This window comes from Ranitomeya imitator, chromosome 6 (assembly GCF_032444005.1).
Source record: "Ranitomeya imitator isolate aRanImi1 chromosome 6, aRanImi1.pri, whole genome shotgun sequence".
NCBI classification, from domain to species: domain Eukaryota; kingdom Metazoa; phylum Chordata; class Amphibia; order Anura; family Dendrobatidae; genus Ranitomeya; species Ranitomeya imitator.
The window spans coordinates 222,514,965-222,587,053 of NC_091287.1; positions in this window are offsets into that span (position 1 = coordinate 222,514,965).

Genomic DNA, 72,089 nt, shown 5'->3' on the forward strand with positions numbered 1-72,089 from the left:
TAAGCTAGAAGCTTGGGCTGATAAATGGCAAATGAGCTTTAATGGGGATAAATGTAAGGTCATGCACTTGGGTAGAAGTAATAAGATGTATAATTATGTGCTTAATTCTAAAAGTCTGGGCAAAACCGTCAATGAAAAAGACCTGGGTGTGTGGGTGGATGACAAACTCATATTTAGTGGCCAGTGTCAGGCAGCTGCTACAAAGGCAAATAAAATAATGGGATGCATTAAAAGAGGCATAGATGCTCATGAGGAGAACATAATTTTACCTCTATACAAGTCACTAGTTCGACCACACTTAGAATACTGTGCACAGTTCTGGTCTCCGGTGTTTAAGAAAGACATAGCTGAACTGGAGCGGGTGCAGAGAAGAGTGACCAAGGTTATTAAAGGACTGGGGGATCTGCAATACCAAGATAGGTTATTACACTTGGGGCTATTTAGTTTGGAAAAACGAAGACTAAGGGGTGATCTTATGTTAATGTATAAATATATGAGGGGACAGTACAAAGACCTTTCTGATGATCTTTTTAATCATAGACCTGAAACAGGGATAAGGGGGCATCCTCTATGTTTGGAGGAAAAAAGGTTTAAGCATAATAACAGACGCGGATTCTTTACTGTAAGAGCAGTGAGACTATGGAACTCTCTGCCGTATGATGTTGTAATGAGTGATTCATTGCTTAAATTTAAGAGGGGACTGGATACATTTCTGGAAAAGTATAATGTTACAGGGTATATACACTAGATTCCTTGATAGGGCGTTGATCCAGGGAACTAGTCTGATTGCCGTATGTGTAGTCAGGAAGGAATTTTTTTCCCCAAGGTGGAGCTACTCTTTGCCACATGTTTTTTTTTTGCCTTCCTCTGGATCAACATGTTAGGGCAAGTTAGGTTAGGCTATGGGTTGAACTAGATGGACTTAGTCTTCCTTCAACCTTAATAACTATGTAACTATGTAACTTACGGTAATTTAAATGTAGTGTTTTTGTGGGACTACTTTTCAGGAATCTGTTGCATGTTTATTATATTGGAGATATGTTTTGTATGTTGCCATGTCTCTAAATATTGCATATATCTAATTTATTGACTTCACGGGTGAGGCGGGAGTGTTTCTTTTAGTTCCATTTGCTAAACATACATTACTTAGATATTATTTAAAATTATGGGTTCGGTCAAACGCTTCAGCTAAGATATGAAAACATGCGTTTTTTTACTGAAGATGCAACAAATAACTGCTCTTGTTGGAAGAAGTTTAGTAGATCAACATTCTTTCTTATTAAATCTGCATACCAGCAAACATTGCTGAAAACTTCACATTGTAACTTGATCACATTGGTCGTAAGATTCTAAAAACTTCAATAAAACTGTTGAAAAAAAAGAAATAGAAAGAATAGTGAGCTTGTTTACCTATACATATCTGGATTAAACACACGGAGTTCTTTTGTTTTTTCCTGTATAGACAAAACACAAATGGTGTTTGTTTTGTAGCAGTTGAAATGAATGGGTGTCAAATGACAGAAACATTTAATAGATTTTACAGTCTCCAGTAAAGAGATAAAGTACAGCCACCTGTCCTATAGACCATAGTAGTTGCACACAGAATCTTATCTGTGTATAAAGTTTATAGTTTTACCACCCTGTACTATCTAGGCTGCCAGCAGTAGAGCTGAGCTGTCATTACTCTTCTGCCCTCTAATGATAATGCCTCTCCTCATCCTTTATCTGTTTGTACAGCAAAACTGACAAGTCAAGTATAAAAAACAGGAATGATAGACTTAGGCTGGGTTCACATTGCGCTAGGTGTGTCCGTCTAACGGACTGCTTTTTAAGTAGTAAAAACGCAATGTAACGCACATACTAACGCGCCCATAGACTTGCATTGTCTGACGCATCGTGACGCATCCCTAATTTGGTATGCGTTTGTCACATAACGTTTTTTTTCTGACGGACCTTCAACCCGGCTTGCAGCGTTCTTGGGTCCGGCCAAGCTAACGCACTACTAACGGAAGCGTTCATTCTGCCATAGAAGGCTATGGCAAACGCAGTCAGACGCAAATCATGAAAAATTTCCAAATAGGACCACACGTTTTAATAGCGTTTGAGGGTGGTCACATGTGGTCATGTGACAGGAAATGTGATTTCGGCCATTAAAGGAGGAATATCCCACCCACACATTTAGGTCTACTGCACGTGACAGAGTGTTGCAATAGCTCTCCTGAAATGTAAGTACATTTCTATATATATATCTCTGTATACATCATGGGAGTCTGTAATGTCCGTCGGATGTGTGTGTACTAAACATGTATTGCTTTGTTGCACACAGATGTCGGATACAGATGTCAGCAGCAGCAGCAGCAGCAGCGTGTCTGCGATTTTTTCGTCTCAGTCGGTAGGCTTGCACTTTAAAAAACCACAATAATGTTGTGTGAAACTCCATTGTATTGAGCTAGGCACGTAATAACAATCCTGTTTATTGTTTTATTGTGAATAGGAGTCTTCTGAGCCCGAGGCTGCTAGACCTCCCCCCAAAAAACATGCTAAAACCACAAAGGTACATAGCACACATGTTGAATTTTTCAGGCATAAATTTATTGATCCAATGAATGTTAACATTATTTAATGTTAAAATAATTTTTTTTACATTTTACATACACAATAGGTTGTGGCACACGGAGGACACAAAAGAAAGAAGGTCCCTAGCCGTCTGTCGTCGCCACAACTGCCAGTGGTAAATATAAAACTAGAAATATTCTATCCAATATTTACCAACAATCTATCTATTCACTTTCTATCTACTATACCTATAAACTATCTATCAACTATCTATCGCTCCATCTATTTGTCTATCTATATCTATGTATCTATCTATCTATCTATCTATATCTATGTATCTATGTATCTATCTATCTATCTATATCTATCTATCTATATCAATGTATCTATCTATCTATATCTTTCTATCTATATCTATGTATCTATCTATCTATATCTATCTATCAATATCTATGTATCTATCTATCTATATCTATGTATCTATCTATATCTATGTATCTATCTATTGTTATATCTATGTATCTATCTATCTCTGTATATATGAATATGGCCATCCAGTGAAATTGACACTATCAACATAACGTTTTGTGTTTACATAGTCCAAGTCAGCGACCAAAAAAAAAAGGATTGTCGTTGATGAAGAGCCATTGACTATTCACAACGAGACACTGATCAACCTTGTGGAAGCCAACCCCTCCATATGGGACCAGAGCGACAGCTCCCACCATGACATCGTGAAGAACCGCAAATTGTGGGATCAAATAATCTGTCACTTTGATCCCCGATACATGGAGAAGTCGACAACCTCAAAGAAAAAAATTGGTAAATATTGGTGACGTAACATCGGAAAATGTTAAAAAAAAATAAAAAAAAAAATTCTATCCTATCAACCTATCCACTTGTTGTCTATCTCTCAATTATCAACTATCTGTACACTGTATATCTATCTATCTATACACTATTTCTAAACTATTTCTTATCTAACAACTATCTATCTACTATTTATATATCAACTATCATAGCAAACTATGAACAATTTTTCCTATATCTTAAAACTATCTATCTACTATTTTTATATATATATATATATTTTTTAAATTTAAAGCCGATGCTGTCCATACCCGTTGGAGGTCCATCCGCGATCGCTTTGTCCGTGACTACCGGAACAGTCAGAATGCACCAAGCGGATCAAGTGGCAAACGGGTGACCCCGTATGTGCATTACGACCAACTGCTTTTTCTTCAAAAAACAGTATCTCAGCGCTCGTAAGTACAAATAGGTCTGTGTGCGAGACAAAATTGTTTAAAGGAAAATAATTAATTTTTTTTTTTTTTTGGGTTACAGCACAATATGCAGTACCGCTGCTCCTAGACCGACCGAGGAACTGGAGCCTTCTCCAGTGGAACCAACGCAACCTGAAGATGTGTCTGGCATCAGCGAGCCACGATCTGCGGATAGAAGCACTGTTGCTGCAGGTGTGAGTGCCCGGTTGCAATCACAGCGTGGACGCAAGCGAGCATCACAAAAAGATGAAGCTGATGCAATTATCGTGGATGGACTCCAACGGGTAGAGGACATGTGTCGCAGTGAGCTCAAAGATCTGAGGCGAGAAATTACCGAGCTGCATGCACGCGAGTCTGTATACTCTGCTAATGAGTGGAAGCTACTTTTCTTATCCTATGTGCCTGTAGCACAAAATATCCTGGCACATAGAAACCTTATGTTTAGACAAAGACTGAACGAGCTTCTAGAGGAATTTGTGGGCCCCCAGGAACCCGCTCCATCGGGAACAAGAAGAATGGACATGCCGGCCTACAACCCTCAATATAGAGGCCGGGGTGAAACGAGCGTGGAACCTCATAGACAATGTAGCAGTCCATCATATAGTTGGGCAGACAATACTCCCGTGCAGTACCAAAGTCTTTAGTACCGTTCACTGTCCCCAGCCAGGTGCAATTACCGCGTTGCAAGTTTTTTTTTTTTTTTATGTTTTTGTTGTAAATTTCTAGTTTCCTTTTTTTCATCCCTATGGGATATCATATGTTAAACCTGTGTACCAACAGTTTGTTGGAAAAATCCATAAACATTTAGTAAACTGTTTCAAATTTAAGATTTTTGTATGACTTTAACTTTTAACACAACATAACTTTTTACACGACATAAGGTAACTTTTTACACGACATCAGGTTAAACAACATAACTTTTTACACGACATCAGGAAGACTTTAAAATATTTTCACACGTATCTGTCTTGCCATGGAACCTGGCCTTCATGTGTGAAGTAATGTGCAAATTGATCACGAATCCTCATTATTTGTGCTGTAGACCGAACTGCATTCGATTCAATGCTACTGAGGTTCGACTCACAATCATCGGGGTCTACCACCTGGGGTTCATGTCTCGCCACAAAATTATGCAGACAGATGCATGCCTTCACAACACTGTCCACATTTTCTGGTTGCAGTTGCATGCAGGTTAGTAAAATCCGCCATTTCAATGTCAAAATCCCAAAGGCACACTCCACATAACGTCTAGCCCGGCTCAAGTGATAATTAAAAATGCGCCTGCTGGAGTGCGCTCAAGCTGGACTACGGCTTGAGTACGGCTTGAGGAGATTTTGTCCTAGTTGGAAGGCCTCATCACCAACTAAAACATAGGGCAAACTTGGGCCTTCGGTCCCCGGAAGAGGTCGTGACGAGGGTATGTTTAAACTTTGGCTGTACAAACATCGGCCCATGTTGGAGTCTCTGAATACTCTGGAATCGTTAGTCCGGCCATAAGCACCAATATCCACAGCAACAAAACGGTACCTGGCATCCGCAATTGCCATCAATACTATAGAAAAGTATTTCTTATAGTTATAGTAGAGGGAACCACTATGCGCAGGTTTCTGAATCCAAATGTGCTTTCCGTCCACGGCACCAATACAATTGGGGAAATTAGCCACATCCTCGAACTGTTGGGAAATCGCTAGCCACATTTCTGATGTTGGTGTTGGTAGCACAAGTGGTTGCAAGTTGTTCCAAATGGCATCACAAGTTTCCCGAACCAGTTGACAAATTGTTGACTTCCCAAGTCTAAACTGATAATGCAGTGACGCAAAAGTTTCTCCGGTAGACAGATATCTGTCGACATTCAAAAACAAAAACAAAAAAAATTAGGATTTTAATGATCATCTAAAGGCTAGTTACAATAGAATATACAATTGCTAAATGAACACTAGGCCACACGATACCGAGATCTAGTCTTTGTCAATAGAATGATAAAAAAAATGTATAATTACCACACAGTCACTACTAAACGTTGCTCCGCACTGATGCTTTCACGAAAAGTGCTGCGATGATGATGTATCTCATCCTTCACATGTGAGAGCAGAACATCAAAGGTCTCAATGGACATCCGTAGATAGCATTGGAATTTGAAGGGATGATCCCGAAGCTGCACATACAGGGTGTGAAAGGCACCATATGTACTCCGCAAGAAATTCACTTCGTGGATCCAATATCTCCTTTGCGAACTACGCTTTCTCTGCCGAAGTCGCAACCGCATCAAGCGAAATCTGACGAGCTCAGACACAAACATCTTGCTAGCAGAAGTTCACTCAAGGCTTTCAAAATGGAGAATGAGTCTGTGCCCACACCCGACAATGACAAAAGGAAAAAAAAAAAGCAACTTTATTGACAGTGACAAACGCAGACAAACGGATACTTCGTAAACGGACATCAAAATGAAAAAACGCGATCACATGCGTTAACGCTAGCGTTACCGTGACGACGAATTTCACATATTTTTGCTCCTTTTCTGTACATGTGTTTAACGAATCCGTTTAACGCCATGTACTTGACGCAATGTGAACCTAGCCTTAGGCTACTTTCACACATCTGTCCCACGCCATCAGGCATAATCCGCAGGTGGGACAGATTGCTGGATCCGGCGCAATTAGTGTAAAAACTGATGCGCCAGATCAGCTTTTCTTCCAGATCCAGGATAAAGATATAATGTAAAAAATAATAATAATAAAAAAAATTGTGATATTCTCACCTTCCGGTGGCCCCGGCAGTCTTCCCGCTCCTCGCAATGCTCCCGTTCCCTGTAATGCCTTGCGGCAATGACCTGTGACGTAATGGTCTCGCGAGTTAATTAGATTAATTATACGCAGAATCCTCATAAAATGTGAATGTGCTCAACAGGCTCTGACGGTCTAGCGACGCGGTCCGATCCTGGAATGGATCTCTGTCACAGCTAACCTTCGACTCACAGCATAGACACTTTATATATTGTGCAGGCCAATCATGTGAAAATCCCACATCATGTGATAGAACTTGTCAAGGTCCGGACAGATTAAGTAATGCACGATATACTGTGTACATAACAAAATATAGAAATCAATGAAATACACAAAAATTGTTTAAAATAAAATCATCAATAATGAAACATGATTTCATTTCTTTTGTTGAGACCTGGAGGGTGTCTCTTTTCCAAATTATAAATCCAGAATGCCTCTCGTTTTAATAAGCGTCTCTTTATATCTCCACCCTGCTTGGAATTTGTCAAGTGCTCTATCCCTGATACTATTAGAGATGTGGTGTTGCTGTTATGATGCGAGATGAAATGTTTAGAGGCCATAGATATATTATGAATGGCACTACTATTATTATTTATATCTCTATGATGTTCTGCAATGCGAGTTTTAAGTTTTCTCGTAGTACAACCTATGCAAATTAAATGGCAAATCATACTTCAGCAATTCAGAAGCATTCTATATTTTGTTATGTACACAGTATATCGTGCATTATTTTATCTGTCAGGACCTTGACAAGTTCTATCACATGACGTGGGATTTTCACATGATTGGCCTGCACAATATATAAAGTGTCTATGCTGTGAGTCGAAGGTTAGCTGTGACAGAGATCCATTCCAGGATCGGATTGGCCTGCACAATATATAAAACGTCTATGCTGGGAGTCGAAGATTAGCTGTGACAAAGATCAATTCCAGGATCGAAACACGTCGCTAGAGGGTCAGTGTCTGTTGTGCACATTCACATTTTATGAGGATTCTGCTGTACATAATGCTTTAAGTCTACTGTTCTGTTCAGTCAAAAATTACTGTTTTTGAACTTTGATTTAAAAAAAAAATTCATTATGCGGTTCTGAAACTTGTGGTTACTTCTATTTTCCTAATTTGAGGGGTTCTTTCTAAGGGTCTTTTTTTTGGGGTTTAGTTTTTGCGCCACAATTTTTTTACACTTGTACTATTCCTGGTCAAAAATTACCGAATAGCATTTTAGCTAATTTCAGCCATTTTTTGAGTAAAACAAATGAGTTATAATTTCTTTTGAGACTACTTATTGCATCTACTATTGTTTATGAAGTAAACAGTTGCTTTAGGTGCAGATTTACACATGCAAACCATAAAATTATCTAAAATGGTCATTTTTGACCGGGAACAGTACAAGTGTAAAAAAAAAACCAACCATATTGGCTTTCAGTACAGTTCTGTGCAAACAAGCCTGAGATTCCACAAGGTATTCTCAGCAAAAGAAGTTTACATAGTTCCATGTTTTATTTCACTCAAGACACAACAGTGGTTTCTTATGTTCCAAAAAAAATAAACAAGCGATACTTATGAGCACAATGATGATGCAAAAAGCAATCGAGAAGATAGAAAGCCAGACATGATAATGGACTAGGCAGACATGTGTATTATTGTTGTCCTGAATGTAAACAATAGAATTATGTGAAGATTTTCTGAAAAAAAACTGATTTTTTAATTTCTTTTATTATTTTTACTATTTTTTTCCAAAATGTTTGCACGCAGTTAAATTTTATACTATAGTTAATTTTAGTTATAGTCATAGTTAGTTATAGTTGTTATAGTAGTAGTTGTTTTAGTTAGTTAGTTAAGCTCAAATTTGTAATTTATGTGCAGAATTCAATAAGCCCTTGTTACCTTTATAAACACAAAATAAATAAAATTGAGTTTTTTATGTATTTTTTTTATAATGACCAACCATGCTCACATACAGCATAATAATGCAACAGGTATTCAAATTTTTTTTTAAAGTAGCTAAAACAGCATTTTATTAGGTCCGGTCAAAAATGACCGGAGCAGTACAAGTGTATAGTGGAAGCGAACAGAACAGCAGGGTTAATCTTTGAAGAATAAAGAAATTATTTAAGGGTATTTGTACATGTGGCAGATTTGCCTGCAGAATTTTCTGCATAGAATCTGCACCTCTTGGCAGAAAACGAAGGTAAAAATCCATGCATTTATGATGCGTGTTTTATGTGGATTTGAAGCGTTTTTTCATGTGGATTTGTATGTGTTTTTGTAACCTAATTGAAGATCTATTATTTAAAAAAGAAGAATTGTGCTGTCATTTCTTTGTCCAACCTCTTATTTTACATACTCCAAGGAAGAATAGTGCTTACAACACATAGATAGATAGATAGATAGATAGATAGATAGATAGATAGATAGATAGATAGATAAGACTGGTAAACGCAATTTTTCTGGCAAAAGGTTTTAAAACATTTCAAGTCAATTTTGGCTGCTGATTACCAATATGAACTCCGTTTTTGGCTATCACATCAGGATTTCGAGATATTTTCAATTTTTGATGAAAATTACTCCTAATGTTTTATAATAAAAACACATGATTTTCAGTACTACATTTTGTATATTTTTAATCAAGGAATAACAAAGATTACAAAGTCTATGTACAGCAAATCAAATATACTTACAGAATTAAACTACAAAATATAAGAACACATATACAGTATATGACACACAGATGAATGACAAATGGCAGTTATTTGAACTTTCTTTTCTTGGCTGATCTGTGATGTACAGCTTCTGGGTTGTCTCTCATCAAGCTCCAGCACTAGTTAGCCATCATATGTGAGTCTCACCGGCCTTGATACCGTTCTTCCATTGTTTTAATGTCCTGATGAAAACGCTCCCCTTGTTCCTCGCTCACATCCCCAAGGTTCTCTGAAAAAAAGTCCAAATGGCTGTGTAAATAGTGAATCTTCATACTCATTCTACATCCAAGATTTCGCAGACTCATTAGTAGCTCTTCCACAATCTCTTCATAGTTGTCTGCTTTCTTATTCCCTAGAAAATTCTGCACCACGTTACAAAATGCATTCCTAGCTCTTTCTTCTGTCTCATTCATTGATGTGATAAAATTTGGGTCTCTCATAAGTGTTCTTATTTGAGGTCCATCAAATATTCCAGCCTTTTTCTTCTCTTAACTAAGACCAGGAAAAGTTTTATGTGTAAGGGAGGAAAGACAATATTCTTCCTATCCACTAGAGGATCATGGATGACATTCTTATCACCAGATGCCAAACTCTGTCACTGAGGCCATTCAGTTTTCACCCAATGCTCTGCTGTAGCTCTACTGTCCCAGTAGCACAGAAAACAAGGGTGTTTTGTGTACCCTCCTTGCAGACCCAAAAGAAAGTTAACCATTTTCAAATCAACACAAATTAACCACCCAAATTAAAATAAATTTACCTTAGTGAATGGTATAAACCGGCACTTTTCATACACTACTTATATTTATCATGGAATTCATGAATAGGGGCTATATACCTATAGCGCAAAAGCGTGATGTGATAGAGAAATTATAAGATCAGATTTGAATTCAGCATCCTCAAATTAGTCTAAAACTGTTCTTAAAGTCCATGCCAGAATTTTTTTTCTGTAGCCCAGTGTAATAGATAGATATAGATAGATAGATAGATAGATAGATAGATAGATAGATAGATAGATGGAATGGTACATAAATAGTTAAAGACATACACACACACAAAAGCTGCACTCAATATCTTTAATTTAAAAAAAAAATTTCTTGGGCTCCCACTCAATTTTCTGTGCCAGAGAGGGAAAGCCGATGGCCAATATTTCTAGCCTGGGAAGAAGAAGAAGTTAATAGCCATGGAGCTTCCCAGGCAATGAATATCAGCCTGCAGCTGTATATTTAGCCTTTAGTGGCTATTAAAATAGGGGGACCCCCCCAAAAAATGATGTGGAGTCCCCCAATAATTAATAGCCAGAAAGGCTATGCAGACAGCTGCGGGCTGATTTTCCTAGCCTAGAAAGGGGCCATGGATATTGGCCCCCCTGGTTAAAAATATTAGCACCCAGCTGCCCCAGAAATGGCACATCTGTACACTGCACAAATTCTGGCACTTAGCCCCTCTCTTCCCACTGCCCTGTAGCTGTGGCATATGGGGTAATAAAGGGTTAATGTCACCTTTGATTGTAAGGTGACATTAAGCCTGGTTAATAATGGAGAGGTGTAAATAAGACACCTATCTATTATTAATCCTATAGTTATTAATGGATTAAAAAAAAGACACAGCCATAAAAAAGTACTTTAATGAAATAAAACAATACACATTTTTTCATAATTTTTATTCCACACCTAATCCAATCGAAGCCATCGATCACCTGCAAAAATATTTAGAAAAGCAACCAAACACAAATACGATGTAGTCCCTCTTTAATAACGAGTGTCTCACGATGATCTCCCCTATAGAGTGGTCACATCAGCAGATGTGATCGCTCTATAGGGCCTCTGATGACACACTGACCGGAGATAACCCTCCTGCAGTGTATCATCGGAGTTCACTTTACGGCACTACAGCCATGAGAAAATTCACATGCTGTAGTGCTGCAAGTGACAGGTGAACCCAGGTGACCTGTCGGCAGTGGAGTGATACAGTGCTGAGGATTATCTCCGTCATTGTATTTCTGGAGCCCCTGGAGAGCGGTCACATCGGCTGATGTGACAGCTCTCCACGGGATATCGTCATGGGACAATCGTTATTAATTGGATTACGTCAGATGGCTTTGGAAATTAGGTGTATATGGTAAGTATGTACTATATGTGTACTGTATGTGGTTTGTTTGTTTTTTTACATTCAACACATTAGCTGGATGATGGGACTACTAGTAATCCCATTGAACGATGCCTGCCTACACACAGACACACACACACACACACAGCCCCGCACACACCCGCACACAGATTCACGCAGACCCCTGCACACACATACACAAACATAGCTCCATCCACATTCCGCCCACACACTTCACTCCTCCTGATCTGCAGCGTTTCTAGCACCCACATCCACAGCAAATATCTGCAGATCTTTTTTACATCTGTGGTTTTGCTGCGGATGTGCCTGACTCAATGGAAGTCTATGTTTGCAGAAACGCTGCAGATCAGCAAAAAGAATTGACATGCTGCGGAAAAAAACCGCTGCATTTCTGCGCGGATTTTTCCGCAGCATGTGCACAACAAATTTCCATTTCCCATAGATTAACATTGGCAGTGCACTACACCGTGGATTTGATGCAAATCCGTGCAGCCAAAAACGCTGCGGATCCGCATCTAAATCTGCAAAGTGTGCACATAACCTTAAGGAGCTGGAATGCCTACTTTTGTATTTTAAATAAAAACATTCTTGTTATAGTTGAAAATGTTGTCAGGTGAAAAAATGTAGAAAAAGTAATAACTTATACATAGGGTCAGGCGGTCGTATTTTCTCTCATCCACGAGAATTGGGACGATTATGCTAATGACACTCTGATCAAACTCTGATCAGTTTTGTCTGAGTATCAGCATTGTGTGATTCGATTCTTTCAAATGAGGAAAACATGGAAAGTAAAAAAATCTCCATATTCTCTATTTTGTGAGGCTGCAGAAATTGTACGACAGTCAGATTTCCACACACCCATAGACTTGTATTGCACAATGCGGTCTGAATAATGGATCAGACTCTGACCTGTTGCTTTTTTTTTCCTTGGACCAGTTTGGTCCAAGGAAACAATTCACACTTCTGCACAGCCCCATAGAATAATATTGTTCCAAGTGAAACTGCACTCTGATGGAAATTTAGGTTGTGTGAGCAAGCCCTTAGAATAGGAAGCACATGCTTGACTGGAACTCTGTTCAATCTCTATGGGGCTGTCAAAAAACACAAGTACATTGTTCGACAGCCCCATAGTGAATCAATGGAGAGGATGGCCAAGCATGTGCACTTCTACGTCATTCTAAGGCCTTCTTAAAAAGGCCTTTTTTAAGTTGGTATGCGGTTGGTTTTTTAAGGATGCGCCCTTTCTGGGGCAGTTGAGGACTGATGTTTTTAGTCTGGGAGGGGTCCAATATCCATGGCCCCGACCCAGCCTATTACTATCATGCCGCAGCTATCTGTTTAGCCTTTGCTGGTTAGTAATTACTGGGGAACCATAAGTCGTTTTTGGTGGAGTCCCCCTTATAATAAGCAGGCTACCAAACAGCTATTTATTCCAAAGCAAATACAAGTACAATAAAATAAGCACGCAAAGAATTGGTCATAAATCACACTGACAAGTTTCTATCATCGCTGTCTATCTCTACCTTTAAACTTCTTTAATACATAAAACTCTCCAATTTCTATGTTGCATTTCTTTCCATACATGTCACATTGACAGTACACTGACAGCATACGGACACACAGACATAGACAGCACACAGACACATGGATGTCACACAGTTGGCGCATACGTACACACAGATGGCAAAAGGACATAGGACATGAATCACGGATCTCACTAGTACTGTTTTTCCAGTAAGGGCTCCTTTTCACTTGTGAAATACGTGCGAGTCTTGCATGTTAAAACCAAGCTCTGGCGCCGGCACTCCAGAGCGGAGCGTGCAGCTTCATGTATTGCTATGCAGCCGCACGCTCCGCTCTAGAGTGCCGGCGCCAGAGCTTGGTTTTAACATGCGAGACTCGCACGTATTTCGCAAGTGAAAAGGAGCCCTAACAGAATCACTAGGACATGAAGGGAGCCTAACAGAGATTAGCACTGTAGCCTTGTAGCACTGAAGTTCTAACTTGAAATCTCATCAAGGACAACATCTGTAAGGAGTTTATATGATCTGATAGTGCTTGCATGGGTTCCTGAGGATGGTTTGATCCCACACTCCTAAGAGATACTGATGGGTAATTTAGATTATGAGCACAAATGGGGACAATGATGCTGTTCTCCAAAATGTGCTGTAGCATTAATGGCGCTATATACAGTGGGTACGGAAACTTTTCAGACCCCTTTAAATTTATCACTGTTTGTTTCATTGCAGCCATTTGGTAAATTCAAAAACGTTTATTTTTTTCTCATTAATGTACACTCTGCACCTCATCTTGACTGAAAAAATAGAAATGTAGACATTTTTGCAAATTTAATAAAAAAGAAAAACTGAAATATCACATGGTCATAAGTAGTGTTGAGCGATACCTTCCGATATCCAGAAGTATCGGTATCGGATTGGATCGGCCGATATCCAAAAAATATGAGATATCGTCGATACCGATACCCGATACCAATACAAGTCAATGGGACACAAATATCGGAAAGTAAATAAGCCCTTTCTGTCCTTCTACATCCTGTTCCAGAGGGGGGAAGAGTGTGGGCGGTGTGTGGGCAGACACTGTGCGTGTCTATGTGTGCGGGTGGGGTCTGTGCGGACCTGCCTGGCATCTGTACGAGCCCCTCGGTGGTCTGTGCGGGCTGCCGGGGGTCTGTGTGTGCCTGTCGGGAGACTGTGCAGGCTGCCAGGGGTCTGTACAGGCCTGCCGGGGGTCTGTGTGGGCTGCCGGGGGTCTGTGCGGGCCTGCCAGGGGTCTGTGTGGGTCTGCCGGAGGTCTGTACGGGCCTGCCGGGGGGTCTTTACGGGCCTGCCGGGGGGTCTGTGTGGGCTGCCGGGGGTCTGTACAGGCCTGCCTGGGATCTGTACAGGCCTCTCGGTGGTCTGTGCGGGCTGCTGGGGGTCTGTGTGTGCCTGTCGGGAGTCTGTGCGGGCTGCCAGGGGTCTGTACAGGCCTGCCAGGGGTCTGTGTGGGCTGCCAGGGGTCTGTGTGGGCCTGCCGGAGGTCTGTACGGGCCTGCCGAGGGGTCTGTGCGGGCCTGCCGGGTGGTCTGTGTGGGCTGCCCGGGGTCTGTGCGGGCCTGTCGGGCCTGAGTTTTACCTGCAGATTTATGGCGGAATTGCCGCGATTTTTTTTCGGTTTTCAACAGCGTTTTTACACCTGCAGATTCCTATTATGGAGCAGGTGTAAAACGCTGCAGAATCCGCACAAAGAATTGACATGCTGCAGAAAATACAGCGCAGCGTTTCTGAGCGGTATTTTTCGCAGCATGTGTATGGTGGATTTTGTTTTCCATACGTTTACATGGTGCTGTACAATGCATGGAAAACTGCTGCAGATCCACAGCAGAATCCGCAGCGTGTGCACATACCCTGAGCAACACGTCACCACTTTTGTATTTCTCACCCTCTTGGTTTTGGCTTACACATACTGATGTGAAATACTGATCGTATGAATGTGGTCTTAAACATACTGTAGACAAAGCAAACATCCTCACTCCAAAAAAAGCTGAAGAAGGTGTGAAGAACACCACAGAACAAGCTGAAAACAGGTGTTTTTAACGCAACATTTTTACTGCTAATAGAAAAGGTTTTGGCTAGTGATAAAAATGCTGCATGTGAACATAGTCTTACTCTGAAACGCTATGTCTATCTGTGGTGTTACATAGGACTGCATGTGATATATACTAAATTATCTGTACTCGGGGAATTATCACTGCTATCTCTGGTGTTACATAGGACTGCAGGTGACATCTACTACATTATCTGTTCTCAGAGAGTTAGCACTGTTTTATCTGAAAAAATTAAGAGGGGGTTGGGGGAAAATCTTTGTCTTGGGGCTTGGGCCCCCAATCTTTTCTGACCCTAGCAACACCTCTGCATACAGCTAATAGTGGCAGACCTGTTGGCTGATATAAGGCCCCTAAACATGGGGGCCACAGTGTGAGCACTGGCTCCAGGCCCCTCCACCAACTGTATCCGCATCCTGCTCATGTACTGTAATCTAAATGTTTGTGTGATTTTACAATGTTAGCATTTGGGGCCCCACTTTAAATTTTTGCCTAGGGCCCCACTTTGTCTAAAACCGGCCCTGGCCACACGTCACGTCTATCGTGCACTGGATCCGTTGTGTTTTGGCGGATCGTCATCACAAAAGAACGTTCAATGTAACATTTTTTTTGTATGTCGCGTCCGCCATTTCCGACCGTGAATGCGTAGCCTTAAATCCGCCCCCTCCTCCCGAGGACATAGACTGGGCAGCGAATGCGTTGAAAAACTGCATCCGCTGCCCACGTTGTGCACAATTTTCACAACGTGCGTCAGTACATCGGGCTGACACATTGCGACGGCCCCATACGACGCAAGTGTGAAAGAAGCCTATCCCTAGCCCTAACCCTAAATTTAGCCCCAACTCTAACCCTAACCCTAAATTTAGCCCCAACCCTAACCCTAAATTTATCCCCAACCCTAACCCTAATTTTAGCCCCAACTCCTTTAGCTGCCGGCCGGCAGATCATGGCGGGTGCACTGCGCATGCACCCACCATTTTCTTACTGGATGAAGAAGCCGGCGGGCAGGAGGGGACGCAGGAGGACCCAGGGACACCGGTAAGTATAGCAGGGTCCCCGAATTCCCTATTTCTCTGTGCGATCACATCAGAGGACAGAGAATGACAGATCGCTTTTTTTTTTGCGGCCGCCGGTAATTAACTGTTTCCCCACTTGGCCACCAACGCTGGAGTCTAGGACCTAGGATTGCGGCCCCCGCTGCGCTACCAATGGAAGTGAGCTAATTTACCACTACAGATAAGTCCTTCTCATCCCTATATCCAGCTATTCTTAGCAATTTATTTACACTTTTTCAGACCTAAATAACCTAATATATTCCAGGCGGGTGTGCACATACAGCTCCAGCACTACTGTATACTTGGTATTATACTTCAGGCCTGCTGGCTCAACACCACACGGGCAAGTATTGTGTATTCTGTATTCTGTGGGATTGATGATACCCATAGTCTCCAATGGGAACTGTTCTAGCATTTGTTCTTATATATATATCTGTATTGCAGTAACCCCTCTTTTTGGGTGGATGATACATATTCACCATCTGGGATATCCTCTATTCGGATTACTGGCCATATAGTCCTGCATAGGTTAAATACCTATCTATATGTCTTTATCCCCTTACGCCATGGTTTAACCCCTTTACCCCCAAGAGTGGTTTGCACGTTAATGACCGGGCCAATTTTTACAATTCTGACCACTGTCCCTTTATGAGGTTATAACTCTGGAACACTTCAACGGATCCCGGAGATTCTGACATTGTTTTCTCGTGACATATTGTACTTCATGACAGTGGTAACATGTCTTTGATATTACCTGCGTTTATTTGTGAAAAACTAAAAATTTGGTGAAAATTTTGCAATTTTCCAACTTTGAATTTTTATGCAAATAAATCACAGAGATATGTCACACAAAATACTTAATAAGTAACATTTTCCAAATGTCTACTTTACATCAGCACAATTTTGGAACCAAAATTTTTTTTGTTAGGGAGTTATAAGGGTTAAAAGTGTGACACCATTCTAAAAACTGTACCCCTCAAGGTGCTCAAAACCACATTCAAGAAGTTTATTAACCCTTCAGGTGTTTCACAGGAATTTTTGGAATGTTTAAATAAAAATGAACATTTAACTTTTTTTCACAAAAAATTTACTTCAGCTCCAATTTGTTTTATTTTACCAAGGGTAACAGGAGAAAATAGACTCCAAAAGTTGTTGTACAATTTGTCCTGAGTATGCTGATACCCCATATGTGGGGGTAAACCACTGTTTGGGCACAACGGAGAGCTCGGAAGGGAAGGAGCGCCGTTTGACTTTTCAACGAAAAATTGACAGGAATTGAGATGGGACGCCATGTTGCGTTTGGAGAGCCACTGATGTGCCTAAACAATTGAAACCCCGACAAGTGACACCATTTTGGAAAGTAGACCCCCTAAGGAACTCATCTAGATGTGTTGTGGGAGCTTTGAACCCCCAAGTATTTCACTACAGTTTATAACGCAGAGTCGTGAAAATAGAAAAAAAAATGTTCCCACAAAAATTATTTTTCAGCCCCCAATTTTGTATTTTACCAAGGGTAACAGGAGAAATTGGACCCCAAAAGTTGTTGTCCAATTTGTCCTGAGTACGCTGATACCCCATATGTGGGGGGAACCACCGTTTGGGCGCATGGGAGAGCTTGGAAGGGAAGGAGCGCCATTTGGAATGCAGACTTAGATGGAATGGTCTGCAGGCGTCACATTGCTATTCCCATAGTCCTAATTTAGAGAAGGCTATAGTCACTTCAAGAAATCCAACAATTACATATTCAACTATGGAATACTACAAAAGAAGGAAGTGAAGAAGAGATGATATTATAAGATAATATATTTATTAGTAAATATTTTAAAATAAGAATAAATACAAAGAGACACCAAAAAACGGAGGGGGTGGGGTGGGGGGTTAAACCACCAGACTATATGAGGGTGGAGACAGTACTGCACAAATCCACCCAGTTAATAAGGTGAAAATTAACCAGATTATATCATAAGAAGATGGAAATTATGATGATATAATTAGAAAAAAGCAGCAGTCAAAGGCACACAGCACTCGTGTATATATATATATATATATATATATATATATATATACTAGCTATTGAACCCGTTCTACGCCCGGGTGGCGAGCATTTATATTGGTATATGGTCTCCATCATGTGCTGCTGCCAATCCTGCACCCGTTCTGTCATGTGCTGCTGCCATCCTGCGCCCGTTCTGTCATGTGCTGCTGCCATCCTGCGCTCGTTCTGTCATGCGCTGCTGCCATCCTGCGCCCGTTCTGTCATGTGCTGCTGCCATCCTGCGCCCGTTCTGTCATGTGCTGCTCCCATCCTGCGCCCGTTCTGTCATGTGCTGCTCCCATCCTGCGCCCGTTCTGTCATGTGCTGCTCCCATCCTGCTGCCATCCTGCGCCCGTTATGTCATGCGCTGCTGCCATCCTACGCCCGTTCTGTCATGCGCTGCTGCCATCCTGCGCCCGTTCTGTCATGTGCTGCTCCCATCCTGCGCCACTATTGTATTATATGCCCCCCATAAGACGCTCCAGTGTGTATGCCCCCGTATGCTGCTGCCATATAAAAAAAAAAATACCATACTCACCTATCATCCGGCTGCACTGCAGGTGTGTCTTCAAGAAAATGGCGCTGGAAAGCGCGGACTGCGCATGCGCCGATTCATATACACGTATAGAGTGTCTTTAAGCTAGTTCTCATCTTTTTCTATTACCTTAAACAGGCTATGCTTTGCCTATGTTTGGGGGCTATACATATTCATATACACGTATAAAGTGTCTTTAAGCTAGTTATCATCTTTTTCTATTACCTTAAACAGGCTATGCTTTGGGCCCGCCTCCCCCTTGATTACCCTCGAGCGACATAACAAACTTATACGAACCACTACACAGGGTATGTGCACTTGTCTTCTTGTTTTATTGTCCTGAATATGTTCCATTGTTCTTAATATGTGACAATTGATTTCTCGGATAGTCCGACCCAATCCTTTTTGAACCAGTCTCATGCTTAAGGTCCATAATGAACATAGGTTTCAATTCTATGGGTCCACATCTTTTAGGTCATCTGAGAACCCTGACATGTATTTCCAAGAGTGTATACAAAGGTTCCTTTTGGTATTGTAAATAGTCTACCGAATGTGTATTTGTTTCGCTTATTTTTTGTATATATTTTTTTATATATTTTGTTTTGCATATATTGTACATATTACTATGGGTTTTTGTTCATTAGATGTATATATCTCTTCTGTTACAGCTCTTTTTGTGATCAAGGCCACTGTGTGGCCGAAACGTTAAGTCTGCCTAATTGGAATACCTCACTGAGATTGTCGCTTCTTTTTCACTACAATTTTTTTCAATAAAAGTTTCATCTAAGCAGCTCCTTTTGAATTGGATGAGTGCAGTGATCTTCCTACTTCATATAGTACTTTACAGACACCACACTGGTCCCACAGCACCATCTTCTACCCGTAGCTTCCAACATAATAACATACTATTGTATACAATAACACTACATATAATAGTATGATGTTTATGTTACTAAATATTTTACCACTTTTTTTTTTGCTTCTGTCGGGATCACACTCAGTCGGAGCAGCCTTTGGAAGTGTGGAATCACCAGAAATAATACACAAGACACGTCTTGTATAGTGTATCACTGGGAAGTCTCTGAAGCACGCCTGCCTTCAAGGTGCTATCCCTTCTTTATATAGTTGTTTCAGTAGGTTTAGTGGTTATACAAGTTTTGCATGTTTAAACAAAGAGACAAAACAGGAAAGAAAGAAAAGAAAACAGTTTCGTGGGCGGCAGTTTCACAACAAACAGTACAAAGGCAATTCCACAGACAAGAAAAACAGGATTTCATACTATAGCTAAAATGTCCTTGAATGGACAGGTCAATATTTATCACAAATTCTTTTTTTTTATTTTTGTTCATTGAGGTAATCATTTTTGTTCTGCTCTTCACAATCCCCCCTTTGACATATTCCATTCAAAACCTTGTCGATCATTTTAGTCATTCTTTTTGTGATATTACAAAAAAAAACTTTATATTCTCGCATCCATTACACAAAATTTATTTGTGCATACCGAGATACCCTTGAGTACAACCTTGAACAATACATATATAATTACAATAACCATAACTGTATGTATTAGGCTTTGCATAATCCCGGTAACCCACCCACCGATCCCTCTGAACCAATTGGCCGGGTTAAGAAAAGAAAAGGTATCTGACCACCAGCTATCCTTATTTTGGTCATTGTCTTTGTCATACTGATCCCTGAGTCGTTGTACATCTTTTAATTTAAATCTCATACTCATAGTACTATTCGGGTCTATATAATGACAGCAGGTGGGTCCGATGATTTGACACATACCCCCTTGTGAGGCAGTTAGGTAATCCAATACCAGGGTATGTTGGTTAGTGACTATTATAAGCTGATTCTGTACAGCTATACTAGTATTTAATATGTCCAATATATCCCAAATCTGATCATCTAGATAATCCGTGGCTCTAACTAATTTATCCCACATCTGTGTTAACATAGGATAAATAAAAATGGTACTAGCAATTTTGTTGGGAATTCCCATTTGTACTATATGCGGCCTCCCCGAGGGACGTGGTGAGTTATCTGCAGCTCTTTTATACAGTGTGTGCTTGGGCACGGCTTGCATATTCACTTGTTTATTTGAAATTATGAAAGTAGCCGGGGTTAGGCGTCCTAATGTACAAGTACCCTTTATACCTACGGGAAGCCATTTATATGCTCCTTCTCCGCATATCCAAAATGTACCCTCAGGCAGATCCCACAAAGCTGAGTGCTGCAATACCAATCTGTGAGCCAAATCCACAAAACTAGATACATTCTGAAGCATACACCAAGAGGGTTTTTGTCCCAAGGGGCTACAGTACCCGGCTGCGGGATTCCCACAAACATGCATTCCGTTGACATACTCATTGGATTCATTACAAACCAGGTTCCCCGGCTTACTTGTACAACTGTTTGCATCACCTTGGGGGAACAACTCAGAATGTTCCCATTTTCTATTATGTATGTATCTTTCCAATACTGTAGGTTTGAAAGCATCAGAGGAAGGGGTGGTTGTACTGAAACTGAGCTGTAGATTTTCAGTGGGGACCTGTCCTAAATCAGTTAATCCAGTCTTATTCCTAGGTACCCATTTTCCTCCCTTGAATGCTAAATATTGTAAGTTGTCTATTTTTCCTGTAAGATTGCCCTGCCACCAAGGAAATTCTACCCATCCCACAATTGGTATGGCGATTGTAGTATTCCATAGTCTAGTATTGCCAGGTTGGTTGTTGGCCAGGTTGTCTGAACAATTAGGCCAAGCGAATATTTCTTCAGCTGACACGGGAACTGCTAGAAAAGGTATACTTGTGGCTGATACTGGTGAATGGGTACAGATCCAACAATCTGCCAGGGGTTGCGTATTATTTAACAAGTCATGTACTAATTTTCTATGATGTTGTACGAATCTATTGTTCAAAGGGGCTAGAGAATTCAGTCTTTCCCATGCCTCCGTTGAGGTTAACATTATTAACATCAATATCATGAGTCTTATACTGCTTTTTTGCAATGGCTTGCATGTATCCATGATGCCTTTCCTTCAAGCTTGACTGCTGTTGGAGTTGTTAACAGGACTTGGAAAGGTCCGTCAAATCTCGGTTCCAGAGTCTTTCTGGTGTGTCTTTTCACGTAGACTTGATCACCAGGTTCCAACTTGTGGCCTCCTTCGAGATTTTCTGGATCTGGAAGGGAAGCAAAAACTTGCGAATGCACTTTAGTTAAACGTTTTTGTAATTCTTGTACATAAGCAGTTAAAGTCTCAGTATTCAACATCAGTTGTTGTGGAAAATAACAACCCAAATTTGCTGCTCTACCAAAAAGAATCTCATGTGGTGACAGCTTAGCCTTCCCCCTTGGGGTGTTTCGGATGGAATACAGGGCAAGTGGTAGACACTCGGTCCAAGGCTTTCCTGTTTCTGCCATGGCCTTCTGGATTTTTAATTTTATTGTCCCATTTAATCTTTCCACTTTACCTGAACTCTGTGGATGATATGGAGTGTGAAACTGGTTTTCTACTCCCAACATTTTCATAACATTCTGGAATATTTCCCCAGTAAAATGGGTACCTCTATCTGACTCGATCACCTCAGGCATGCCGTAACGGGGTATCAGTTCATGTGCTATTTTAATGGCAGTAGTTTTTGCTGAGGCTTTACGAACTGGATAAGCCTCTGGCCACCCTGAGAACATGTCCACACACACAAGCACATATTCGTATCCATTGTACCTAGGAAGTTGGATGTAGTCGATCTGGAGTCTTTGAAAGGGATACAGTGGTCTTACATGATGCTTGGTTGGGGTTTTAATGGCCTGACCTGGATTGTGTGCCAGGCATATAGCGCATGCAGCACACATGTTCCGAGCAAAATTACCAAAGCCTGGAGCCAACCACCTTTCTTTTACCTTGAGCGTCATACCATTTGCCGACACATGCGTGGGTAGGTGGAGGTCACTTGCCACTGCGGGGTACCAGGCTCTGGGTAAACACAACAAAGTTCCTTTTTTCCATAATCCTTGCTGATCTTCTGCCCCTTTTTTCTGCCACTGCCCTCGTTCTTCGTCGTCTACCTGTTTCTGAGCTTCCTTCAATCTTTCCTCATCATCTTCAGAGCTATCTAGTGTGTGGGCATGATGTAAGGGTTTACGTGCTGCCTGTTTTGCTGCCTTATCGGCTTTATCGTTACCCCTGGCTTCCTCGGTGTCGAGTCTCACATGTGCAGCTACCTTTATCACCGCTATTTCTTTAGTTTCTTGTGCTGCCTCCAGAATCTGTCTAATGAGGGAGGCATGTTTAACAGGTTGGCCTGAAGCAGTCATATAACCTCTGGCTCTCCATATTACGCCAAAATCGAAAATAATGCCATGTGCATATCTAGAATCAGTGTATATGTTTGCTGTCTGATCTTTGGCTATTTTTAGAGCTTCAACTAATGCCGTAAGTTCTGCTTCTTGTGCAGACTGATTAGCAAGGAGAGGTTCTGCTTTCAGCACTTCATGCTGAGTTACTACCGCATAACCTGTATGAAATTGTCCATTCATATCTGCATATCTACTGCCATCTATGAAAAGTTCAAATGTAGCATTACAGAGTGCCTAGTCACGTACATTACATAAGCCCTGAGTCTCTTGTTCCATTAATTGTACACAATCATGCATTGACTTTGATGGGTCAAAGGAGTTGGAGAGTGCAGTTGCAGTTTCCTCAGGTATGGTACCCCCCTCAGACTCTAAAGGGAGCAAAGACGCGAGATTAAGAGTCTGAATCCTGGCAAAGGAAATGTTGGGCGGCAGTAGTAGGGAACATTGGAGACGGAGGTGTCTGGCCATTGAAATATGTTTAGGTTGGACCTGGTTAAGAATGCCATGTACATCATGAGTGGTCTGAACTAGAAGTGGGTGATCAAGAACAATCTCAGAAGCTTTATCTAATAACAGTGAAATTGCGGCTACTACTCTTACACAAGAAGGTGCGGCTCTAGCTACAGGGTCCAGATGAGCTGATATGTATGCCACAGGTCTCTGTTTGTTTCCATGTTTTTGTGTGAGCACCCCTGTAGCATGTGAGGATATCTCAGCTGCCATCAATTGAAAAGGTTTAGTGTAGTCTGGGAGTCCCAAAGCTGGAGCTGATACCAGTGCTGTTTTCAAAGAGGAAAATGACTGTTTAGCCTCTTCACTGAGTGAATATGGTGTGTTGGCAATACAGTCATATAAAGGCTGCATGAGTTGACTTGCATGTATGATCCACTGTCTACAGTGTGAAACAATACCTAGGAAAGCACGCAGCTGTTTGTGATTCCTGGGTTCAAGCATGTTACGTATGGCTTCCGTACGTTGAGGTGTGAGGTGTCTGATGCCCTGTGATATGCAGTGACCTAAAAACACGACTGTTTGTTGACAAGCCTGGAGTTTCTGTCTATTTACTTTACAGCCTTCTTGCGCTAGGAAAATTAAGAAATTAACAGTTGAGGTAACTGCCGTCTGCTCATCAGGGCAACAAATAAGTAAGTCATCTACATACTGTAGAATGACTACTCCTGGTTCTGGGATGAAATTTTTTAGCACGGTCTGCATTGCTTCAGAGTACAAAGTTGGTGAGTGTACCATACCTTGTGGCAATCTTGTCCATGCTAATTGTTTACCCTTGAATGTAAAGGCAAACAAATGCCAACAGTTCTTATGTAGTGGCACAGAAAAAAATGCGTTTGATAAGTCAATTACCGTAAAATATGCAGCAGTGCTGGGAATTTGAGACAGTAAGGTATGAGGATTCGGTACCACAGGGGTGACCGGTGCCAAAACCTTATTGATTTCCCGTAGGTCGTGCACCATGCGATATTTCACCATAGTTTCTTTGGAGGACACTTTCTTTTTAACAGGATATAAGGGTGTATTGGCGGGTGACCTGATTTCTACCAAAACACCTTGTAACACATAATCCTGAATTTGTTGAGAAATCGCCTGTTCTTGCTGGGCGCTGATGGGGTATTGCCTAAGCTGAGGTAATATGGTTCCCGGGGCAGTTTCTAACAGTATAGGAGCTACTGATAAAAATCCTACATCAGTGTCTCCTTTTGCCCATAGGCTGTCAGGAACCCGAGACAAGTCAATTTTTGCTTGTTGAGTGTAAATTTCGGGAAAATCCTCCATTGCCTGTATTCTAACATATGGTTCCAGAGTTTCTGCATCTTCAGGGATGGTCAGCATAACTGTGCCATCTTCTCTAAAATGGATGTTTGCATGCATTTTACTTAAGACATCAGTACCCAACAAGCAGGTAGGTGCACCTTTAGCAAATAAAAATTTGGATACAAAAGTTTTAGGGCCAAAGCTCACATTTAAAGGTTTTGTAAAGGGCAACGCCTGAATTTTACCATCATACCCTTCTGCATATGTAACCTTTGAGGATATATTGTCAGGATATGGTAAAAAGTCCTGATTTAAAATGGAGGATGTTGCTCCCGTATCTATCAGAAAAGGTACATTTTTACCCTCAACTTCAACTTGTATTATTGGTCTTCTAGAAGGAAGAGAGACCTGCATAACTTTCAGTCATTCTGAGCTGTCTGTTTGATCAGGCACTGGGTTATTTATCCTATTTTTGGGTACAAAGGTTCCTGAATCTATATCTGCTTTTCTCTTCCTACATTCCCTTTGGAAATGTCCTGGCTTCTTACAGTAATGACAAGTAAACTTTTGATTAGCAGAGCCAGTATTAGCCTGTGCAATTCTTACTGGCTTAGAATTTTCTCTTAAGTCCATTTCTATCCCTACAGCTTTCTGTCTAGCCAGGTGTGGGTCTTCCAAGGTTCTCCAATCAGGGGTTGCGGCCTTAAGCTTTTCCTTCACTTTTGGAGACAATCCATCTATAAAGGTTTTTGTAACTAACCTCATCATTCCTGGAGCGGTTAGATCAATGCCTTCATCTCTGAAATTATTTTCTACACTTAGATAATATTCGTCTACTGATTGTCCAGATTTCTGAGCCACCACTCCCGTTGTTCCTCTCTGCCTCTGTCTCTCCCTCATGAAAACCATTAAGTGATCTACAAATTGTGTACCTGATTCTATCGTTTGTAAGGCACCATCTCCTGCTTGGGGCCTATGTACCTGTAGATTCGCTAATAGCTCCTGGAAGAGTCCAGGAGTCATTTTCATTCTACATAATTCTTCTCCATCTGCCCAAACTCCAGCGTGAGTCTGCATAATTTGCTGTATATATTGTGCAAATCTAACTGGACACTGGGTGGGATCTGGTGCGTTATGCAAGAGAGACATGCCTTCAGCGGGGGACCAAGGGAAATATTGTCGAGTTTGGTGATATCTAGTTCCCATTACTCCGTCAGCACCAGGTTCCCTAAAGGGTCTTGGTACTACCCTAACAGGGGCAAGTACAGCGCCATGTCTAGGTGTACCACAGGCTAGGCAATCATTTCTCCAGTCTGGATTTTGTTGTCCACAGTGCGGACATACCCATCCTCCTGGTCCGGCTAAACTTTGAGGTGGTGTTTGGAGAAAAGATGGGGCATGTGGGTTAAGGTATGGGGGTGGGGTATTTTTAGATTCCACATTTTGTTTTTCTCCACAGCCTGTGGGTCTAATACACCACTTTTTACTCTGTTGATTATATGTCCATCCCTCATTTTCTGCTACCCTAGAGACATCAATCAATGCTTGGATCTGATCTATCCATTTCTTGTCTCTGATTATGCCTTTTTTCCTTTCCTGAATTCCTTCCCATAGTTTTCTACTAAAAGCTTCTGCCCTAGTAACTCCAAACTTACTAAAAATCTTTTTCAGCCCCTTAGTGGCATCTTCACCACTTCTCTCCTTTATGATAGTATAGATATCTAATTCTTCTGGTTCCGACTTTGTTTGCTTATTCCCCATTTTCTTATCCTGAGCTTTCTTGCCCTAGGTGGCGTTTGGGTATGAGAATACCTCGTTACCTTCTTCCTAAGGAGCTAGGATGTCTTTTTCTTTCCCTAGGTGGCGTTTGGGTATGAGAATACCTCGTTACCTTCTTCCTAAGGAGCTAGGATGTTTAAACTGTGTTGAAGTAAGAAAATCCTGATTCCTACACCTATAGCAAACAACACAAATGCAACCAGACAGAAAAAGAAAAAGAACATACAACGTATCTTGTCCCAGGCTAATTTATCTGTCCTGGGCTTATACTATCACATACAACGTATTCTTGTCCCAGGCTAATTTATCTGTCCTGGGCTCATACTATCATACACTTATCCGTCACCAGGTTTTTGTCAAAGACAGGATCAGAGATTGAACATAGGCGGGGAGGTCTCCCCGAAAGGACGCAACCACGTTGCCCAGTGGGACAGTCACTTCTTCTGTTTCAACCCCCTGGGCGGCTTATAGGGCTATTCCCAACTTCCACACACCTTCTATTCACATTCACTCTCATTCAATGCCGTACTCCGTGAGGTGATCAATTCCTAAATAGTTCAAGAACCCGAGCTATAGGTATCCTCCATCCTCCTCTACTAGAACTACCCGCTAAAGAACACGACACAGAAAATCTTACGGACAGTGCAGGGCAGATATAAGAGATCTAACAGTGTCTCTTACCTGGCCAGGTTTTTGTTCATCTGCCGTCCATTATCCCAGATTCTCTTTTCGTTCGTATTCTGCCCGTGTTCTTGAAGGAATACACAGACCTCGGGTCCCTGTTCGGGCACCAGGAAATGTCGGGATCACACTCAGTCGGAGCAGCCTTTGGAAGTGGGGAATCACCAGAAATAATACACAAGACACGTCTTGTATAGTGTATCACTGGGAAGTCTCTGAAGCACGCCTGCCTTCAAGGTGCTATCCCTTCTTTTTATAGTTGTTTCAGTAGGTTTAGTGGTTATACAAGTTTTGCATGTTTAAACAAAGAGACAAAACAGGAAAGAAAGAAAAGAAAAGAAAACAGTTTCGTGGGCGGCAGTTTCACAACAAACAGTACAAAGGCAATTCCACAGACAAGAAAAACAGGATTTCATACTATAGCTAAAATGTCCTTGAATGGACAGGTCAATATTTATCACAAATTCTTTTTTTTTATTTTTGTTCATTGAGGTAATCATTTTTGTTCTGCTCTTCACACTTCAAATATTTTTTTTCCCTATTTTCCACCTCTAAAACCTGGGTGCGGTACTTACATTTCCATTATACATTTATTTTATATTTTTTCATTATATGACTACAAATTCTACCAAATAACAGAATTAATACTACCAAACTCCTGTGATGAAAACAGGAACACATGGGCTACTCACACAGTGAACAAGTCTGTAGGAACATGCTCACACACCACCAAGAAACTTGAAGACACAAAAGAGCATGGTAGAACCAAAAACACTCAGTTTCAAAGAATAACAGTAATCTGCAAGTGCTAGTAAAAAGATGTAAAAAACAGGGTATTTGGTTGATACGTTTTTTGCAAAAAATGTATACTAAGCTGCTCCACCAAACGTCAAGGTATACCCATATCAGAGCAGTCCTAACTGATGTATGCAATCCCTATCTGATGTATTTAAAAACCTGATCATCTGTATATTACCTGTGTGAACAGGGTTCAGAGAGGAAAAGTCCATGTGGACATGCTGAGTGGAACAGCTTTTGTGCAGATAGCCCAAGAGGAGTGGTGGGTAACTCCCCAGTCTTGTAGACACAAGAGAACAATTATGGAAACAGGAACACATGGGCTACTCACACAGTGAACAAGTCTGTAGGAACATGCTCACACACCACCAAGAAACTTGAAGACACAAAAGAGCATGGTAGAACCAAAAACACTCAGTTTCAAAGAATAACAGTAATCTGCAAGTGCTAGTAAAAAGATGTAAAAAACAGGGTATTTGGTTGATACGTTTTTTGCAAAAAATGTATACTAAGCTGCTCCACCAAACGTCAAGGTATACCCATATCAGAGCAGTCCTAACTGATGTATGCAATCCCTATCTGATGTATTTAAAAACCTGATCATCTGTATATTACCTGTGTGAACAGGGTTCAGAGAGGAAAAGTCCATGTGGACATGCTGAGTGGAACAGCTTTTGTGCAGATAGCCCAAGAGGAGTGGTGGGTAACTCCCCAGTCTTGTAGACACAAGAGAACAATTATGGAAACAGGAACACATGGGCTACTCACACAGTGAACAAGTCTGTAGGAACATGCTCACACACCACCAAGAAACTTGAAGACACAAAAGAGCATGGTAGAACCAAAAACACTCAGTTTCAAAGAATAACAGTAATCTGCAAGTGCTAGTAAAAAGATGTAAAAAACAGGGTATTTGGTTGATACGTTTTTTGCAAAAAATGTATACTAAGCTGCTCCACCAAACGTCAAGGTATACCCATATCAGAGCAGTCCTAACTGATGTATGCAATCCCTATCTGATGTATTTAAAAACCTGATCATCTGTATATTACCTGTGTGAACAGGGTTCAGAGAGGAAAAGTCCATGTGGACATGCTGAGTGGAACAGCTTTTGTGCAGATAGCCCAAGAGGAGTGGTGGGTAACTCCCCAGTCTTGTAGACACAAGAGAACAATTATGGAAACAGGAACACATGGGCTACTCACACAGTGAACAAGTCTGTAGGAACATGCTCACACACCACCAAGAAACTTGAAGACACAAAAGAGCATGGTAGAACCAAAAACACTCAGTTTCAAAGAATAACAGTAATCTGCAAGTGCTAGTAAAAAGATGTAAAAAACAGGGTATTTGGTTGATACGTTTTTTGCAAAAAATGTATACTAAGCTGCTCCACCAAACGTCAAGGTATACCCATATCAGAGCAGTCCTAACTGATGTATGCAATCCTGCAAAACTGAGTGTTTTTGGTTCTACCATGCTCTTTTGTGTCTTCAAACTCCTGTGATGGTAATTTGATCATTTAGATTATCAACTCCTGTGCAAAGTTTTTGATTTTGCTCTGCTTTTTTACCTCTATTAAAAAAGAGACTTGATCTCTGAAGTTGTATTACAAAATGTCTAAAACTACGCTGGCTCATGGATCATGCGGATTTCAGCTTGTAGTGCACAGACTGACCAAAGATGGCAGTATGCTTCAAATAATCCTGTGCCTCTTCAAGGAATAGCACATATGTTCGATTTACAAGTTTGCTTCTAATACCGTTGCTAATTATTGGAAACTTCCCTAAATTAAATAATCTGATTTGGCTAAATTAGAAAATAGACCCTCATAGACTCAAGGTGGTTGGTTTCTCCTTTACCTTGGGTTAGGTTGTAAATGTTGTTTCTCAATAAATACAAACATTTTCATAAATGAAGAGCAAGGGCAGCAAAATGGCTCGAATTGAGTGGGAAATGACATTACAGTGTTCTGTTTTATAATTGTGGGACACCCACAGAAACAGTCCTGTACATCCCGCATAATACAAGCTGCTCTATCAACTGTAAATTGAATATAATGAGGTTCTTTCCTTAGATTGCTATCTACTACTGGCACAATAATTTATGTAAATGCTGAAAGTATTTAGAAATGCATAGATTTTGTGCCATTGAATTGCAGCCAAACACTCGCCCTTGCAATTTATTCTAAATAATTGATTCTCGCACTGGCACATCGAATTGTTGATAGACAGTGCAGTAGCCTCATAAGTGTCCAATTAAATGTATATCACTAAATTCTGACAGGGAGAATCCTTAAAAGTTGCTGATGACTGGGAGAATAGATTTTTGTAACTGTAAAGCATACACTTAACCAAACTAAAGATGCTATTGATGTTCCTGCCAATGGACTGGCAATATAATCTGTCAATCAATGCTTGTGGCTAGAGGCTGAATATGAAACATATGTTCTGCATTTTTATCAGTAATGATATTACTTGCGGATGTGCTTTCTGGCATCAGCAGTCTCACTTTACATCTGAATTTCTTGTGCTGCGTGTGAATGTATGGAATGCTCAGTGGTTGATTGCATAATGTATAGGTTTCATTTTGTATTGTTATCTTCGTATTCCCTGAAGAATGTGGCTTATATTTATTCCTGTGCATGAAGTAAATAACTGAAGGGAAGCCTCTATCTATAGCCCTCGAGAAGTGTAAATGATTAATGATGTGCCTGAAGTTTCTCAAAACTAACATTACACAATTCTCACAGAATGCAATGTGAATCTTATACATAAGCCCTAAATACTAACATAGCAACAAGCATGAAAGCTGAATCAGTGACTGGTGTTTGTGTTCCCTAGCACTTAACAACTTCTAAGAAATGCATTTTATGCTTTTTTTTACATGAACAGGACAAAAATAATTGTCATTTTTTTAGTTCTGCTTGATAGACTTTCCAACTGAGGAAGGGAAACCCACACTGATTAGCAGAAGGAGCCGATTGTTCTGGCCTGACCCCTAAGCCCGAGTAGATGACCTATCTTAAAGAAAATCTATCAAAATGATCTGAACCCCAAGACTATTTTTTTGTTTTGTTTTTATTCTAGGTTTCACAACGGGACCAAGATGACATAGACATAGACATCATGGTCGCGTCTATCCAGGAGCGAGGCCCGTTGTGGGACAGCCGTGACCCCCGGCACGCCTTCCAGGTGGTTTTGAGACGTATGTGGGCTGAGGTGGCCAAATCGCTGTGGGATGGGTTTGACAGCGCTTCACCCACGGACCAAGATAAATTTGGTAAGTATTGCCGAAATGCCGCTCTGACCTATCAGGCCAGGATACACAACCGTCTGTGATGTGTTCTACTTTTGTGGCATCGCACACGGTTGCGTTATCAATTAAAAAAGTTTCTCTCAACCTTTATTTTTTGGTTTGACTTTTTCACAGTCAAAAAATTGAAGACCAGATGGCGCTCCATGAAGGACCGTTTCAATCGGGGCCTGAAAAAGGAGGGACAGACTCGTAGTGGTGCTGCTGCGGCAAGGACATCAACATACAAGTACAGCAGAATTCTTCAGTTCCTGAGACCGGTCCTTGCCCGCCGACAGTAAGTATTAGTACCTATTCCCACACATCGGGTATTGAACAACATGCATATTCACGTAGCATATTCCCCAGCCACGTAGTTTATTGCCCAGCCATTTATTATATTGCCCTGTTACGTAGTATACAGCACACAGACACATAGTAGATTGGCCAGCCACGTGCAAATATTTCATAGGGGCGTACTATATTGCCCATCCAGGTTTATCTTAGTTTCCAATAAAACGTTAAAAGAATAGACACGGGAGACCTTCTAGTGCACGGCAGGTTCTGTTCCCAGGGTTGGTCTGATCGCAGGACCTGTGATGACGTCTCGGTCACATGACCGTGACGTCATGGCAGTTCCAACGATAAGCGTAAACCATGGCGGCCGTTGCAAACGCCAACCATGGGTAAGTATAGCATGGTAATTTTTAAAAACAAAATGTTTTCAATTTTTAATATTGATGCGGCATAGGCAGTGTCAATAGTAAAAATTTGGTTACATTTTACCGGCGGCAACGGTTACCGCCGGTAAGTGTTTATCGATGACAGAGGGGAGTATGCGGGCGACAGCCATTCACTGCGGGGAGTAAGGAGTGGCCCTTTTATTCAGGACTGTGCCCGGCGCTGATTGGTCGCGTCAGCCATGACAGGCAGCTGGCCGTAACAATCAGCGAATTAATACCGTTAGGACTGACAGACGGAACTGACCCTTTACAATTATGTAAAATTATAATTTTATAGTGTGTGATGCAATGTTAACTTTATATTATACACAGGAGGTGGCGAATGTGAAATGTTATATTTTGTATACTAATGTTTTCCTTATGTTTTCACAGAACACACAGCAGCACCCTCGAGCCTGTTCGGCCCTCTGGAGCGGTCCTTCGTGATTCGCCATCTGACCCATCCCAGCCATCCCACAGCGAGAGTAGGCTTGCACCACCATCTGGAGAACCGGCAGCCGGTCCATCAGATGTTCCCCTGGCCGAGGCCACTGGCGCTCCTTCCTTCGGGTATTCCCAACATCGTCAGCGGGCCTCGGACAGGCCGCTAATGCCCGAATTTTTGCATTTGAGCACGGTCTTCCAGAATTGTTTCAAGGCGCTGGGCGATAGAATGGACACAGCTCTGTCCAATATCGACTGGCGCCTTGGGAATATGGAATCCGAGCTCTCGAGGCCGGCAAAACATTTCTTTAGTGCCATTGCGAAGGGCATGTTGGAACATCTTACGCCGGAACTCCAGATTTCGGTGATGCAGGCCTGCAACAATGCCTATGTGACTGCTCTGCAGCAGGCTCGGGTCATGCAGTCAGCGACTACAATGCCCGTAGTACCATCGCTGGCTAGCATGACTCCGACTCCTGCTGCAGAGCACCCACACAGAGCTCCGCGTGCCGAGGGCCGCCGCCACCGACACCATAGAACCGAGCCGCAAAGTCCTGCTCCTGCCAGGCCTTCAAGGACAAGACACCACGCAGAACAACACCCAGAGGGAGAGAGAAGAAAACGGCCAAAAACAAGGACATCTACATCGGCTCTGGCTGCTCCAATAACAACACCAAGCTCTCGGCCGGGGTCTAGCCGGAGCAGGAGTAGCCAGAGCCAGTCCACAGTGCCAAGGACACTGGTCATGCCTCCTCCCTCACCTCCTGCGTTGGCATTCTCGCCACCATCGACCACAGGGTGGTCAGACGTCGGCATACCTTCAAGTATTTTGCAGTATGGTGGTTCCTGCTCCACCTCCTCCTCCTCTATCTCCTCCACCCACTCCCAAACTGGTGGATATCAATCCCCCTTAATCGCAGAAGTTCCTACCCCTTAGAACCTTTACCCATTTTTCTTTTTGTGTCACCCTTAATAAAATTGTTATTTTGATAACAAAATCGGAGTTTCTTGGTCTAAAATAAAGTTTGCACCAACTCACACCGTGCGCCGTATACACAAATCTTGTGTTTTTAACACTTCATATCTGCAATGTCTGACACACTGTTATCCAGTTTGTTATAAATTTTTGTGGGCTGTCTCTCATTGTACTATGAGATGTTACAAACACAAAGAGGATTAAAAAATATATCAATTTCCAAACCTACTGTAAAGGTACCGTCACACATAACGATTTCGTTAACAATATCGTTGCTTTTTGTGACGTAGCAACGATATCGTTAACAAAATCATTATGCGTGACAGCGACCAATGATCAGGCCCCTGCTGGGAGATTGTAGGTCGCTGCGAATGATCAGGACCTTTTTTTGGTCGCTGATCACCCGCTGTCATCGCTGGATCGGTGTGTGTGACACCGATCCAGCGATGTCTTCACTGGTAACCAGGGTAAACATCGGGTTACTAAAGCGCAGGGCCGCTTAGTAACCCTATGTTTACCCTGGTTACCATTGTAAAAGTAAAAAAAAACAAACAGTACATACTTACATTCCAGGGTCTGCCACGTCCCTCGCCATCATCTTCCCGCACTGACTGACACTGTGAGTCCCGACCGTAAAGTCAAAGCAGAGCACACCATTGACGTCTACGCTGTGCTGTGCTTTAGGGCTGGCACAGTGCGGGAAGCTGACGGCGATGGACGTGGCAGACACCGGAATGTAAGTATGTTTTTTATAATTTTTTTTTTCATTTACAATGGTAAACAGGGTAAACATCGGGTTACTAAGGGCCCTGCGCTTAGTAACCCGATGTTTACCCTGGTTACACGGGGACTTCGTCATTGTTGGTCGCTGGAGAGCTGTCTGTGTGACAGCTCTCCAGCAACCACACAATGACTTAACAACGATCACGGTCAGGTCGTATCGCTGGTCGTGATCGTTGGTTAATCGTTTAGTGTAACTGTACCTTGAGGTTATTGGTCAGGTCAGGTGGTAGCAATGTTCACGTGGCCAAGTGTCGCCACTATTTGACTCTGGACGTATTGCAGCATCCTGAGTTCAATAGTGTTAACTCACTAGAGTTCAGCGAACATGATCGTCTCCCTCCTTTTCAAGCAAAACACTTGCAGACTAGTAGCATATGGGCCCCGGCTTCATGGAGTGCGGATTATGATCTACAGCCACATGATCCGAGGATGTGTGACAGGCAGAACACATGCACATCCAAGGCCTATTTGTTGGCCTCGCCATGCATGTGTAGTGCCTGTCACAGAGCCGCATCAGCCATCGCGCTCCATGATGCCAGGTTCCATATGCAAAGGTGGGAGCCGATCATGTTCGCTTTTAAAACTATGGAACACACGGCTATGTGAACAATTTGGTTGTTTTGTCAGAGTCAATTTCGTAACTGGTGCTCACATTACTACATTTTGTGGTACACACATTTGGTTCTAGAACATTGGATTTGTTTAAACTTTTTTTTTATTGGCAACAACATTGTAACATAGGGGAGCATTTTTTTTTAAAACGGAAAGGCACAATAAATTTAGTTACAGTTACAGCAGGATGAAATACTGTTTCTACATTAAACCATTTGATCTTGCCATGACACACGGCCAACATCTGAAACAAAATATGAAGCAAATCGATCCCTCATCTGAGCAATTTCCAAAGTTGTCCTCAGAGGATGATCTTGGTAATCGGGCAATGGGTTTGGTATGGGTTCATCTAGTTCCACGTTGAATCTCTCTTTAGCAATAATATAATTGTGGAGAACCACACAAGCCTTCACCACCTGATCAACTGTCTCAATTTTCAGATTAATGGCGGATCCTAAAATCCGCCATTTGGAGACAAGGATTCCAAAGGCGCACTCCACAGTTCTTCTGGCCCTGGACATTATATAATTAAAAATTCTTTTTGTGTGGTCCAAGCCCCGACTGGAGTACGGTTTCAGTAGGTTGGCACACATTTGAAAAGCCTCGTCACCAACCACAACAAATGGCATGGCCGGGCCTTCGGTGTTGGGAAGAGGTCGTGGCTGGGGGAAATTAAAATTGTTCTCATATAATCTTCGGCCCATATCAGACTCCTTAAATGTCTGTGAATCATTTGCACGGCCAAACGCTCCAGTGTCCACGGCGAGAAACCTGCAGTCCGCACCAGCAATTGACATGAGCACGGTGGAAAAGTATTTTTTGTAATTGAAAAAAAGAGATCCACTTCTTGCAGGCTTTGTAATCCTAATGTGCTTCCCATCCACTGCTCCAATACAGTTAGGGAAAGAACACAGTTGGTCAAATTTTGGGGCGTTGGCCTCCCATAACGCTGTTGTTGGGATTGGTAAAAATTCCTCATGGAGATTGTCCCACAATGCGCGGCATGTGTCGGCAATAATACCCGAAAGTGTGGAGACTCCAATCCGAAACTGGAAATGCAGGGATCTCAAGGTCTCTCCGGTTGCCAGGAAACTGACAAGAAGAAAAATAAATAAATTTAATTAAAGTACATTGTTATAAAATAAAATTACATTTTCCATACCTCCTCCCCCCCCCCCAAAAAAATGGTTATTTAAAAAAAGGGCAGAACATATAAAGTCCTTCAAATAGCTATATTACGTACCGTAGAGTCACCAGCAGACGTTCCTCGGCGGAAATTGATCTCCGGAGCTGCGTGTCCTGCCTGGTAATGTCTCCTTCCACCAGACGCAGCAGATAGCGGAAGCTGTTTTGAGACATCCTGGTATACTCAAAATATTTTTCCAGGTTGTTATTTAGCTCGCCAAACAAACAATGGTAGGCTCCACGACTCTCTCGAACTTCCACTATAGGGTGTAGCCAAAAGCGCCGATGACTCCTTCTCCGTTGTTTATCTCTTTTCCTTTGTTCATGAAAGGCGATAGCGTAAGCAATAGCAATGGCAAAATCCAGCTCCATATTGAGGTAGATACTCTCCATGGGACGCTCCATCTTCATGCTAAAAACACGCAAAATGGGAGGAATTTATCTATGCCGGGGTATATATGCTAAAATTCCATTATACCCACCCTCTTCTATCCATTGGTGGTCTTTATCTAGTATCTAGACACTAGATAAGGCTTTTCGTCATGCAATTGGGTGGAAAATGACATCATTGTTTGACAACGCATGCATCGAAAAATGATGCGTTTTTTCGCAAAATTGCACCAAAAACGCACCAAAAACGCTGCGTTTCACGACGCATGTGTTGAACGCATGCGTCGAAAATGGTGCTTTTTATTGTGCGTTCCTAATGCGTCGTGCGTTGCGTCGACGACGCTGCGTCGCAAGACGCAAATGTGAACGTAGCCTAAGCACTTCCTAAGCTTCGGCATGTGTCTATTCCCTGCTCAGCCTCATGTTCCTCCAATTGACTTACAGCTGGCTTGACTACACAGACAGTGAGCTATCAGTCATGCAGAGAATGGTAGCGCAGTTGGGCAGGTGATAGTCAGGTCTGCAGAGGCTTGGGAAGTGCTTTCACACGCCCAGAGCATGCATAGCACATTGTAGAAATATAGCTGATGACGACAAACAGCTACATGACCATATACTCAGTTTGGGGTTGTGGATAGTTCTGACAAATTCCATTTAAGAAAAAAAAAATATTTTTTGGCAATCACCTTTACGAAAGCAATATATTATGTGTTTATTTATAAAATCAATAGTAAAGTTCTTAAATGGGTTATGTGACTACCGTATTTTATAACTTATATTGTTAAACAATGTAAATAAAGGACATAATACAAAAGAGACAAGAAATAATAGAAGTTTTTGGAATGAGATTTTTTCAGAACAAATATGGCACACGTATAACACATATAGTAAATATAGAAAGTATATTGTTACAAGCATCTTTACGCTGTGCATTAATAACATTCAGTGTCATTTTATACACATATGTTGAAGAGAAGGGCAGCCTCAATAGTTTACATACCCCGGCCAAATTTTTGCTTTCTTGGCCCTTTTTTCACAGAATATGAATGTATGAATGATAAGAAACACCAAAACTTTAACTCCATTCATGGTTAGTGGTTGGGTGAAGCCATTTATTGTCAAACTACTGTGGTTTCTCTTTTTAAACCATAATGACAACCCAAAACATCAAAATTAAAGGGAGTGAGTATTTGCTACTCCACCTGAGAGCAGCATGATGTAAGGATAGAGACCTAGATTCCAGTGATGTCATTTATTGGATTGCATGTTGTATTTCTGATAAAATCACTATATTGAATTCTGTATAACCAAGGCCACACCACCGATTGACAGCACTCATACTCTCTTGTACTCTCTGAACAGTCAAATTTGCATATTAAATTTCCCAGAAGAGCACTGCACAGTGAATAAGCCTCCTTATATTGGCATGGCAGAGCAGGTATGTCACTCTCCACAAGGAGAAACTTTATCTCTTAGACCCCTGTCCAGAGGCTTTCACCTAGTTAAATCAGGTCTCATACTTTGCACTGATGAGGGACAATAGCCCGAAACGCTGTCTGCAAATTGAGATTCTGGTAGGGCTTTTATCCTAAGTCATATTGCAAGGCTTGTTAAAGGGTCTATAGTGACTTGTAGGATTACTGCTTCCAACTGATTGCATAATAGAGTTGCAGTCCCCTTCCTCTCTGAAGAGGCATCTCTTGTATAATACACTCCCTATAGTCCTCCATATATTAAAATATACTGCTCAGTCCTCCATATAGTATAATGAAGAAGAAATAGGGCACACTCTCACCTCAATACTCAAAATAATAATAAAGTAATGAAGATCATAGTGGGGTGCAACACCTAGTCTGGAAAACTGAATCAACATACAAAATAGAAAAGAGCAAATAAATCATGGCGTGCACACCCAACACAATATAGGTAAATATGTAAAATATATTTTATTTTATTTGAACACCTGAAAACACTTCAAAGATTAAAACCATTTCAAAACAGACGCAAAAATGCATCATAGTAATGAAGCACTCCCTAAGCATAACCCATATAGGGACGATATAATGCCAGGCTCCAAAATGGAACTCAAAAACATCCCATGAGAGACCAGAGACCATATTATGAGCTGTAAATGCGGGTCAAATGGCCGTGATCAGCATGCACATATCCCAAAATAATAATGATCATTCAACAGAAAAGATATATCAAGAATAGTGTTGAGCATTCCGATACCGAGTTCCGATACTTTCAGTATATCGGATACCGGAATCGGAAGTTCCCATAATGCAAAGTCCCGGTTTTATTTAATTCAGCCAATGAGGAATGATTAGAAGTGTGGGCTCATCCTGTTCTGCATGGTGGGCATGTAACTACTGGCATGGCTGTGATTAGCTGCTGAAATGATGTCACGATGCCCTATAAAAGTCGCCGCCGCCATTTTGGGCTCACTCTTCTGTGAATTCAGTTAGGGACAGGATGCTGTGTTCTGACTGAGATAGCGATTTGCTTCATTGTGCTTTACCCAGGCTAATTTAGCAACCGCTGTGTGAGAACCTTGCTTTTGCCTTGCAGCGCTGTTCACAGCTGTCTGCAAGGTCTCTGTGTGTGTGAGTGGAGCTCACTCTGTAGTCTGTCCACAACCACAGCCAGTCGTGGTCAGCTCAGGGTGCGTCACTGCCTCATACTGCTCAATCCATTGTCCTTTATTGCAATTAGTGCAGGCTGCTGCACATTTTTTCAAAATTATCCTATTAGTGGCTTTCCATCCGTATCCTGCTAGATTGTGGAAAAACACTATATAGGATTAGATAGAGGAGCTTTTCTTGGCCTTGCAGCGCCGTTCACGGCTGTCTGCATGGTCTGTGTGTGAGTACTGCACTCACTCTATAGTGCCTGTTCTGCGAAACAAACCCAAAGTTCACCAAACACTCCACTTTACTGTTGTGTAGGCCACATAAGCTCATAATAAAGTCTAGTCCACACTCCATAAGATCAAATTGAAGCCGTTGTCGGATGGATGGCAGCTAACGCATCGACTTCAATTAGTGCCACATCCTCTCAGGCACAGAGCACTGGAGAGCAGCCATCTGTCTCTTCACCACCTTTGTCTCTCTGAATCTGAAGAGGCGGGTGGGACAGTGCCTCCGGTCAGCACACCTGAGTACGCATCTGATGATGAGACTCAGGTGCCACTTTCTGGTGCATACTCTGCTGCCGAGACTACCCAGGAGACGCAGTTGGTGAAAGAGGGTAGCGTAGATGATGAGGTCCTTGACCCATCGTGGTGTGAGGTAAAGGAAGGTAATGGGAGCAGCTCTGAGGAAGAGATTCCCCGAACGGCCCAAAGAGGGAGAGGGAGGGGGAAGACTGCGGTGCCTGCAGCCTCCATTTCGGCACCCATTAGGAGCATGCCTCTTCCGAAAGCCAAAGCAGCGCTCCCAAGACTTGCAGTGCCTGGTCCTATTTTGACACAGTTGCAGCTGACATTTGCTTTGTGAAATGCAAGCTGTGTCATCAGAAAATCAAATGAGGGAAAAGTGTCAGCAACCTCAATACCACAAATATGTGGAAACATGTGCAGACCAATCACGTGGTGGAATTACAAAAACACACTGAAGACCTAGGCCAACCTACGGCATCAGGTACCACCTCTTCAGCTCATGTTGTAGCTTCCTCCTCCAGCTCACACACAGCTGGTTCGGCTTTCTCACAGGCTCGCCATGGAAGAACCTCTGGCACTGTTGTCCAGAGACCCAGTGTAATTCCACCCACAGCACCATGTTCCAAGTCATCTTCACACTCCCAGCCCACTCTACAGCCATCAGTAGCACAGGCATGAGAGAAATGGCGGCCATTCTTGGCAAACCACCCACGAGCACAGGCTCTGAATGCAGGCATTGCAAAACTACTGTCCCTTGAAATGCTCTCATTCAGGCTGGTGGAGACTGACAACTTCCGTAACTTGATGGCATTGGCAGTCCCACAATACAATGTGCCTAGACGCTTTTTTTTCAGCAGGCAAGCCGTCCCTGCCCTGCAAAACCATGTGGAGGGAAACATTAAACATGTGCTACTAAACGCCGTCAGTAGCAAGGTCCACCTCACCACTGATGCGTAGACCAGTCACCATGGATAGGGACGATACCTTTCCCTCACCGCCCATTGGGTTAATGTTGTGGAGCTGGGTACAGATTGTGAGAGTGGCGCTCAACGTGTTCTGCCAACTCCTAGGATTACAGGAATCCAGTCTGTGCACATCGACTCCTCCTCATACTCCAGTTCCTCAAAATCATGGCTGCAGGAGCCTTCACGGTCCTCCTCCACATGGACCCGTGAACGCTTACCTGTTCCGACCGATATGAGCACAGCCGTGGCCAAACGTCAACAGGCCGTATTGAAATTAATTTCTTTGGGGAATCGAAGCCACACAGCGCAGGAGCTCTGGAATGCCATCAAGCAGGAGAGAGACGTGTGGTTTGTGCCAGCGAATCTCCAGCCAGGCATGGTAGTGGGTGACAATGGCCGAAATCTGGTGGCAGTTCTGGGCCTAGGCAACCTCACTCACATCCCATGTTTGGCACATGTGCTTAACTTGGTCGTTCAGAGTTTTTTGAGGGACTATCCGGATCTTGATGCACTGCTGCTCACTTGTGGTGTTCCAGCATGGCAAGATCGCGCATTGCAACTCTGCAGTGCCGATTCCGCCTTCCGGAACATCCCATCATATGTGGCCTACCCATCAGGTGGAATTCAACATTACATATGTTGGAGCGGTTGTGTGAGCAGCAGCCAGCAGTAATGGAGTACCAGCTGCATCAGGCACAAAAAAGTCGCACTGTGCGCCGTTCAGACTTCACAACCACTGAGTGGGCCACTATGAAGGACGTCTGCCAGGTTTTGCGTGCCTTCGATGATTCCACGCGGATGGCGAGTGCAGATGATGCACTAGTCAGCATGACTGTCCCCCTTATCTGCCTGCTTGAAAGAACACTGCAAGAGCTAAGGGATGAGGTGGTGGAAAAGGTGGAGGATGAGGAGTTAGAAATGCCATCTGCTTCTGGACAGTCTGCGCGATGTGGTTCCTCACAAAGGCATAGGCAGGGGACACTTTGTGAGGAGGATGAGGAGGAGTCAATGGAGGAGGAAGAGATCTGTCCAGAGGAGGGAGTTACACAAATCTCCAGTAGTCAGTATGTTGAGCGAGGGTGGGGTGATGCAGAGGAGGCAGAGATCACGCCTCAAGCAGGGGACAGCGTTTCATGGCCAGTTGGCAGTCTGCAGCACATGGTTGATTTCATGCTGCAGTGCCTGAGAAACGACCACCGCATCGCCCACATTCTTACCACAGCTGATTATTGGGTGTACATCCTCCCTAGATCCGTGCTACAGGGACATCTTACAAACCCTCATAACACAATTGCAGCGGGAGCGTAAAATGTGGGAGTACCAAGACACACTGGTGCAGTCCATCATCTTCGCCAGTCCAATCGAGAGAAGTGCTGCTAGTGCTTTACAAAGCAGCTCAGTGCGTCAAGGCAGTGGAGGAAATGTCTACACCATCACAGACGGGTCCACTCAGCAGGAGGCCACGTTTCCATCAGATGGTGACAGACTACATGTCTTGCACTCTCAGCATACTCCCAGACGGCTCTTCCCCCTTCAAGTTTTGGGTCTCTAAGCTGGATACATGGCCAGAGCTTAGCCAGTATGCATTGGAGGTGGTGGCCTGCCCTGCTGTTAGTGTATTATCAAAATGCATCACTTGTGCCACAGGTGGTGTACTAACAGACCGTCGCATGCGACTATCCTCCGATAACGTCGACCTGCTTACTTTTCTGAAAATGAACAAGGCCTGGATCTCGCATGAATTTGCCACTCCTCCTCCAGATTAACTACTTGGTTTGCAACAGTATCCAGATCTCCTGTTGTGTTCATGTTTCTACCACCTGAACTTTAATGCCTGGGCTCCAACACCACCAGTTGCTGCTCAGAAGTGTCGGCTGCACAGTCAACACATGACCCAGTGTTATTGGGGTTCAGTAACGCCAGCTGCTCCCCTGCTGTGTATCTGGCAACGTGTCCAGTGACTGCCACGCTGGCACAACAACAGACATTAAACTGCCTCCATTGCAGGCCTTGGCCTACACTCTGCTCCTCCTGCTGTCCCTGGGCACTTACACCGCCAGTTCGTGCTCGGAAGTGCTGGCTGCACAGAGAAAAACACTTGACACTGTGTCAGTGGGGTTCAGTAGCGCCAGCTGTTGCCCTGCTGTGTAGCCAGCAACGTGTCCTGTGACTGCCACGCAGACACAACAGATATTAAACTACCTCCAGTGCTGGCCTAGGCCTACACTCTGCTCCTCCTAGATTCCCTGGGCTCCAATACCACCAGTTGATGCTCGGAAGTGCAGGCTGCACAGAGAAAAACACTCGCTCATGTGTCAGTGGGGCTCAGTAACGCCAGCTGTTCCCCTGCTGTGTAGCTGGCAACGTGTCCTGCGACCGCCAAGCAGACACAACAGATATTAAACTGCCTCCAGTGCAGGCCTCGGCCTACACCCTGATTGACCCTGGGCTCCAACACTGCCAGTTGGTGCCTGGAAGTGCTGTCTGCACAGTTAACAGCTGCTCCTGTTATTGGGGTTCAGTAACATCAGCTGACCTCAGCTGTGTGTGCGGCAATGTGTCATGCGACCGCCACACTGGCACATCAGATATTAAACTGCCTCCAGTGCAGGCTTCGGCCTACACTCTGCTCCTCCTGCTGTCCCTGGGCACTTACACCGCCAGTTCGTGCTCGGAAGTGCTGTCTGCACAGTCAACACTTGCTGCCGTGTTATTGGGGTTCAGTAACGTCAGCTGTTCCCCAGCTGTGTGTGCGGCAATGTGTCATGTGCCCGCCACGCTGGCACAACATCAGATATTAAACTGCCTCCAGAGCAGGCTTCGGCCTACACTCTGCTCCTCCTGCTGTCCCTTGGCACTTACACCGCCAGTTCATGCTCGGAAGTGCTGTCTGCACAGTTAACAGCTGCTCCTCTGTTATTGGGGTTCAGTAACATCAGCTGATCCCCAGCTGTTTGTGCGGCAATTATTACAGTCAGTTTCTAGCAATGACCCTGGGCTCCAACACCGCCAGTTGCTGCTCAGAAGTGTCTTTGACAAACGGATACACGCATATATTGAGAGGAGTACCTCATAATCAATCAGCGTAACTACTAGTGTATTAGATTAGAGGCACTCTCACCCACATCATAGGACGATAAGGACCCACCAAAAACTACATAGAACCACAAAGAAAAAGGTGGAAAAATGTCCGCAAGTACAAAAGTAGAAACAACTTTATTAATAAAACTATACACAAAGGTATCAAACAGGGACAAGACAAAATCAGGCAGCAGAGTACATCACCACATAGTTAGCGAGAGCCCACATACTGGGGTGTAGGTAGATCATGAGCGCAAGTGCGCAGCAAAGTATAAGAACATAAAAGCATACTGTAAGCCTTACCCAATCGTATATATGCACCCAGCAAGTGTGGGCTCCCGCACTCCCCGACGCGCGTTTCGGAAGTATAACACTTCCTTCCTCAGGGGGCATGTCATGCAGGACGGCAGAGCGGTATAAAAGCACCCGCGACCGGAAGTGTCTGTGCGACGCCGATGATCCATTCACCCGCCTCCATGCACTGACATCACCGCTGCTGTAAGATCACATGGGGCCCCATGTGACCAGAACAACAAGCGGCAAGCAGCGACGGGCAGAGGGAGGGACCCACATAGCGTCACAACAAACAGCGGCCATACTAACTGTGGGCAACGTGCCAGCACCATACCGCAACAAGCAGAGCGGTGCTGCACCGCCATACAGGGGAACAGAATACATAATATAATTTAAGACACAGAGACCCCAAACCACAGAAACATATGGCGGAGGTGTAAGACAAGTATAACACACACTATATAAACCCAAATTTATACAATATAATATATGCATAAGTACGCAATTAATCAATGCTGTACATTAATCGGTCAACATGGATAAATACATGATAGCATCATAATTGGAAGATGAGTAATATTATACCATCATACAATATTTATATACCAATATACATTGTAACTATTCCGTACATAAATAGGCCACATAGTAACATCATACATAAGGCCAGTAATATACATATAACCGAACGGATACATATACAAAATTTGGTACGGAATACACCCCATCTTCATCTTGGTAACTCCACTCTCCATCACAAGCACCACGAATATAGAAAAAGTCACTAAAAAATAAAACAAAATTAGTAAAAGAATTTAAAACCATAGAGGTCAATGCACAATGCAGCCCGCAAAATACATCAGCAGGGGGACCCCAGGAAAGGGACAAACGAGAGGCACTCATTTAGCCCATTGGGATGAACAGTGTTCAGAGCCCAAATCCATCTTGTCTCAAGCTGAGACAGACGTTTAGACAGACCACCACCACGGATGTTAATATTTAAAGATTCAATACCACGTACCCTCAACAGCGTACCATCACAGTTGTGGAAATCTTTAAAATGACGTGGTATTGTTTTTAAGGTGGAGGCGTCCGCGTGACCGACTGCCGCCTGAATGCCCAGTACGTGTTCCCTTATTCTAACCTTGAGCTGGCGAGTAGTCAGCCCAACGTAAATAAGGTTACACGGGCACGTAGCATAGTAAATAACGTATCTTGTGGTGCATGTGATACGCTGACGAATATTAAACGATTTGGTACCATCAGCGTTCAAGAACCTATCACATCGCACCACATTCGGACAGGCGACACATCGGCCACACGGAACGCACCCACCACGACTAGCAAATCTATCGAGAAAGGTGGGCATCACTTGTTCAGGATAGTGACTAGAAACCAAATGGTCTTTTAAGTTCTTTGCCCTTCTAAAGGACATCAATGGTGCTGGTGAAATCAATTTTTTCAATATAGGGTCAACCTTTAGAATCGGCCATGCCCTTTGCAAACTGGAGCGAACCATATCAGCACGGGAACTAAACGTAGTTACAAATCTCACAGTGTCATCCGCCCTTTGCCTAGGTGTATTATTATATAGGAGGCTGTGGCGGGAAGCATGCTTGGCTCGATGATATGCCATCTTAACCAACCTATGACTGTAACCACGGGCAAAAAAGCGCTGCCTCAGCTCCTCAGCTCTAGTCTCAAAGTCACCATCAGACGAGCAGATTCTGCGAAGACGGAGAAATTGCCCCACTGGCACAGAGCGAATCATGTGCTTAGGATGACCCGAGGAGGCAAAAAGTAGTGTATTGGTAGCCGTCTCCTTTCTAAAAATATCAGTTTGTAAATAACCAGAAGTGTCTCGTCCGATGGTGACATCCAAAAAGTCAAGTGACCGATAATCAAAAACAAAGGTCAAATGCACATTGAGGTCATTGCTGTTCAGGGTCTGCATCACCTGCCCAAGGTCGACGGGGGTGCCCTGCCAAATGAAGAAGATATCGTCAATGTATCGTGTCCATAAAGGGACACGGTCCATTAACCCCTGTTCATTAGACAGGAACAGGTCCCTCTCCCACAACCCCAGGAAAAGACCAGCATAAGCGGGCGCAAAGGCCGCGCCCATGGCGGTCCCCTGGAGCTGAAGGTAGAAGGACCCCTTAAATACAAAAAAGTTATGAGTGAGGGTGAACTCTAAAAGCTCCAGCAGAAGTTCTCGTAGGCCAAGCGGTAATGATGATGTACCTAAGAAATAACGTACGGCCGCAATGCCATCTTTATGTCTAATGTTAGTATATAACGATTCAACATCTGCTGAAACCAAAAGAGAATCACCCTCCAAACACAACCCGTCGACCCTGCGCAAGAGATCACCCGTATCCCGCAGAAAGGAAGGGAGGCTTGTCACAAGAGGCTGGAGGTGGTAATCAATCCACTTATTAATGTGGTCCAGGAAATTCCCTCTACCAGACACGATAGGTCTGCCGGGCGGTGTGGAGGTATTTTTGTGTATCTTGGGGAGGAGATATAGCGTCGCCACAGCTGGCTCAGGAACCACCAAAGCCGATGCTAACTCTTTGGTGACAATGCCATCCTGGAGTGCCCGTTTAAGAATCTTATCTAGTTGACCACAGTATGCCGAGAGGGGGTTATATGTCAAACGTCTATAACAGGTCGTATTATTTAATTGACGATATGCCTCCCTCTCGTACATATTGGTGGGCCACAAGACGACATTGCCACCTTTATCAGCCGGTTTAATAACTGTATTTGGAAGTTCCTGCAGAAAACTCAACCTCAGCCTCTCCTCCCTTGTAAGATTATCGTTGACACGGAAATGTGGTATTTTATATAAATCCTCCATCACCACCCGGACAAACAAATCGATACTGGAACAAGATGACAGTGGAGGGAACCTCGTGGACCGTGGACGAATGGAAGGTGGAATCTTACCTCCTTCACCAATGTGCTCACTAGCCAACTCCTCGAGTATCCTTAGGGCCTCCTGTTCCTCTTCTGTGGGAAAAAGGGAATTAAGGTTATTGGTGTTAAAGTACCTTTTGAACAGCAATGACCTCGCAAAAATGTGCAAATCCTTGATAGTAGAAAATAAATTGAAACCCGAGGTGGGAGCAAAGGACAGGCCCTTCCCGAGTAAGGATAGATCAGTGGCAGACAATATGTGTTGGGTCAAGTTAATCACCTTATTGTCCTTATACGGTACAGACACAGATTTTCTTTTGTATGGATGGTAGGCATGATCTCGAAGTCTCACAGCCCCAGAGCCTTCAGCAGTTCCCGAAACAGATGACATATCTGACTGACCACTCAAAGACGAAATAGATAGATTCGAGCCACTCCTCTGTAAGTTGGAGTTATTCTTTTTCCTCCATACGTATACATTTTTAGTCTGATAATCCTTAAGATCTCTCGTATATTTAGTCTTTTGAGTGTTTTGTATTCTCTTAACCAAATCATCTGTTGATTTTTCGAGGTTTATCTCAAACTGTTGGACCATTTCAGGCGGGCATCCACCTCTAATCTCAGCCTGTGCTGTATCAATCTTCCCATCCAAATCATTAATACTGGTTGTATTAAAACCAATCAGAAGTTGCATGAGAGATATGGAGCAGATGTCAACCCGTCGACCCTGCGCAAGAGATCACCGGTATCCCGCAGAAAGGAAGGGAGGCTTGTCACAAGAGGCTGGAGGTGGTAATCAATCCACTTATCAATCAATCCACACAGGCCGATGTGTCGCCTGTCCGAATGTGGTGCGATGTGATAGGTTCTTGAACGCTGATGGTACCAAATCGTTTAATATTCGTCAGCGTATCACATGCACCACAAGATACGTTATTTACTATGCTACGTGCCCGTGTAACCTTATTTACGTTGGGCTGACTACTCGCCAGCTCAAGGTTAGAATAAGGGAACACGTACTGGGCATTCAGGCGGCAGTCGGTCACGCGGACGCCTCCACCTTAAAAACAATACCACGTCATTTTAAAGATTTCCACAACTGTGATGGTACGCTGTTGAGGGTACGTGGTATTGAATCTTTAAATATTAACATCCGTGGTGGTGGTCTGTCTAAACGTCTGTCTCAGCTTGAGACAAGATGGATTTGGGCTCTGAACACTGTTCATCCCAATGGGCTAAATGAGTGCCTCTCGTTTGTCCCTTTCCTGGGGTCCCCCTGCTGATGTATTTTGCGGGCTGCATTGTGCATTGACCTCTATGGTTTTAAATTCTTTTACTAATTTTGTTTTATTTTTTAGTGACTTTTTCTATATTCGTGGTGCTTGTGATGGAGAGTGGAGTTACCTAGATGAAGATGGGGTGTATTCCGTACCAAATTTTGTATATGTATCCGTTCGGTTATATGTATATTACTGGCCTTATGTATGATGTTACTATGTGGCCTATTTATGTACGGAATAGTTACAATGTATATTGGTATATAAATATTGTATGATGGTATAATATTACTCATCTTCCAATTATGATGCTATCATGTATTTATCCATGTTGACCGATTAATGTACAGCATTGATTAATTGCGTACTTATGCATATATTATATTGTATAAATTTGGGTTTATATAGTGTGTGTTATACTTGTCTTACACCTCCGCCATATGTTTCTGTGGTTTGGGGTCTCTGTGTCTTAAATTATATTATGTATTCTGTTCCCCTGTATGGCGGTGCAGCACCGCTCTGCTTGTTGCGGTATGGTGCTGGCACGTTGCCCACAGTTAGTATGGCCGCTGTTTGTTGTGACGCTGTGTGGGTCCCTCCCTCTGCCCGTCGCTGCTTGCCGCTTGTTGTTCTGGTCACATGGGGCCCCATGTGATCTTACAGCAGCGGTGATGTCAGTGCATGGAGGCGGGTGAATGGATCATCGGCGTCGCACAGACATGGTCACTTCCGGTCGCGGGTGCTTTTATACCGCTCTGCCGTCCTGCATGACATGCCCCCTGAGGAAGGAAGTGTTATACTTCCGAAACGCGCGTCGGGGAGTGCGGGAGCCCACACTTGCTGGGTGCATATATACGATTGGGTAAGGCTTACAGTATGCTTTTATGTTCTTATACTTTGCTGCGCACTTGCGCTCATGATCTACCTACACCCCAGTATGTGGGCTCTCGCTAACTATGTGGTGATGTACTCTGCTGCCTGATTTTGTCTTGTCCCTGTTTGATACCTTTGTGTATAGTTTTATTAATAAAGTTGTTTCTACTTTTGTACTTGCGGACATTTTTCCACCTTTTTCTTTGTGGTTCTCAGAAGTGTCTTTGGCACGGTTACTCCCTCCTGCCCAGCATGGTCCCACCACGCCAGCTGTTTCCGGGTAGTGTCAAGGTCACTTAGACTCCAAAACGTTGTGTTGCAGCTCCATGGTGCCTGCAGTTTAGGTGCTTCCTATGTGGGCTGCGGGAAGTGGCATTGTTACAGAACCCCCAGGACCAAGAATATGTTATGCAGTATATATTATGTATAATAGGTTCCATGTGAAATGCATCAGTCCACAGGCTGCGCCCCTGGGCTTAGAGGACAAGATATCCCCCTTCTGTCCTCCCCCACCTTTGTAATTCCCCCAGTAAATATCAGCAGGCTCCGGCCCCCTGCGGCTATTCTAATGTATGTCTGGCCTGCTTTTTCTATTGGCCTGCCCTGTGTATCTGTGTTATATATTCTGTGTGCTGTAAATAAAGTGAGTTCTTTTAGACTGGAAATACGTGGGGTAGCAGTCAGCTTTTATATGCTCTCACGTAACCAAGGAATTCCAGCCAGCGTCCTTCATTCAGAATCCGGCAAAAGCAGAGTGGACCTCCTGAAACACGGGGTGGTACTGAAAGAGGTACCCCAGCTTGGTAGACCCCGTTACAGACATTCAAGGCTGGTTCAGTAGTGCCAATAGGACAAGCTCCCCCTGAAGGACTGTGTTTTTTTGGTATGTGCGGCCGGCTCACGGCCTAGCTATTGTTTCTTTTCCTGAGGACCTTCTGCTGCCTCTCTGAGTTCCAGCACCGTCAGCTGGTTCCTGGCAGAGCCTTTGGCTTAGGTTCCTCCTTCTGGGTATCCGAGTTCCACCAACGTCAGGTGGTCCTTGGTAGTGCTTTCAGGCACGGGTACCTCCTGCTTAGTAACTGGGTTCCAGTACTGTCAACTGGTCCTCGGTCGTGCCATTGGCTCTTCTACCTTCAGGTCGCCATCCGGGTTCCAATACCGTCAGCTGGTTCTCGGCAGTGTCTTTTGCTCTTCTGCCTTCTGCTCCCCATCCTGTTTCCAGCACCGTCAGCTGGTTCCGGGCAGAGCCTTTGGCTTAGGTGCCTCCTTCTGGGTATCCGAGTTCCACCAACATCAGGTGGTCCTTGGTAGTGCTTTCAGGCACGGGTACCTCCTGCTTAGTAACCGGGTTCCAGTACCGTCAGCTGGTCCTCGGTCGTGCCATTGGCTCTTGCACCTTGGGCAACGCATCTGGGTTCCAGTACCATCAGCTGCTTCTCGGCAGTGTCTTTGGCACGAGTACTCCCTCCTGCCCAGCCTGGTTCCATCACGCCAGCTGCTTCCAGGTAGTGTCAAGGTCACTTAGACTCCAAAACGTTGTCCTGTCGTGTTGCAGCCGGGTTAGCTGACTCCATGGTGCCTGCAGTTTAGGTGCTTCCTATGTGGGCTGCGGGAAGTGGCAATCAAGGCTGGTTCAGTAGTGCCAATAGGACAAGCCCCTCCTGCAGGACTGTGGTTTTTCAGTAACTGCGGCCGGCTCGCGGCCTAGCTATTGTTTCTTTTCCTGTGGACCTTCTGCTGCCTATCTGAGTTCCAGCACCGTTAGTCGGTTCTTGGGAAGACAATCTTGACTAGGTCCTCCTGGTTCCAGCACCGTCAGCTGGTTCCGGGCAGAGTCTTTGGTTTAGGTGCCTCCTTCTAGGTATCTGAGTTCCACCAACGTTAGGTGGTCCTTGGTAGTGCTTTCAGGCATGGGTACCTCCTGCTTATTAACCAGGTTCCAGTACCGTCAGCTGGTCCTCGGTCGTGCCATTGGCTCTTTTACCTTCGGGTCGCCATCCGGGTTCCAGTACCATCAGCTGGTTCTCGGCAGTGTCTTATGCTCTTCTGCCTTCTGCTCCCCATCCTGGTTCCAGCACCATCAGCTGGTTCCGGGCAGAGCCTTTGGCTTAGGTGCCTCCTTATGGGTATCTGAGTTCCACCACCATCAGGTAGTCTTTGGTAGTGCTTTCAGGCACGGGTAGCTCCTACTGAGTAACCGGGTTCCAGTACTGTCAGCTTGTCCTCGGTCGTGCCATTGGCTCTTCTACCTTCGGGTCGCCATCCGGGTTCCAGTACCGTCAGCTGGTTCTCGGCAGTTCCTCAGCCTTCTTGTACCTCCTGCTACAGTTCCAAGTTCAACACCCTAAAGATGACGACCCTGAAGACCGAGAAGCAAAAGAACAAGAAGCTGCAGAACAAAAAGCAGAAGAACATTAAGCATAAGACTAAAAATCAGAGCAAAAGATATCTAAATTATAAGTAGAAGAATACTAAGCAGTGTATGGGGGTGAGTCCGTTCCTCCTCTTGGTGCCCCAGGAAAATACCTGCTGCTGCAGGCAAAACTGAACGCGGACAAATACTGTTGTAAATCTTTTGTGTAGCCAGCTGTGTAGCCAGCAACGTGTCCTGTGACTGCCACGCAGACACAACAGATATTAAACGACCTCCAGTGCTGGCCTCGGCCTACACTCTGCTCCTCCTAGATTCCCTGGGCTCCAATACCATCAGTTGATGCTCGGAAGTGCAGGCTGCACAGAGAAAAACACTCGCTCATGTGTCAGTGGGGTTCAGTAACGCCAGCTGTTCCCCTGCTGTGTAGCCGGCAACGTGTCCTGCGACCGCCACGCAGACACAACAGATATTAAACTGCCTCCAGTGCAGGCCTCGGCCTACACCCTGATTGACCCTGGGCTCCAACACTGCCAGTTGGTGCCTGGAAGTGCTGTCTGCACAGTTAACTGCTGCTCCTGTTATTGGGGTTCAGTAACATCAGCTGATCCCAGCTGTGTGTGCGGCAATGTGTCATGCGACCGCCACACTGGCACAACATCAGATATTAAACTGCTTCCAGTGCAGGCTTCGGCCTACAGTCTGCTCCTCCTGCTGTCCCTGGGCACTTACACCGCCAGTTCGTGCTCGGAAGTGCTGTCTGCACAGTCAACACTTGCTGCCGTGTTATTGGGGTTCAGTAACGTCAGCTGTTCCCCAGCTGTGTGTGCGGCAATGTGTCATGTGACCGCCATGCTGGCACAACATCAGATATTAAACTGCCTCCAGAGCAGGCTTCGGCCTACACTCTGCTCCTCCTGCTGTCCCTTGGCACTTACACCGCCAGTTCATGCTCGGAAGTGCTGTCTGCACAGTTAACAGCTGCTCCTCTGTTATTGGGGTTCAGTAACATCAGCTGATCCCCAGCTGTGTGTGCGCCAATTATTACAGTCAGTTTCTAGCAATGACCCTGGGCTCCAACACCGCCAGTTGCTGCTCAGAAGTGTCTTTGGCACGGGTACTTCCTCCTGCCCAGCATGGTCCCACCACGCCAGCTGTTTCCGGGTAGTGTCAAGGTCACTTAGACTCCAAAACGTTGTGTTGCAGCCGGGTTAGCCGACTCCATGGTGCCTGCAGTTTAGGTGCTTCCTATGTGGGCTGCGGGAAGTGGCATTGTTACAGAACCCCCAGGACCAAGAATATGTTATGCAGTATATATTATGTATAATAGGTTCCATGTGAAATGCATCAGTCCACAGGCTGCGCCCCTTGGCTTAGAGGACAAGATATCACCCTTCTGTCCTCCCCCACCTTTGTAATTCCCCCAGTAAATATCAGCAGGCTCCGGCCCCCTGCGGCTACTGTAATGTATGTCTGGCCTGCTTTTTCTATTGGCCTGCCCTGTGTATCTGTGTTATATATTCTGTGTGCTGTAAATAAAGTGAGTTCTTTTAGACTGCAAATACGTGGGGTAGCAGTCAGCTTTTATATGCTCTCATGTAACCAAGGAATTCCAGCCAGCGTCCTTCATTCAGAATCCAGCAAAAGCAGAGTGGACCTCCTGAAACACGGGGTGGTACTGAAAGAGGTACCCCAGCTTGGTAGACCCCGTTACAGGCATTCAAGGCTGGTTCAGTAGTGCCAATAGGACAAGCTCCCCCTGAAGGACTGTGTTCTTTTGGTATGTGCGGCCGGCTCACGGCCTAGCTATTGTTTCTTTTCCTGAGGACCTTCTGCTGCCTCTCTGAGTTCCAGCACCGTCAGCTGGTTCCGGGCAGAGCCTTTGGCTTAGGTGCCTCCTTCTGGGTATCCGAGTTCCACCAACGTCAGGTGGTCCTTGGTAGTGCTTTCAGGCACGGGTACCTCCTGCTTAGTAACCGGGTTCCAGTACTGTCAGCTGGTCCTCGGCAGTGTCTTTTGCTCTTCTGCCTTCTGCTCCCCATCCTGTTTCCAGCACCGTCAGCTGGTTCTGGGCAGAGCCTTTGGCTTAGGTGCCTCCTTCTGGGTATCCGAGTTCCACCAACATCAGGTGGTCCTTGGTAGTGCTTTCAGGCACGGGTACCTCCCGCTTAGTAACCGGGTTCCAGTACCGTCAGCTGGTCCTCGGTCGTGCCATTGGCTCTTGCACCTTGGGCAACGCATCTGGGTTCCAGTACCATCAGCTGCTTCTCGGCAGTGTCTTTGGCACGAGTACTCCCTCCTGCCCAGCCTGGTTCCATCACGCCAGCTGCTTCCAGGTAGTGTCAAGGTCACTTAGACTCCAAAACGTTGTCCTGTCGTGTTGCAGCCGGGTTAGCTGACTCCATGGTGCCTGCAGTTTAGGTGCTTCCTATGTGGGCTGCGGGAAGTGGCAATCAAGGCTGGTTCAGTAGTGCCAATAGGACAAGCCCCTCCTGTAGGACTGTGGTTTTTCAGTAACTGCGGCCGGCTCGCGGCCTAGCTATTGTTTCTTTTCCTGTGGACCTTCTGCTGCCTATCTGAGTTCCAGCACCGTTAGTTGGTTCTTGGGAAGACAATCTTGACTAGGTCCCCCTGGTTCCAGCACCGTCAGCTGGTTCCGGGCAGAGTCTTTGGTTTAGGTGCCTCCTTCTGGGTATCTGAGTTCCACCAACGTTAGGTGGTCCTTGGTAGTGCTTTCAGGCATGGGTACCTCCTGCTTAGTAACCGGGTTCCAGTACCGTCAGCTGGTCCTCGGTTGTGACATTGGCTCTTTTACCTTCGGGTCGCCATCCGGGTTCCAGTACCGTCAGCTGGTTCTCGGCAGTGTCTTTTACTCTTCTGCCTTCTGCTCCCCATCCTGGTTCCAGCACCATCAGCTGGTTCCGGGCAAAGGCTTTGGCTTAGGTGCCTCCTTATGGGTATCTGAGTTCCACCAACGTCAGGTAGTCTTTGGTAGTGCTTTCAGGCACAGGTACCTCCTACTGAGTAACCGGGTTCCAGTACTGTCAGCTCGTCCTTGGTCGTGCCATTGGCTCTTCTACCTTCGGGTCGCCATCCGGGTTCCAGTACCGTCAGCTGGTTCTCGGCAGTTCCTCAGCCTTCTTGTACCTCCTGCTACAGTTCCAAGTTCAACACCCTAAAGATGACGACCCTGAAGACCGAGAAGCAAAAGAACAAGAAGCTGCATAACAAAAAGCAGAAGAACATTAAGCATTAGACTAAAAATCTGAGCAAAAGATATCTAAATTATAAGTAGAAGAAGAATAAGCAGTGTATGGGGGTGAGTCCGTTCCTCCTCTTGGTGCCCCAGGAAAATACCTGCTGCTGCAGGCAAAACTGAACGCGGACAAATACTGTTGTAAATCTTTTGTGACAGGCAGAACGGAAGGTGTAATCTTCAAACTTTTATAGATAACAACTACAGGAATGCCTGTCACAAATAAGAATATGATGAAGAAGAAGAATATGAAGAAGATGAAGAAGTAGAATATGAAGAAGAATATGGATAATTTTTACAAAAAGAATAATAGGAAGAAGGTGAAGAAGAAGATGAATAAGGTGAAGAAGATGTTGAAGAAAAAGATGCTGCTGCTGAGGATGAAGAGGAAAGTGTGGGAGAAGTAAAAAAAAAAAGGTGCAGAGCATGGAAGTAGTGAAACATAAATATCTGCCAAAATATAAAAAATCTAAACATAGTCAATATCTTTGTAACTCCGAACGTCTTAAAAAAAATTAATTCCTGCTCTTCCATTTGATTGGGCTAAGTCTCTATGCCTTTAATGTCTCCTCCACCTCCAACGATACATTCTACTTTATTCTTAGTTGTTTTCCTTCATGTGGAATTAACCACAAGGAAAGAAAGGGTTTATTTTAATTCCGATATTTTTGTCCCATTGACTTGCATTGGTATCGGGTATCGGCGATATCCGATATTTTGTCGATATCAGCCGATCCAATCCGATACCGATACTTCCGAATATCGGAAGATGTCGCTCAACACTAATCAAGAATAATAGGCAACACATATAACCCCTTTACCCCCAAGGGTGGTTTGCAAGTTATGGACCGGGCCAATTTTTACAATTCTGACCACTGTCCTTTATGAGGTTATAACTCTGGAACGCTTCAACGTATCCCGGTGATTCTAACATTTTTTTCTCGTGACATATTGTACTTCATGATAGTGTAAAATTTCTTTGATATTTCCTGCGTTTATTTGTGAAAAAAACGGAAATTTGGCGAAAATTTTGAAAATTTAGCAATTTTCCAACTTTGAATTTTTATGCAATTAAATCACAGAGATATGTCACAAAAAATACTTAATAAGTAACATTTCTCACATGTCTACTTTACATCAGCACAATTTTGGAACCAAATTTTTTTTGTTAGGGAGTTATAAGGGTTAAAAGTTGACCAGCAATTTCTCATTTTTACAACACCATTTTTTTAGGGACCACATCTCATTTTAAGTCATTTTGAGGGGTCTATATGATAGAAAATACCAAAGTGTGACACCATGCTAAAAACTGCACCCTTCTCGGTGCTCAAAACCACATTCAAGAAGTTTATTAACCCTTCAGGTGTTTCACAGGAATTTTTGGAATGTTTAAATAAAAATGAACATTTAACTTTTTTTCACAAACAATTTACTTCAGCTCCAATTTGTTTTATTTTACCAAGGGTAACAGGAGAAATTGGACTGCAATCTTTGTTGTACAATTTGTCCTGAGTACACCGATAACCCATATGTGGGGGTAAACCACTGTTTGGGCACATGACAGAGCTTGGAAGCGAATGAGCGCCATTTGACTTTTCAATGCAAAATTGACAGGAATTGAGATGGGACGCCATGTTGCATTTGGAGAGCCACTGATGTGCCTAAACATTGAAACTCCCCACATGTGACACCATTTTTGAAAGTAGACCCCCTATGGAACTTATCTAGAGGTGTGGTGAGCACTTTGACCCACCAAATGCTTCACAGAAGTTTATAATTCAGAACCGTAAAAATAAAAAATCATTTTTTTCACAAAAATTATCTTTTCGCCCCCAATTTTTTATTTTCCCAAGGGTAAGAGAAGAAAATGGACACCAAAAGTTGTTGGACAATTTGTCCTGAGTACGTTGATACCCCATATGTGGGAGTAAACCACTGTTTGGGCACATGGGAGAGCTCGGAAGGGAAGGAGCGCCGTTTGACTTTTCAATGCAAAATTGTGTTATGATCTGGTGGCCTAGGAGCAGCATGAGACGTACTCTGGAGAAGGTGGTACCTGTACTGATCGCAAACCCTGAACTTAACAGCACAACTAGAAATAGCCGTGGGTAGGGTTGAGCGAAACGGGTCGAACATTTTCAAAAGTCGCCGACTTTTGGCTAAGTCGGGGTTTCATGAAACCCGATCCGACCCCTGTGCGGGGTCGGCCATGCGGTACGCGACTTTCGCGCCAAAGTCGCGTTTCAATGACGCGAAAAGCGCCATTTCTCAGCCAATGAAGGTAAACGCAGAGTGTGGGCAGCGTGATGACATAGGTCCTGGTCCCCACCATCTTAGAGAAGGGCATTGCAGTGATTGGCTTGCTGTCTGCGACGTCACAGGGGCTATAAAGAGGCGTTCCCGCCGACCGCCATCTTACTGCTGCTGATCTGAGCTTAGGGAGAGGTTGCTGCCGCTTTGTCAGAAGCAGGGATAGCGTTAGGCAGGGTCCATTAACCACAAAACCGCTTGTGCTGCAGCGATTTGCACTGTCCAACACCACCCTCGGTGTGCAGGGACAGTGGAAGTTTTTTTTTTTTTTTTTTTCCCCTCAGCGCTGTAGCTCATTGGGCTGCCCTAGAAGGCTCCCTGATAGCTGCATTGCTGTATGTACGCCGCTGTGCAAACCAACTGCTTTTTTCAAAGCACAAATCCTCTTGTTCCTTCCTTTCTGCACAGCTATCTTTTTTGTTTGTCCACACTTTTTATTTCATTTGTGCATCAGTCCACTCCTTATTGCTGCCTGCCATACCTGGCTGAGATTACTGCAGGCAGGGAGATAGTAGCTGCCTGCCATACCTGGCTGAGATTACTGCAGGCAGGGAGATAGTAATTGTAGGACATTCCCTGTTTTTTTTTTTTTTTTTTTTTTGGTGGGAGATTAAGATTGGCAATTTGGCATTTCTGCTAGAGTGCCATCCCTGTGTGTGCCATCTCTCTCACATAGTGGGCCATAGAAAGCCTTTTCATTTTTCTGTATTTTTTTTTGTGGGGTGTATAAATTCTCCCTGATAAAAATACAGTGGGAGATTAATATTGGCCTTTGGGCTTGTGTGCCAGTCCTGAGTGTGCCATCTCTCTCACAAATAGTGGGCCATAGAAAGCCTATTTATTTTTTTTTTTGGTTTTATAAATTCTCCCTGAAAAAAAGGGAGATTAATATTGGCCTCTGGGCTTGTGTGCCAGTCCTGAGCGTGCCATCTGTGCCAGCCCTGAGCGTGCCATCTCTCTCACAAATAGTGGGCCATAGAAAGCCTATTTAATTTTTTTTTTTGTTTTATAAATTTTCCCTGAAAAAAGGGAGATTAATATTGGCCTCTGGGCTTGTGTGCCAGTTGTGAGCGTGCCATCTGTGCCAGTCCTGAGCGTGCCATCTCTCTCACAAATAGTGGGCCATAGAAAGCCTATTTAAATATTTTTTTGGTTTTATAAATTCTCCCAGAAAAAAAGGGAGATTAATATTGGCCTCTGGGCTTCTGTGCCAGTCCTGAGCGTGCCATCTGTGCCAGTCCTGAGCGTCCCATCTCTCTCACAAATAGTGGGCCATAGAAAGCCTATTTTATTTTTTTTTTGGGTTTCAGAAATTCTCCCTGGAAAAAAAAAGGGAGATTAATATTGCCCTTTGGGCTTGTGTGCCAGTACTAAGCGTTCCATCTCTCTCTCTCTCTCAGTCAGTGGGCCATAGAACGCCTATTTTTGGTTTTATTTGTTTTCTAAATTCTCCCTGAAAAAATCATTTTATTTTATTTGGTTTCTAAATTCTTCCTGATAAAATCATATTTTTTTTATTATTTTTATTTCTAAAGTCTCCCTGAAAAAAAAAAAAAAAAAACAACCAAAAAAACAGTGGGAGATTAATATTGGCCTTTCTGCTTGTGTGCCAGTCTTGACTCCTGGGTGTGCCATCTCTCTCTCTCTCTCTCTCTCTCTCTCTCTCTCTCCAATTGTGGTCCATAGAAAGCCTATATTTTTTTTCCTTGATTTGGGTTCTAAAATCTACCAGAGAAAATAACTACATCAATCATTGGTAGAAAAATATTGGCCTCTGGGTTTGTGTGCCACTCCTGACTCCTGTGTGCGTCATCTCTCAGTCAGTGGGCCATAGAACGCCTATTTTTGGTTTTATTTGTTTTCTAAATTCTCCCTGAAAAAATCATTTTATTTTATTTGGTTTCTAAATTCTTCCTGATAAAATCATATTTTTTTTATTATTTTTTTTTCTAAAGTCTCCCTGAAAAAAAAAAAAAAAAACAGTGGGAGATTAATATTGGCCTTTCTGCTTGTGTGCCAGTCTTGACTCCTGGGTGCGTCATCTCTCAGTCAGTGGGCCATAGAACGCCTATTTTTGGTTTTATTTGTTTTATAAATTCTCCCTGAAAAAATCATTTTATTTTATTTGGTTTCTAAATTCTTCCTGATAAAATCATATTTTTTTTATTATTTTTTTTTCTAAAGTCTCCCTGAAAAAAAAAAAAAAAAAACAACCAAAAAAAACAGTGGGAGATTAATATTGGCCTTTCTGCTTGTGTGCCAGTCTTGACTCCTGGGTGCGTCATCTCTCAGTCAGTGGGCCATAGAACGCCTATTTTTGGTTTTATTTGTTTTATAAATTCTCCCTGAAAAAATCATTTTATTTTATTTGGTTTCTAAATTCTTCCTGATAAAATCATATTTTTTTTATTATTTTTTTTTCTAAAGTCTCCCTGAAAAAAAAAAAAAAAAAACAACCAAAAAAAACAGTGGGAGATTAATATTGGCCTTTCTGCTTGTGTGCCAGTCTTGACTCCTGGGTGTGCCATCTCTCTCTCTCTCTCTCTCTCTCTCTCTCTCTCTCTCTCTCCAATTGTGGTCCATAGAAAGCCTATATTTTTTTTCCTTGATTTGGGTTCTAAAATCTACCAGAGAAAATAACTACATCAATCATTGGTAGAAAAATATTGGCCTCTGGGTTTGTGTGCCACTCCTGACTCCTGTGTGCGTCATCTCTCAGTCAGTGGGCCATAGAACGCCTATTTTTGTTTTTATTTGTTTTATAAATTCTCCCTGAAAAAATCATTTTATTTTATTTGGTTTCTAAATTCTTCCTGATAAAATCATATTTTTTTTATTATTTTTTTTTCTAAAGTCTCCCTGAAAAAAAAAAAAAAAAAAAAAAAAAAAAAAAAACAGTGGGAGATTAATATTGGCCTTTCTGCTTGTGTGCCAGTCTTGACTCCTGGGTGTGCCATCTCTCTCTCTCTCTCTCTCCAATTGTGGTCCATAGAAAGCCTACATTTTTTTTCCTTGATTTGGGTTCCAAAATCTACCAGAGAAAATAACTCCATCAATCATTGGTAGAAAAATATTGGCCTCTGGGCTTGTGTGCCACTCCTGATTCCTGTGTGCGTCATCTCTCACTCAGTGGCCCATAGAAAGCATATAGTTTGTTACATTTGTTTTCTAAATTCTCCCTGCAAAAATCTATTTTTTTTTTTTTGGGGGGTTTCTAAAGTGTTCCTGAAAAAAATAAAAATAAAAAAAAAATAATAGTGTGACATTAATATTAACATTTGTGCTTCAGTGACAGTCCTGCGTGTGGGGCATCTCTCTAATTTGCAGCCACCAAAAAAAGAGTGTGTAACATTGGGCCTGATTTTCGCTGTGGTCTCACCAACCTGTAAAGGGGTAGCTAAATCATACTGAAGTTATAGCTCACCGTGTAAGTTGTGTGACTGCAACAAATAACGTTAGTTTGGTTACGTTTTTAAAACAATGAGGAAGTCTAGTGGAAGAGGTCGTGGCCGGGGGCGTTCATTGTCAGCTGGTAATGAGGGTAGTGGTAGTGGTGGAGCATCAGGTGGTCGTGGGGGAAAAAATATTGCACCTAAGTCTGGAGCTGTGGAGCCAGGTTCGTCGTCCGGCTACACAAGGCCTCGAACGCTCCCTTTTCTGGGATTAGGAAAACCGCTTTTAAAGCCGGAGCAGCAAGAGCAAGTTTTGGCTTATCTTGCTGACTCAGCCTCTAGCTCTTTTGCCTCATCTCGTGAAACTGGTAAAAGTAAAAGCAGCGCGTCGTTAGTGGATGTTCACGGTCAGGGACAAGTCACTTCCTTGTCCTCTTCAGCAAAAACAACAACAGAGAAGAATGCAGCAGGCGACACAACGGGTTACTCCATGGAGCTCTTTACACATACCGTCCCTGGCTTAGAAAGTGAAGCAGTTAACAGTCCATGCCCATTACAAATTGAATCTGACATGGAGTGCACTGACGCACAGCCACAGCCAGACTACTATGCTGGTCCTTTGACTCAGACCACAACATTGCCCTCGCAGGGTGCTGATCAAGAATCAGACCCTGATGAGACTATGTTGCCCCATCACGAACGCTATACCACCGAACGACACGGTGACACAGACGAAGTTGCGCAGGAGGTACAAGAAGAGTTATTAGATGACCCAGTTCTTGACCCCGATTGGCAGCCATTGGGGGAACAGGGTGCAGGCGGCAGCAGTTCTGAAGCAGAGGAGGAGGAGGGGCCGCAGCAGGCATCAACATCGCCACAGGTTCCATCTGCCGGGCCCGTATCTTGCCCAAAACGCGTGGCAAAGCCAAAACCTGGTGGAGGACAGCGTGGCCATCCGGTTAAAGCTCAGTCTGCAATGCCTGAAAAGGTATCCGATGCTAGAAAGAGTGCAGTCTGGCATTTTTTTAAACAACATCCAATTGATCAGCGCAAAGTCATCTGTCAAAAATGTTCTACTTCCTTAAGCAGAGGTCAGAATCTGAAAAGTCTCAATACTAGTTGCATGCATAGACATTTAACCACCATGCATTTGAAAGCTTGGACTAACTACCAAACGTCCCTTAAGGTTGTTGCACCCTCGGCCAATGAAGCTAGTCATCAACGCAACATCCCTTCCGGCAGTGTAGGACCACCATTTAGCGCACCACCTGCTGTATCTGTGCAGGTATCTTTGCCAGGCCAAAGCAGTCAGGGTCAGGGAATCACCAGTTTCGTAGTAGGAAACACTGCATCTAGGGCACCGGCGGCAACAATACCATCTCCCACCGTCTCTCAGTCTGCCATGTCCACCGGCACCCCCGCTAGTTCCACGATCTCCAGCTCTCCAGTCCAGCTCACCCTACATGAGACTATGGTTAGAAAAAGGAAATACTTAGCCTCGCATCCGCGTACACAGGGTTTGAACGCCCACATAGCTAGACTAATCTCGTTAGAGATGATGCCCTACCGGTTAGTTGAAAGCGAAGCTTTCAAAGACCTGATGGACTACGCTGTACCACGCTACGAGCTACCCAGTCGACACTTTTTTTCCAGAAAAGCCATCCCAGCCCTCCACCAGCATGTTAAAGAGCGCATCGTCCATGCACTCAGGCAATCTGTGAGCACAAAGGTGCACCTGACAACAGATGCATGGACCAGTAGGCATGGCCAGGGACGTTACGTGTCCATCACGGCACACTGGGTAAATGTGGTGGATTCAGGGTCCACAGGGGACAGCAAGTTTGGGACAGTTCTGCCTAGCCCACGGTCTAGTAAACAGTTGTCTGTAGCCGTTCGCACCCCCTCCTCCTCCTCCTCCTCGTCCTCCTGCAGAAGCAAGAGCTCGTCCACAGACCGCAGTCGCACAAACACTCCATCCGCACCTGCCACTGTTGCACACCAGGTCTCCCATTATGGGGCAGCTACTGGCATACGTCAGCAGGCTGTATTGGCTATGAAGTGTTTGGGCGACAATAGACACACCGCGGAAGTTCTGTCCGAGTTCTTGCAGCAAGAAACGCAGTCGTGGCTGGGCACTGTAGATCTTGAGGCAGGCAAGGTAGTGAGTGATAACGGAAGGAATTTCATGGCTGCCATCTCCCTTTCCCAACTGAAACACATTCCTTGCCTGGCTCACACCTTAAACCTGGTGGTGCAGTGCTTCCTGAAAAGTTATCCGGGGTTATCCGACCTGCTCCTCAAAGTGCGTGGACTTTGCGCACATATCCGCCGTTCGCCTGTACACTCCAGCCGTATGCAGACCTATCAGCGTTCTTTGAACCTTCCCCAGCATCGCCTAATCATAGACGTTGCAACAAGGTGGAACTCAACACTGCACATGCTTCAGAGACTGTGCGAACAGAGGCGGGCTGTTATGTTTTTGTGGGAGGATACACATACACGGGCAGGCAGTAGGATGGCAGACATGGAGTTGTCAGGTGTGCAGTGGTCGAAGATTCAAGACATGTGTCAAGTCCTTCAGTGTTTTGAGGAATGCACACGGCTGGTTAGTGCAGACAACGCCATAATAAGCATGAGCATCCCCCTAATGCGTCTGCTGATGCAAAGTTTGACGCACATAAAGGATCAGGCGTCTGCACCAGAGGAAGAGGAAAGCCTTGATGACAGTCAGCGATTGTCTGGTCAGGGCAGTGTACATGACGAGGTACCGGGCGAAGAGGAGGTGGAGGATGAGGAGGATGATGGGGATGAGTATATTTTTAATGAGGAAGCTTTCCCGGGGGCACGGGAAATTGGTGGCGTGGCAAGGCCGGGTTCTGGTTTTTTGAGGGACACAAGTGACGTAGATTTGCCTGCAACTGCCCCTCAACCAAGCACAACCGCAGATTTGACAACGGGAACTTTGGCCCACATGGCGGATTATGCCTTGCGTATCCTCAAAAGGGACACACGCATTACAAAAATGATGAACGATGACGATTACTGGTTGGCCTGCCTCCTTGATCCTCGCTATAAAGGCAAATTGCAAAATATTATGCCACATGAGAACTTGGAACTAATATTAGCAACAAAACAATCAACTCTTGTTGACCGTTTGCTTCTGGCATTCCCTGCACACAGCGCCCGTGATCGTTCTCACACGAGCTCCAGGGGCCAGCAGACCAGAGGTGTTAGAGGGGCAGAAATCAGAAGTGGCGTTGGACAGAGGGGTTTTCTGACCAGGTTGTGGAGTGATTTTTCTATGACCGCAGACAGGACAGGTACTGCAGCATCAATTCAAAGTGACAGGAGACAACATTTGTCCAGTATGGTTACAAACTATTTTTCATCCCTTATCGACGTTCTCCCTCAACCGTCATTCCCATTTGATTACTGGGCATCCAAATTAGACACCTGGCCAGAATTGGCAGAATATGCATTGCAGGAGCTTGCTTGCCCGGCAGCTAGTGTCCTATCAGAAAGAGTATTCAGTGCTGCAGGTTCAATACTAACAGAAAAAAGGACTCGTCTGGCTACCCAAAATGTAGATGATCTAACCTTCATTAAAATGAACCACAACTGGATTTCAAAATCTTTTGCCCCACCCTGCCCGGCTGACACCTAGCTTTCCTATGAAAAGGTCTTGCCTGTGGACTATTCTGAATGACTTTTCCAATCTCGTAATTTTCTTCACCTGATTGTCCAGCATACGACATGTTTCCACCTCACGAAATGGCCAAACTCCCCACACGGGGCCGTGCTATCGCCACTTTGCGCTTGGACCCTTGAGAGTGCTGTTTGTCTGAAGAGGTGGGTGTGGCCGCTTTTGGTCGACGGCACTGCCACTGGGTCCCTCATAGTACAATAAAGTGTCTCTGGCGGTGGTGGTGCGCACCCAACGTCAGACACACCGTTGTAATATGAGGGGCCCTGTGCCTGTACCGCCGGCCACAAGACAGTTCCCCCCCCCAGCTCAAACAGTGCTCTACCACTAGCAAAATTATCTCTCACAGCTTCACCAATGTGTAGTCTAGCCGCTGACATCCTTCAATGCCTGGCACTGACAATACCATTGTTTTGACATTTTTGTTATGTTAGGCCTTCGAAGCCTGTCTGCGGTCCCTTCTTTCTACAACTACTACACTGACCAGGCCACTGCTGGCCGTGTTACCCTGGAACCAATTTAAAAGTGCCTACAGTCAGCCCAATTTTGTTATGTTAGGCCTTCGAAGACTGTCTGCCGTCACTCCTTCCACTAGACTTCCACTGACCATACACTGCTGCCCATGTACCCCTGGAACCAATTTAAAGTGCCTACAGCCAGCCCAATTTTGTTATGTTAGGCCTTCGAAGCCTGTCTGCGGTCACTCCTTCCACTAGACTTCCACTGACCAGACCACTGCTGCCCGTGTACCCCTGGAACCAATTTAAAAGTGCCTACAGCCAGCCCAAGTTTGTTATGTTAGGCCTTGGAAGCCTGTCTGCGGTCACTCCTTCCACTAGACTTCCACTGACCAGACCACTGCTGCCCGTGTACCCCTGGAACCAATTTAAAAGTGCCTACAGCCAGCCCAAGTTTGTTATGTTAGGCCTTGGAAGCCTGTCTGCGGTCACTCCTTCCACTAGACTTCCACTGACCAGACCACTGCTGCCCGTGTACCCCTGGAACCAATTTAAAAGTGCCTACAGCCAGCCCAAGTTTGTTATGTTAGGCCTTGGAAGCCTGTCTGCGGTCACTCCTTCCACTAGACTTCCACTGACCAGACCACTGCTGCCCGTGTACCCCTGGAACCAATTTAAAATTGCCTACAGCCATGTGTTATTATTTTAGGCCTTCGATGCCTGTCTGCGGTCCATTCTTTCAACTACTACTACACTGACCAGGTCACTGCTGCCCGTGTACCCCTGGAACCAATTTAAAATTGCCTACAGCCATGTGTTATTATTTTAGGCCTTCGATGCCTGTCTGCGGTCACTCCTTCCACTAGGCCTCCACTGACCACACCACTGCTGTCCGTGTACCCCTGGAACCAATTTAAAATTGCCTACAGCCAGCCCAATTTTTTTATTTTAGGCCTTCGATGCCTGTCTGCGGTCCATTCTTTCAACTACTACTACACTGACCAGGTCACTGCTGCCCGTGTACCCCTGGAACCAATTTAAAATTGCCTACAGCCATGTGTTATTATTTTAGGCATTCGATGCCTGTCTGCGGTCCATTTTTTCAACTACTACTACACTGACCAGGTCACTGCTGCCCGTGTACCCCTGGAACCAATTTAAAATTGCCTACAGCCATGTGTTATTATTTTAGGCCTTCGATGCCTGTCTGCGGTCACTCCTTCCACTAGGCCTCCACTGACCACACCACTGCTGTCCGTGTACCCCTGGAACCAATTTAAAATTGCCTACAGCCAGCCCAATTTTTTTATTTTAGGCCTTCGATGCCTGTCTGCGGTCCATTCTTTCAACTACTACTACACTGACCAGGTCACTGCTGCCCGTGTACCCCTGGAACCAATTTAAAATTGCCTACAGCCATGTGTTATTATTTTAGGCATTCGATGCCTGTCTGCGGTCCATTTTTTCAACTACTACTACACTGACCAGGTCACTGCTGCCCGTGTACCCCTGGAACCAATTTAAAATTGCCTACAGCCATGTGTTATTATTTTAGGCCTTCGATGCCTGTCTGCGGTCACTCCTTCCACTAGGCCTCCACTGACCACACCACTGCTGCCCGTGTACCCCTGGAACCAATTTAAAATTGCCTACAGCCATGTGTTATTATTTTAGGCCTTCGATGCCTGTCTGCGGTCCATTCTTTCAACTACTACTACACTGACCAGGGCACTGCTGGCCGTGTACCCCTGGAACCAACATCAGAAAATATAAAAATAAGTATTTTGCTTATAAAAAAGAAAATACTGGTGAGATATCAAATGCAGACATTTTAACATTAAAAACAAACACACAACTAAAATCTGGTACAGTACTAAAAATGGCCACCAGCTACAATTACTTTCTCCTGCAAGTAGTTAACTGAAAGTTTTTTTAAATTGAAAACACACATATGGCATCCACCGAGTGTTGTCCTGTCGCGTCTTCTTTATATTATTGCCGAGAAGATGCAAAATAATGAAAATAATAAAATCATTAATTACCAAAATAATAGAGAAAGTCAACACCACATTGCAAATAAACATTCATTCCAAATAAAGAAGCAGGGCGCGTCCGAGGGTGAGTATATACCTAATAAGAATATAATCACCCTCGGACGCGCAATGCTTATTTCCAACAGCCTTCCTTCCTAAGAATCAGCCCTTCCGTCGTGTAGAGAGACGTTGTGTTACACTCCAAGGTGTTCCCCAGGTTGCCTTTCCTGAGCTTCGATCTTCCGGCTCTCGTTTAGTAGTTCTTGGAAACTACTCTGCATTAGGCCTTCAAATTGGGTATGGGGTGTAGAGAGATGGTGTGTTCCACTCCAAGGTGTTCCCCAGGTTGCCTTTCCTGAGCTTCGATCTTCCGGCTCTCGTTTAGTAGTTGTTGGAAACTACGCTGCATTAGGCCTTCAAATTGGGTATGGGGTGTAGCGAGAGGGTGTGTTACACTCCAAGGTGTTCCCCAGGTTGCCTTTCCTGAGCTTCGATCTTCCGGCTCTCGTTTAGTAGTTCTTGGAAACTACACTGCATTAGACCTTCAAATTGGGTATGGGGTGTAGAGAGAGGGTGTGTTACACTCTAAGGTGTTCCCCAGGTTTCCTTGCCATTGCTTCGGTCTTCCGACTCTCGTTTAGTAGTTGTAGAAAAGTACACTGCATTAGGCCATACAAAATGGGTATGGGGTGGAGAGAGATGGTGTGTTACACTCCAAGGTGTTCCCCAGGTTGCCTTTCCTGAGCTTCTATCTTCAGGCTCTCATTAAATTGTGGTTAAATGGAACAACTGCATTTGGCGTACTAGTTGGTTTGGGGCCTACTATCGGTGTCTGCCACTCCTTGCTGTTCTCCTCCACTGAACAAAGCTGTGCCGCCTGTTTACTACAGTTGCCAATTTTGAACTGCATTTCGACTACTTACTGATTTGGCCCTACTCTCTGTGTCAGCCTCTCATTCCAGTTGTCCTCCACTGCAATGCCCCCTGGTTATTCCTGTGTTACCAATTTTGAACTGCATTTAGCCCACTTTCTTCTTTGGGCCTATATCTGTGTTTCCACTTCATCGTGCCCATTGCCCAGCCAGTGATAGATGAGTCTGCTGGTACATTGACCCATAACGCAACATTCCCCGTGCACGCTACACAACAACATTGTGACCCTGCTGAAAGTCAGGTTGCTCTTCCCGCATACCATACCACCTTACACGGGGACAAAGAGGAAGGTGCAGATGAAAGTGCAGGTTCCTTCATCAGGTGGGGGGAGGAATACTAGTTGGCGACGTCACTGACACAGGGCCTCTCATAGTACGCAAAAGTGTTGCTGCCGGTGGGAGGCGCCCCCGCCGTGCAAACACACCGCTGTACTTTGAGGGGCCCTGTGCCAGTGCCAATGCCAACGAGTGGGCCCCCCCTGCTTGCTCAGGTTCACAGCACTTGCAAAGTTGAAATACTTACCTCTCCCTGCTCCACTGCCGTGACGTGGTCCAGATTTCCTGGGCCCACTAATTACTTGAACCAGCCCTACCCCCCACAACTTTAGCCAAATGACCCCCAATTTCAAATGCCTTCCAATTATTATAAGGTAAATTACGCTTGACAAGCTTCATTAAGAAGAATGGATGGTTTTGACATTAAAATGGCCACTCTAGGTGTTTTCCTGGCCCCCACTCACTGCCGACTATGCTGCCCCATTGACTTGCATTGGGTTTCGTGTTTCGGTCGATCCCGACTTTACGTCATAATCGGCCGATTTCACTCGACCCGACTTTGGACATAGTCGGGTTTCGCAAAACCCGGCTCGACTCTAAAAAGGTCAAGGTCGCTCAACTCTAGCCGTGGGATGTACCTAACACTCCCTAGACACCTCGACACAGCCTAAGGACTAACTTCCCCTAAAGATAGAAACGGGAAAACTATCTTGCCTCAGAGAAAATCCCCAAAGGATAGACAGCCCCCCACAAATATTGACTGTGAGAGGAGAGGGAAATGACAAACGCAGACTGAAATCAGGATTAGCAAAGGAGGCCTTACTAGCTAAAAAGAAAGAATAGGACAGAGAACTATGCGGTCAGTATTAAAACACTAGACAATATCCACCACAGAAAATACAAAACTCCACATCTGACTAAAGACATGGAGGGTATATCTGCATCTCCAGAGATACCGCTTGGCTGCAAAAAATCCTTACACAGACAAGCTGGACAAGACAAAACATGAAAATGCACTGAACTATAAGGCCCACAGCATGTGGACAGCAAAAACAAAGCCAGGACTTATCTTTGTTGAAAAGCACAGCAAACAGGAGAGACCAGTAAGGGATGTGAATCCTCCAAAAACAATGGACAACTGGCACTGACTAAAGGATCAAGCAGGACTAAATAGCTGAGTCCAAATTGCAAAAAGTGAACACACCTGATAAATGCTGCGATCCAAAGACAGCAGCACTACCACTCATAACCACCGGAGGGAGCCCAAGAGCAGAATTCACAACAGTACCCCCCCTTGAGGAGGGGTCACCGAACCCTCACCAGAGCCCCCAGGCCGATCAGAACGAGCCAAATGAAAGGCACGAACCAAATCATCAGCATGAACATCGGAGGCAACAACCCAAGAACTATCCTCCTGGCCATAACCCTTCCATTTGACCAGATACTGAAGCTTCCGCCTCGAAAAACGAGAATCCAAAATCTTCTCAACCACATACTCCAACTCCCCATCAATCAACACTGGGGCCGGAGGATCAACAGAGGGAACACCGGGCACCACGTACTTCCGCAACAAAGATCTAGGGAAAACATTATGGATGGAAAAAGAGGCTGGAAGGGCCAAACGAAAAGACACTGGATTGATAATCTCAGAAATCCTATAAGGACCAATAAACCGAGGCTTGAATTTAGGGGAAGAAGCCTTCATAGGAACATGACGGGAAGACAACCAGACCAAATCCCCAACCCGAAGCCGGGAACCAACACACAGACGACGGTTAGCAAAACGCTGAGCCTCCTCCTGAGACAACACCAAATTGTCCACCACATGAGCCCAAATCTGCTGCAGCCTGTCAACCACAGAATCCACACCAGGACAATCAGAAGGCTCAACCTGCCCTGAAGAAAAACGAGGATGAAAATCAAAATTACAAAAAAAAGGCGAAACCAAGGCAGCAGAACTAGCCCGATTATTAAGGGCAAACTCGGCCAATGGCAAGAAAGCCACCCAATCATCCTGATCAGCAGACACAAAGCATCTCAAATAAGTTTCCAAAGTCTGATTAGTTCGCTCGGTTTGGCCATTTGTCTGAGAATGAAATGCGGAAGAAAAAGACAAATCAATGCCCAGCCTAGCACAAAAGGCCCGCCAAAACCTAGAAACAAACTGGGAACCTCTATTGGACACAATATTCTCCAGAATGCCATGCAAACGAACCACATGCTGAAAAAACAACGGAACCAAATCAGAAGAGGAAGGTAATTTAGGCAAAGGTACCAAATGAACCATCTTAGAAAACCGGTCACAACCACCCAGATAACAGACATCCTCTGGGAAACCAGAAGCTCTGAAATAAAATCCATAGAAATATGCATCCAAGGTCTCTCAGGGACCGGCAAAGGCAGAAGCAACCCACTAGCGCGGGAACAGCAAGGCTTAGCCCGCGCACAAATCCCACAGGACTGCACAAAAGAACGCACATCCCGCGACAAAGAAGGCCACCAAAAGGACCTACCAACCAAATCTCTGGTACCAAAAATCCCAGGATGGCCAGCCAACACAGAACAATGAACCTCAGAAATCACTTTACTAGTCCATCTATCAGGAACAAACAGTTTCCCCACTGGACAGCGGTCAGGTTTATTAGCCTGAAATTCCTGAAGAACCCATCGTAAATCAGGGGAGATGGCAGAAAGAATCACCCCTTCCTTCAGAATGCCGACCGGCTCAAGGACCCCAGGGGAATCAGGAAAAAAACTCCTAGAGAGGGCATCCGCCTTAACATTCTTAGTACCAGGAATGTACAAGACCACAAAATCAAAACGGGAGAAAAACAGGGACCATCGAGCCTGTCTAGGATTCAGCCGTTTGGCAGACTCGAGGTAAATCAGATTCTTATGATCGGTCAGGACCACAATACGGTGCATGGCCCCCTCAAGCCAATATCGCCACTCCTCAAATGCCCACTTCATAGCCAACAACTCCCGATTGCCGACATCATAATTGCATTCCGCAGGCGAAAACTTCCGAGAAAAGAAGGCACACGGTTTCATCAAGGAACCATCAGAATTCCTCTGAGACAAAACGGCCCCTGCCCCAATCTCAGACGCGTCAACCTCAACCTGAATTGGAAGAGAAACATCCGGCTGACACAACACAGGGGCAGAAGTAAATCGGCATTTAAGCTCCTGAAAGGCAGAAACAGCCACGGAGGACCAATTCGTCACATCAGCGCCTTTCTTCGTCAAATCGGTCAGAGGTTTAACCACACTGGAGAAGTTGGCAATGAAACGACGATAAAAATTAGCAAAGCCCAAGAATTTCTGAAGGCTCTTCACAGATGTGGGCTGAATCCAATCATGAATGGCCTGAACCTTAACCGGATCCATTTCTATAGATGAGGGAGAAAAAATGAAGCCCAAAAAAGAAACCTTCTGCCCTCCAAAGAGGCGCTTCGACCCCTTTACAAATAAAGCATTATTATGGAGGATCTGAAATACCATCCTGACCTGTTTCACATGAGACTCCCAATCATCGGAAAAAATCAAAATATCATCCAAATATACAACCATGAATTTATCAAGATAACTCTGAAAGATATCATGCATGAAGGATTGGAACACAGATGGGGCATTAGAGAGTCCGAATGGCATCACAAGGTATTCAAAATGGCCTTCGGGCGTATTAAATGCAGTTTTCCATTCGTCACCCTGCTTAATACGAATAAGATTATATGCCCCTCGAAGGTCAATCTTAGTAATCCAGCTAGCCCCCTTAATCCTAGCAAACAAATCAGTAAGCAAAGGCAAAGGGTATTGAAATTTGACCGTGATCTTATTCAAGAGGCAATAATCAATACAGGGTCTCAAGAAGCCATCCTTCTTGGCAACAAAAAAAAAACCTGCTCCCAATGGTGAAGAAGATGGCCGAATATGCCCCTTCTCCTAAGACTCCTTAATATAGCTCCGCATGGCGGCATGTTCTGGCACAGACAGGTTGAAAAGTCGGCCCTTAGGGAACTTACAACCTGGAATCAAGTCAATAGCACAATCACAGTCCCTATGCGGTGGAAGGGAACTGGATTTGGGCTCATCGAATACATCCTGGAAATCTGACAAAAACTCAGGAATTTCAGAAGAGGGGGAAGAGGAAATTGACATCAAAGGAACGTGACCATGAACCCCCTGACAACCCCAACTAGTCACAGACATAGATCTCCAATCTAACACCGGATTATGTACCTGTAACCATGGAAAACCCAGCACAATATCATCATGCAAATTATGCAACACCAGAAAACGACAATCTTCCGG